The following is a 71267-nucleotide window of genomic DNA, read 5'->3' as shown; positions in this document are numbered from 1 at the left end:
GGTCCTGGACATGCACACTTATGATGTGATACTTGGGATGGAATGGTTGTCTCACTACCATGCCCAAGTTGTTTGTTTTGATAGATCTATTATTTTTACCATACCTGGTCAGGATATGTATGTAGTAACTATGCCACGTTCTAAAGGGGGCGGTAGCACCTATTTGTTCCATGTGGAGGAGGAAAATGAGGAGGGGATTACTGTGTCATTGGATAACATATCGATTGTACAGGATTTCCCGGATGTATTTCAGGAGATTCCAGGGTTGCCACCTAGTCGCGAGATCGATTTTGTGATAGACTGTGATATCCCTTGGATCCGAGACACGGGTTGATCAGGCCCAGGCCCAAACCCGAGGGAATATCAAACAATTAAAGTATTTTAAAACGAACAAAGATGACAAAAAGAACAATAAAGATAGAATAAAACTGAAAGAAACATTAATTATAAAATCCTCCATGTATAACTGAAAATTGAAACTGAAAAAAGATAATACTAGAAACATCGGGGAAAGTCCTACGTAATCCGATGAAAGTGAGACTGTCCTCGACAAGCACGATCAAGCTTTAAGGCTAGAACCGTCCTGTACCTGAAAAGAATAATAAAGGAGTGGGTCAGACCCACGAGTAAGTTCTAATCTAACTGCAATCCATACAGTGACCCGATACGCAGATACACCGTAGACACCTCACAATATCTATCTAGTCTATACGTATAAATATATCCACACTAAGGGACATTCACTAGTCTATAATAGGGGTCTCAACCTGAATAGAAGGCAACATGCGAATACGCACCCAAAGGTGGGCATGAGTACTTAGACCTAACAGGGTACACCTCAACCTATTAGAACCAGCTACGCATCCACTACATATACGCACCCTAACCAACGAGTCTGAGACTCAAGCTCAACTCGTGGTACCATAAACATATATATAAAGTCCGTCCAAATCCAGGGTATGCAGTTCAACTATTTATTAAACTGTCATACAATAAACCAACTAGTTAGTCATTCAACTTATTCAGTTGATATGACTTAACTACCATCCGTTAATCCAAGAAGTCATCCAACTTGTTTACAGCTGATCTAACTTAGTCACAATTAGGATTCGATATCTTTCAATCAATTCCATTAATCCATTAGGTTAGGTTTATGCGTTTGAGCTAAACCGTCCCTAGTATGTCACCGTCCCATACCGGTACATACAATCCTCCATATCCATGTAAATTACAACATATATAACAGTTCAATAATTTACAGACCAAAAACCACCATCCAATAATTGCAGAAGGAATCTTAACAATCTAGCAAATAAAACCCAGTAGTAATCCATGTAATTGCATCGAAGAATAAACTATTCTAACAATTAACATCCAACACATGCATAGTTCAAATTTACTATGTCAGGGACTCCATCATGCATGTGAATAGGTTAAATAATCCTATTATTATCCAATAAATTGCTATAACAATTTCAGAAGATTGTTTAATAATTCAGCAATTTAAATCCAAGCATTAACCATATAGTTGCAGGAAATTATTTAATAACTCAGCAACTAGCCTCCTAAGCATGCATAGATCAAAATTAATAATTAAAAGACCTCATCATGCACTTGAATGCATTCTAACACAAGTTTTATAAACACATTATATTCCATCAAATTGCTGAAATTTAATTCAACAATTAATTCAACTTCCATTTGTTAACAACATAGGAAGTGCCTTAATTTTACCCTGTTTGTCCCGACAATTTAGAAGTAAACTTTAATTAATTTAGAGTCTTAATAACACTCAAACTTCATTCCTTAATCCCTCTGTAAAGTTATTTCAATAGTCTCCATGCTCCAATAGTGCACATAATACGTAGAAAATTAAAAAAAAAAACTTAAAATAAATCAAAAATAGAAAGGGAGCCTGCTCCAAAATTTGGAGCAGGCTCTTTTTCCATCCTAGAGCCGGTTCTAGGACTTCTTAGAGCCGGCTCTACTTTGTTGTGGGAGCCGGCTCTAGGACTTCTTAGAGCCGGCTCTACTTTGTTATGGGAGCCGGCTCCCACTTCCATGGAGCCGGCTCTCACCTCCTTTGAGAGCCTTGTCCCCGTTGCTTCGTTTCAGTCCGTCCGCTCCTTCTCTGATCAAATCCAACCACTCTGTTGGTCTCTAAAACTAATCTTAGGACTCGTAATTTAGTCTAGAAGCATTCCCCAAGATTGTTTACAATAGTTTTGAAAGCAATTACAGAGTTTAATCAAGCCATTTAAACTAGCGTTGTTGAATAACGACACTGAAACTAAATTGCAACATCAGTTTTATCCCAACCCCTCTGTTCTTTCTCCAATTTAAATTTGAAGTCTTAATTTACATCTAGTATCCAGTCAGACCTTGGTTGATTTCAGTAAGATTCAAAATAAAAATTAGAACAGTGGGACGTTATGCCAAAACAGAGTCAATAAAACATACGTGCTATAATTATTTTGTAAATAAATTTTGCACAGATAAAACGATCAAGCAAAACATATATAAAACATGCATGGTTCAGTTTAAGGCCAATTAATCTCCTAGAGACTGTCTAGGTGCACAGAACACAAGCCAAAGGGAAAGAGGAAGATAAGAACTTGCCTGTACAGTTTTATAAACAGAACCTTGTCGCCGTTGTTCTAAGCTTTCCGGCAACCACTGACTACCTTCTAGCCTCCTCTGGTTCTGATCTAATCCACCAAACATCTCCCTTGGTCCTCTCTGTTATTCTCCTTGACAGATCGTTACGATGCTCTGTTCTCTCAACTTCTCTCTTTACTGTATACGGGAATAAGGTGAATAGGGTTTTAGAAACCCTCGGCAGACGTATACCCATATATTTATAGAGTTATACCAAAACCCTAAATTAATTAAAGCCCTAACTAAATCCTAACCGGCCCATAGAACTTAATTAAATCTTATGTCGGCTAAAGAAACTAAACCCTCAATTATGAAAAATAGTTAATTAAAATACTTCCTAAATTAAAACCTTTAATAATCAATTAAATAAAATAAAATGCAATTTAAACAAATAAATAGATACCAATTAAATACACGTCACACAGGTAAACAATTAAATAAAATAATTAAACCAAATAATCATGCAAAAATACAACAAAAATAATAAATAAATGCCGAGACTATCCTTTTAAATTAGGGGTATTACATTCTTCCCCCCTAACAAAAGGAATTCCGTCCTCGGAATTCGCCCTTACCTTCTTCCAATATTTCAGGAAACTGCGAGCGAATGACATCCTCTCGTTCCCAAGTGGACTCGGCCTCATTGTGATGGCTCCACTGCACACGAACCAAAGGGATAACCTTATTGCGAATGATTTGATCCCGACGGTCAACAATACGACATGGTGGCTCCAAATAAGTTGCATCCGGCTGCAACTCAATCTCCCCAACATCGATATGTTGATACCGATCCTCATCACGCAGAAATTTCCGCAACATGGACACATGGAATACGTTGTGTACGCGGTCCAAATTATACTATTGTTATAAGCAAACTCCACAAGTGGCAAATATTCCTCCCAGTGGCCCTTGAAATCTTGAACACACGACCGAAGCATATCTTCCATAATCTGATTCACCCTCTCAGTCTGTCCGTCAGTCTGAGGATGATAAGCAGTACTAAGGTGTAACTCCGTACCTAAAGCCTGCTGAAAACTCTTCCAAAATCCAGATACAAAGCTCGAATCCCTGTCCGATATAATAGACAATGGAATGCCATGCAGCTTCACAATCTCTGAAATGTAAAGCCTCGCCAACTGCTCCGAAGTGTAGTCAGTGCAAATAGGCAAGAAATGAGCTGACTTGGTCAACCTATCCACAATAACCTATATGGAATTATACCCCTTGAAAGAATTTGGCAACCCTTCTACAAAATCCATGGATATGCTCTCCCATTTCCACTCCCGAATTGGTAGTGACTGTAGAGCTCCTGGTGGCCTCTGATGATCAATCTTAACCATCTGACAAATACTACACTGAGAAACAAAAAGAGCAATGTCCCTCTTCATACCTACCCACCAAAACTGCCGCTTCATATCTTGATACATCTTATCGCCTCCTGGATGAACAGAGAACTCAGAGTGATGAGTCTCAGTCATCACATCCTTCCTCAAACTATCAGCAGAAGGTACCACTAACCGTCCCTTGTACCTTAAACCTCCATCAGCCCCAACATAGTAGAATGGAACCTCTCCGGAAGCTATCTCTGCGACCTTGTCGACACACTGCTGATCGGTGAGTTGTGCTTGTAAAACCTTGCGAATGATGGAAGGTGTAACCACCATGCAAGCCATAAAAGTGTCTGACAACTCATCTACATTCTTCAAAACATTCCACTCAGTAGTGAATAGAGTAGAAAGACTACCAACAGGTCGGCGACTGAGTGCATCCGCCACTACATTCGCTTTCCCTGGATAGCACTGTATAGAAAAATGATAGTCTTTTACAAATTCCAACCACCTGCGCTGTCTCATATTCAGCTCCCGCTGAGTGAACAAGTACTGCAGACTCTTGTGATCATTGAATAATCTGAAGGACTCACCCAACAGATAATGCCTCCAAATACGCAAGGCAAAAACCACTGCTGCCAACTCCAAATCATGTGTTGGATAATTAAGCTCATGAGGCATAAGTTTCCGAGATCTATAAGAAATCGGTCGCTCCTCCTGCATCAATACACATCCAATACCCTGCAATGAAGCATCCGTGTAAACAAGATACTCTATCCCGCTCTGCGGAGTAGCCAGAACCGGTGCAGAAGTCAGCTTTCTTTTCAGCTCATCAAAAGCTCACTGACAGTGTTCATCCCACACGAACTATACACTCTTCTTGGTCAGATGAGTGAGTGGTCCTGCTATCTTGGAGAACCCCTGGATGAATCTCCTGCAATATCCTGCCAGACCGAGAAAACTCCGAATCTCTGTAGGTGATGTAGGCTATCCCCACTCAACCACCGCCGAACCCTTGGCCGGATCCACTGCTATCCCCTTTTCTGACACCACGTGACCTAGAAATTTCACCTCCCGCTGCCAAAATTCACACTTCTCGAACTTGGCATATAACTGGTGTTCACGAAGCGTCTGTAAGACTATACAAAGATGTCTAGCATGATCGTCCTCCGACCGAGAATAGATCAAGATGTCATCAATAAAGACAATAACAAACTGATCCAAATAAGCGCGGAAGACTCTATTCATTAAGTTCATTAACACTGCAGGTGCATTAGTCGTCCCAAACGGTATAACACGAAACTCATAAGAACCATATCTCGTGAGAATTGCTGTCTTAGGAATATCCTGCTCCCTAACCCTCAGCTGATGATACCCAAAACGCAGATCAAGCTTGGAGAAGTATGTGGCTCCCCTTAACTGATCAAACAAGTCATCAATCCTGGGCAAAGGATACTTGTTACGAATTGTAACCTTGTTCAACTCCCTGTAATCTATACACAGACGAAGCGAACCATCCTTCTTCTTCACAAGCAGAACCGGTGCTCCACAAGGTGATGTACTCCTACGAATAAAACCCTGGCTGAGTAACTGCTGAATCTGATCCCTCAACTCTCTCATCTCTACCGGTGCCATCCTATATGGTGCCCTAGCAATAGGCGCAGTGCCTGGAGCTAAGTCTATCACAAAATCAATCTCGCGACTAGGTGGCAACCCTGGAATATCCTGAAATACATCCGGGAAATCCTGTATAATTGGTATGTTATCCAATGACACAGTAATCCCCTCATCCTTTTCCTCCTCCACATGGAACAAATAGGTGCTACCGCCTCTTTTAGAACGTGGCATAGCTACTACATACATATCCTGACCAGGTATGGTAAAAATAATAGATCTATCAAAATAATCAAGTTGGGCATGGTAGTGAGACAACCAATCCATCCCAAGTATCACATCATAAGTGTGCATGTCCAGGACTATAGATTGGCTAGAAATCTGAGTCTGCCAATATCTAGTGTCACAGGCCCATCACTCTCATGTATAATAGTTGTATCACCCAATGGTGTAGAAATACCCTGAGGTCTAGTGCATACCCTCGTCCTCATCCCAGATAAAGCAACAAAAGTCCTAGCTACAAATGAGTGTGTAGCACCCGTATCAAATAAAACACGTCCATGTAAACCATGAATAGGAAACTTACCCTCAATAGTCTGAGGTGCCTGAACATCCTGTGGCTTGGGGTTATACACCCTACCATAATGCAACTGCTGTGGTGCCTGTCCCTGAGTTTGCGGCGGTTTCGGTAAAGCCAGATGTGTCTGTCCCTGAATCCGTGGAACTTGTGGAGCTGGTAGAGGCACTGGTGCCCTCTGTCCCTACTGCACATACTGTCCCCGTCCCTATCCTGCTTTAGGACACTGCCTGGTGGTATGACCATACTCTCCACAAGTGTAACAACTACCCTGGAAAGTACCAAATGGCCTCCTCTGCCGGTTAGCCTGTGGCTGACCCTGTCCTGCCTGTGGTCCTCCATTCTGTTGCTTCTGAATAGGTGCCCCATTCCGGTGAGCATCTGAACCACCCTTGTGCTTCTTCCAAGGCTGTTGTCCTTGGAACTTGCCTTTGTCATTCTACTGGTGACCATTGTCGTTTCGCTTTTCAGCTGACTGGTTAGTAGAGTCTTTATCACCCCGCTTCTCACTATGAGCCTGTCTGATGTCCACAGTCAACTGATACTGTTGTAGCGCGACGTTTACCACCTGAGCATAGGTAGTATAGGCTGGACTACCTGTAATAGCTCTCTTGATAGACCACATCAGTCCTTTGACGAAACTGTTACGCTTCTTCTCCTCTGTATCCACCTCCTCCGGTGCAAAGAGAAACAAGCGTGTGAACTGCTGCTCATACTCTACCACTGTCATGTTTCCCAGCTGCAGACTTAGAAACTTGGTCTTCATAGCTGCCCCGACTGCATAGGGAAAATATTTCTCCTCAAAGCGAGCACTGAACTCATCATAAGTTAATGTCATCCTCTCCTCTGGGGTGGTTACTGACTCCCACCACTGTAGTGCATCCCCAACTAGTTTAAAAGTAGTAAGCATCTGCTTTTGAACCTCCGTGCACTGAACCAAACGAAGATGACGCTCAATGTCTTGTTTCCACTGGTGAGCTGCTCTCGCATCGGTGGAGCCTGAGAACACAGGTGGACTCCCCTTTGTGAAAGAGCTCCTTGCCTTTCCCCAAGAATCTGTCTGAACCACTGGTGCTGGTACAGGTGCCTGCTGAACCTGTGGTTGGTTCCGGAGTGCAGCTGTTACCCCAGCCTCTATAGCCCGAGCAACAAGGTCATTAAGGTGTGGAGGAATTTCTGGATCTCTGTCCCGACCCTGAGTCTGTTGAACTTCCTCCTACTCCTCCTGAAACCCTGGCAATTGCTGCTCTTCTTCCATTTGCCGACGTTGCAGACGTTCCTGCTGTCTACGTGCCGCTCTCCTCTGTCGACTGCTCATGTTCTGTCCTCTTCTAGTGTTAACCATGCTGTTAACAAAGAATGACAGACATCAGTACGAGTTTAAACGAACCGTGAAAGAATTCAACGAATCCTAAACATAAGCTCTATAAAAAAAAACGCTACGCGGAAGTCTTAATACGAAACGTCCTAGAGACACTTGAACCTGGAGTGCTCTGATACCAACTGTGATACCCTTCGGATCTGAGACACAGGTTGATCAGGCCCAGGCCCAAACCCGAAGGAATATCAAACAATTAAAGTATTTTAAAACGAACACAGATGACAAAAAGAACAATAAAGATAGAATAAAACTGAAAGAAACATTAATTATAAAATCCTCCATGTACAACTGAAAATTGAAACTGAAAATAGATAATACTAGAAACATCGGGGAAAGTCCTACGTAATTCGATGAAAGTGAGACTGTCCTCGACAAGCACGATCAAGCTCTAAGACTGGAACCGTCCTGTACTTGAAAAGAATAATAAAGGAGTGGGTCAGACCCACGAGTAAGTTCTAATCTAACTGCAATCCGTACAGTGACCCGATACGCAGATACACCGTAGACACCTCACAATATCTATCTAGTCCATACGTATAAATATATCCACACTAAGGGACATTCACTAGTCTATAATAGGGGTCTCAACCTGAATAGAAGGCAACATGCGAATACGCACCCAAAGGTGGGCATGAGTACCTAGACCTAACAGGGTACACCTCAACCTATTAAAACCAGCTACGCATCCACTGCATATACGCACCCTAACCAACGAGTCTGAGACTCAAGCTCAACTCGTGGTACCATAAACATATATATAAAGTCCGTCCAAATCCAGGGTATGCAGTTCAACTATTTATTAAACTGTCATACAATAAACCAACTAGTTAGTCATTCAACTTATTCAGTTGATATGACTTAACTACCATCCATTAATCTAGGAAGTCATCCAATTTGTTTACAGCTGATCTAACTTAGTCACAATTAGGATTCGATATCTTTCAATCCATTCCATTAATCCATTAGGTTAGGTTTATGCGTTTTGAGCTAAACCGTCCCTAGTATGTCACCGTTCTATACCGGTACATACAATCCTCCATATCCATGTAAATTACAACATATATAACAGTTCAATAATTTACAGACCAAAAACCACCATCCAATAATTGCAGAAGGAATCTTAACAATCTAGCAAATAAAACCCAGTAGTAATCCATGTAATTGCATCGAAGAATAAACTATTCTAACAATTAACATCCAACACATGCATAGTTCAAATTTAATATGTCAGGGACTCCATCATGCATGTGAATAGGTTAAATAATCCTATTATTATCCAATAAATTGCTATAACAATTTCAGAAGATTGTTTAATAATTCAACAATTTAAATCCAAGCATTAACCATATAGTTGCAGGAAATGATTTAATAACTCAGCAACTAGCCTCCTAAGCATGCATAGATCAAAATTAATAATTAAAAGACCTCATCATGCACTTGAATGCATTCTAACACAAGTTTTATAAACACATTATATTCCATCAAATTGCTGAAATTTAATTCAACAATTAATTCAACTTCCATTTGTTAACAACATAGGAAGTGCCTTAATTTTACCCTGTTTGTCCCGACAATTTAGAAGTAAACTTTAATTAATTTAGAGTCTTAATAACACTCAAACTTCATTCCTTAATCTCTCTGTAAAGTTCCAAATTCATTTCTATAGTCTCCATGCTCCAACAGTGCACATAATACGTAGAAAATTAAAAAATAAACTTAAAATAAATCAAAAATAGAAAGGGAGTCTGCTCCAGAATTTGGAGCAGGCTCTTTTTCCAGCCTAGAGCCAGCTCTAGGACTTCTTAGAGCCGGCTCTACTTTGTTGTGGGAGCCAGCTCCCACTTCTATGGAGCCGGCTCTCACCTCATTTGAGAGACTTGTCCCCGTTGCTTCGTTTTAGTCCGTCCGCTCCTTCTCTGATCAAATCCAACCACTCTGTTGGTCTCTAAAACTAATCTTAGGACTCGTAATTTAGTCTAGAAGCATTCCCTAAGAGTGTTTACAATAGTTTTGAAAGCAATTACAGAGTTTAATCAAGCCATTTAAACTAGCGTTGTTGAAGAACGACACTGAAACTAAATTGCAACATCAGTTTTATCCCAACCCCTCTGTTCTTTCTCCAATTTAAATTTGAAGTCTTAATTTACATCTAGTATCCAGTCAGACCTTGGTTGATTTCAGTAAGATTCAAAATAAAAATTAGAACAGTGGGACGTTATGCCAAAAGAGAGTCAAGAAAACATACGTGCTATAATTATTTTGTAAATAAATTTTGCATAGATAAAACGATTAAGCAAAACATATATAAAACATGCATGGTTCAGTTTAAGGCCAATTAATCTCCTAGAGACTGTCTAGGTGCACAGAACACAAGCCAAAGGGAAAGAGGAAGATAATAACTTGCCTGTACAGTTTTATAAACAGAACCTTGTCGCCGTTGTTCTAAGCTTTCCGGCAACCACTGACTACCTTCTAGCCTCCTCTAGTTCTGATCTAATCCACCAAACACCTCCCTTGGTCCTCTCTGTTATTCTCCTTGACAGACCGTTACGATACTCTGTTCTCTCAACTTCTCTCTTTACTGTATACGGGAATATGGTGAATAGGGTTTTAGAAACCCTCGGCAGACGTATACCCATATATTTATAGAGTTATACCAAAACCCTAAATTAATTAAAGCCCTAACTAAATCCTAACCGGCCCATAAAACTTAATTACATCCTATGTCGGCTAAAGAAACTAAACCCTCAATTATGAAAAATAGTTAATTAAAATACTTCCTAAATTACTTCCTAAGTTAAAACCTTTAATAATCAATTAAATAAAATAAAATGCAATTTAAACAAATAAATACATACCAATTAAATACACGTCACACAGGTAAACAATTAAATAAAATAATTAAACCAAATAATCATGCAAAAATACAACAAAAATAATAAATAAATACCGAGACTATCCTTTTAAATTAGGGGTATTACATAGACTTAGCTTCAGGCACTGCGCCTATTGCTAGGGCACCCTATAGGATGGCACCGGTAGAGATGAGAGAGCTGAGGGATCAGATTCAGCAGTTACTCAGCCAGGGTTTTATTCGTAGGAGTACATCACCTTGGGGAGCACCGGTTCTGTTTGTAAAGAAGAAGAATGGTTCGCTTCATCTATGTATAGATTACAGGGAGTTGAATAAGGTTACGATTCGTAACAAGTATCCTTTGCCCAGGATTGATGACTTGTTTGATCAGTTAAGGGGAGCCACATATTTCTCCAAGATTGATTTGCGTTCTGGGTATCATCAGCTGAGGGTCAGGGAGCAGGATGTTCTTAAAACAGCATTTCTCATGCGATATGGTTCTTATGAGTTTCGAGTTATGCCGTTTGGGACGACTAATGCACCTGCAGTATTCATGGACTTAATGAATAGAGTTTTCTGGGCTTATTTGGATCAGTTTATTATTGTCTATATTGATGACATCTTGATCTATTCTCGGTCGGAGGACGATCATGCTAGACATCTTCGCATAATCTTGCAGACGTTTCGTGAGCACCAGTTATATGCCAAGTTCGAGAAGTGTGAATTTTGGCAGCGGGAGGTGAAATTTCTGGGTCACGTGGTGTTAGAAAAGGGGATAGCAGTGGATCTGGCCAAGGTTTAAGCGGTGGTTGAGTGGGGACAGCCTATATCACCTACTGAGATTCGGAGTTTTCTCGGTCTGGCGAGATGTTACAGGAGATTTATCCAGGGGTTCTCCAAGATAACAGGACCACTCACTCATCTAACCAAGAAGGGTGTACAGTTCGTGTGGGATGAACACTGTCAGCGAGCTTTTGATGAGCTGAAAAGGAAGCTGACTTCTGCACCGGTTCTGGCTACTCCGTAGAGCGGGATAGAGTATCTTGTTTACACGGATGCTTCGTTGCAGGGTCTTGAATGTGTATTGATGCAGGAGGAGCGACCGATTTCTTATGGATCTCGGAAACTTAAGCCTCATGAGCTTAATTATCCAACACATGATTTGGAGTTGGCAGCAATGGTCTTTGCCTTGCGTATTTGGAGGCATTATCTTTTGGGTGAGTCCTTCAGATTATTCAGTGATCACAAGAGTCTGCAGTACTTGTTCACTCAGTGGGAGCTAAATATGAGACAGCGCAGGTGGTTAGAGTTTGTAAAAGACTATCATTTTTCTATACAGTACCATCTAGGGAAAGCGAATGTAGTGGCAGATGCACTCAGTCGCCAACCTGTTGGTAGTCTTTCTGCTCTATTCACTACTGAGTGGAATGCTTTAAAGAGTGTGGATGAGTTATCGGATGCTTTTATGGCTTGCATAGTGGTTACATCTTCCATCATTCGCAAGGTTTTACAAGCACAACTCACCGATCAGCAGTGTGTCGACAAGGTCGCAGAGATAGCTTCCGGAAAGGTTCCATTCTACTATGTTGGGGCTGATGGAGGTTTAAGGTACAAGGGACGGTTAGTGGTACATTCTGCTGATAATTTGAGGAAGAATGTGATGACTGAGACTCATCACTCTGAGTTCTCTGTTCATCCAGGAGGCGATAAGATGTATCAAGATATGAAGCGGCAGTTTTAGTGGGCAGGTATGAAGAGGGACATTGCTCTTTTTGTTTCTCAATGTAGTACTTGTCAGATGGTTAAGATTGATCATCAAAGGCCGCCAGGAGCTCTACAGCCACTACCAATTTTGGAGTGGAAATGGGAGAGCATATCTATGGATTTTGTGGAATGGTTGCCAAATTCTTTCAAGGGGCATAATTCCATATGGGTCATTGTGGATAGGTTGACCAAGTCAGCTCATTTCTTGCCTATTTGCATTAACTACACTTTGGAGCAGTTGGCGAGGCTTTACATTTCAGAGATTGTGAAGCTACATGGCATTCCATTGTCTATTATATCGGACAGGGATTCGAGCTTTGTATCTGGATTTTGGAAGAGTTTTCAGCAGGCTTTAGGTACGGAGTTACACCTTAGTACTGCTTATCATCCTCAGACTGACGGACAGACTGAGAGGGTGAATCAGATTATGGAAGATATGCTTCGGTCGTGTGTTATGGATTTCAAGGGCCACTGGGAGGAATATTTGCCACTTGTGGAGTTTGCTTATAACAATAGTTTCCAGAAGACTATTGGTATGGCACCATTTGAGGTATTGTACGGTCGACCGTGTCGGTCACCTGTTTGTTGGATGGAGGTTGGAGAGAATCGATTCTTAGGTCCTGAGTTCATCAAGGATACCTCTGAAAAGATTCCTCTTATTCGAGATCGCATGCGTACTGCCTAAAGTAGGTAGAAGAGCTATGCTGATCGTCGTACTCGGGCTTTGGAGTTTCAGGTTGGGGATCAGGTTCTACTCAAAGTGTCTCCTATGAAGGGTGTTATGCGCTTTGGGAAGAAAGGGAAGTTGTCACCGCGATTTGTTGGTCCATTCATGATTACGGATTGCATTGGAGCTGTTGCTTATCGGTTGGCACTTTCGGATACTTTGGATCGCGTCCACAACGTGTTTCATGTTTCCATGTTGCGGAAATTTCTTCGAGATGAGGATCGGCATCAGCATATCGATGTTGGGGAGATTGCGTTGCAGCCGGATGCAACTTATTTAGAGCCACCGTGTCGTATTGTCGATCGACGAGATCAGATTCTTCGTAATAAGGTTATTCCTTTGGTTCGTGTTCAGTGGAGTCATCACAATGAGTCTGAGTCCACATGGGAACGAGAGGATGTCATTCTCTCACGGTTTCCTGAAATATTGGAAGAAGGTAAGAGTGAATTCCGATGAGTTGTGCTTGTAAAACCTTGCGAATGATGGAAGGTGTAACCACCATGCAAGCCATAAAAGCGTCTGACAACTCATCTACATTCTTCAAAGCATTCCACTTAGTAGTGAATAGAGCAGAAAGACTACCAACAGGTCGGCGACTGAGTGCATCCGCCACCACATTCGCTTTCCCTGGATGGTACTGTATAGAAAAATGATAATCTTTTACAAACTCCAACCATTTGCGCTGTCTCATATTCAGCTCCCGCTGAGTAAACAAGTACTGCAAACTCTTGTGATCACTGAATAATCTGAAGGACTCACCCAACAGATAATGCCTCCAAATACGCAAGGCAAAGACCACTGCTGCCAATTCCAAATCATGTGTTGGATAATTAAGCTTATGAGGCTTAAGTTTCCGAGATTCATAAGAAATCGGTCGCTCCTCCTGCATCAATACACATCCAAGACCCTGCAACGATGCATCCGTGTAAACAAGATACTCTATCCCGCTCTGCGGAGTAGCCAGAACTGGTGCAGAAGTCAGCTTCCTTTTCAGCTCACCAAAAGCTCGCTGACAGTGTTTATCCCACACGAACTGTACACCCTTCTTGGTCAGATGAGTGAGTGGTCCTGCTATTTTGGAGAACCCCTGGATGAATCGCCTGTAATATCCTGCCAGACCAAGAAAACTCCGAATCTCCGTAGGTGATGTAGGCTGTCCCCACTCAACCACCGCTGAAACCTTGGCCGGATCCACTGCTATCCCCTTTTCTGACACCACGTGACCCAGAAATTTCACCTCCCGCTGCCAAAATTCACATTTCTCGAACTTGGCATATAACTGGTGCTCACGAAGCGTCTACAAGACTATGCGAAGATGTCTAGCATGATCGTCCTCCGACCGAGAATAGATCAAGATGTCATCAATAAAGACAATAACAAATTGATCCAAATATGTCTGGAAGACTCTATTCATTAAGTCCATGAATACTGCAGGTGCATTAGTCGTCCCAAACGGCATAACACGAAACTCATAAGAACCATATCTCGCGAGAAATGCTGTCTTAGGAACATCCTGCTCCCTAACCCTCAACTGATGATACCCAGAATGCAAATCAATCTTGGAGAAATATGTGGCTCCCCTTAACTGATCAAACAAGTCATCAATCTTGGGCAAATGATACTTGTTACGAATCGTAACCTTGTTCAACTCTCTGTAATCTATACACAAACGAAGCGAACCATCCTTCTTTTTCACAAACAGAACCGGTGCTCCCCAAGGTGATGTACTCCTACGAATAAAACCCTGGCTGAGTAACTACTGAATCTGATCCCTCAGCTCTCTCATCTCTACTGGTGCCATCCTATAGGGTGCTCTAGCAATAGGCACAGTGCCTGGAGCTAAGTCTATCACAAAATCGATCTCGCGACTAGGTGGCAACCCTGGAATCTCCTGAAATACATCAAGGAAATCCTGTACAATTGGTATGTTATCCAATGACACAGTAATCCCTTCATCCTTTTTCTCCTCCACATGGAACAAATAGGTGCTACTGCCTCCTTTAGAACGTGACATAGCTACTACATACATATCCTGACCAGGTATGGTAAAAATAATAGATCTATCAAAACAATCAACTTGGGCATGGTAGTGAGACAACCAATCCATCCCAAGTATCACATCATAAGTGTGCATGTCCAGGACCAATAGATTGGCTAGAAATCTGAGTCTGCCAATATATAGTGCCACAGGCCCATCACTCTTATGTATAATAGCTGTATCACCCAATGGTGTAGAAATACCCTGAGGTCTAGTGCATACCCTCGTCCTCATCCCAGATAAAACAACAAAAGTCCTAGCTACAAATGAGTGTGTAGCACCCGTATCAAATAAAACACGTCCATGTAAACCATGAATAGGAAACTTACCCTCAATAGTCTGAGGTGCCTGAATATCCTGTGGCTTGGGGTTATACACCCTACCATAATGCAACTGCTGTGGTGCCTGTCCCTGAGTTTGCGGCGGTGCCGGTAAAGCCAGATGTGTCTGTCCCTGAATCCGTGGAACCTGTGGAGCTGGTAGAGGCACTGGCGCCCTCTGTCCCTGCTGCACATACTATCCCTGTCCCCGTCCTGCTTTATGACACTGCCTGGTAGTATGACCATACTCTCCACAAGTGTAACAACTGCCCTGGAAAGTACCAAATGGCCTCCTCTGTCTGTTAGCCTGCGGCTGACCCTGTCCTGCCTGTGGTCCCCCATTCTGTTGCCTCTGAATAGGTGCCCAATTCCGATGAGCATCTGAACCACCCTTGTGCTTCTTCCAAGGCTGTTTTCCCTGGAACTTGCCTTTGTCATTCTGCCGGTGACCATTGCCGTTCCCCTTTTCAGCTGATTGATTAGTAGAGTCTTTATCACCCCGCTTCTCACCACGAGCTTGTCTGATGTCCACAGTCAACTGATACTGTTGTAGAGCGGCGTCTACCACCTGAGCATAGGTAGTATAGGCTGGACTACCTGTAATAGCTCTCTTGATAGACCACATCAGTCCCTTGACGAAACTGTTACGCTTCTTCTCCTCTGTATCCACCTCCTCCGGTGCAAAGAGAGCCAAGCGTGTGAATTGCTGCTCATACTCCGCCACTGTCATGTTTCCCTGCTGCAGATTTAGAAACTCGGTCTTCATAGCTGCCCTGACTGCATAGGGAAAATATTTCTCCTCAAAGCGAGCACTGAACTCATCATAAGTCAATGTCATCCTCTCCTCTGGGGTGGTAACTGACTCCCACCACTGTAGTGCATCCCCAACTAACTTGAAAGTAGCAAGCATCTGCTTCTGAACCTCCGTGCACTGAACCAAACGAAGATGACGCTCAATGTCCTGCTTCCACTGGTGAGCTGCTCTCGCATCGGTGGAGCCTGAGAACACAGGTGGACTCCCCTTAGTGAAAGAGTTCCTAGCCTTTCCCCAAGAATCCGTCTGAACCACTGGTACTGGTACAGGTGCCTGCTGAACCTGTGGTTGGTTCCGGAGTGCAGCTGTTACCCCAGCCTCTATAGCCCGAGCAACAAGGTCATTGAGGTGTGGAGGAATCTCTGGATCTCTGTCCCGACCCTGAGTTTGTTGAACTTCCTCCTGCTCCTCCTGAAACCCTGGCATTTGCTGCTCTTCTTCCATTTGCCGACGTTGTAGACGTTCCTGCTGTCTACGAGCCGCTCTCCTCTATCGACTGTTCATGTTCTGTCCTCTTCCAGTGTTAACCATGCTGTTAACATAGAAAGACAGACATTAACACAAGTTTAAACGAACCGTAAAAGAATTCAACGAATCCTAAACGTAAGCTCTATATAAAAAAAAACGCTACGCGGAAGTCTTAATACGAAACGTCCTAGAGACACTTGAACCTGGAGTGCTCTGATACCAACTGAGATACACCTCGGATTCGAGACACGGGTTGAACAGGCCCAGGCCCAAACCCGAGGGAATATCAAACAATTAAAGTATTTTAAAACGAACACAGATGACAAAAAGAACAATAAAGATAGAATAAAACTGCAAGAAATAATAATAATAAAATCCTCCATGTGTAACTGAAAATTTAAACTCCAATCCTTCAAAACTTCAAAGTTACAACTTGGGAATCCACTGATGGACCCCTAAGTAAAAATTCAACTGACACTGAAACTGAAAATAGATAATACTAGAAACATCGGGGGAAGTCCTACGTAATCCGGTGAAAGTGAGACTGTCCTCGACAAGCACGATCAAGCTCTAAGGCTGGAACCGTCCTGTACCTGAAAAGAATAATAAAGGAGTGGGTCAGACCCACGAGTAAGTTCTAATCTAACTGCAATCCATACAGTGACCCGATACGCAGATACACCGTAGACATCTCACAATATCTATCTAGTCCATACGTATATATATATACACACTAAGGGACATTCACTAGTCTATAATAGGGGTCTCAACCTGAATAGATTGCAACATGCGAATACGCACCCAAAGGTGGGCATGAGTACCTAGACCTAACAGGGTACACCTCAACCTATTATAACCAACTACGCATCCACTGCATATACGCACCCTAACCAACGAGTCTGAGAATCAAGCTCAACTCGTGGTACCATAAACATATATATAAAGTCCGTCCAAATCCAGGGTAAGCAGTTTAACTATTTATTAAACTGACCTACAATAAACCAACTAGTTAGTCACTCAACTTATTCAGTGGATATGACTTAACTACCATCCGTTAATCCAGGAAGTCATCCAACTTGGTTATAGCTGATCTGACTTAGTCACAATTAGGATTCGATATCTTACAATCCATTCCATTAATCCATTAGGTTAGGTCTTAGCGTTTTGAAACTAAACCATCCCTAGTATGCCACCGTCCCATACCGGTGCATATAATCCTCCATATCAATGCCAATTACAATATAGAAATCATAATTTAGTGAATTACATTCCAAAACATTATCCAAATAATTGCAGGAAGATATTTGATGTTCTAGCAATTAAAAATCCAAACGATAATCCATATCATTGCAGAAAGTATTTACTATTTCAACAATTAGTCTCCAAAGCATGCATAGGTCAACTTCAATACATCAATGACCCTATAATGTATTTAGAACAATTTATAAACATATTAGATTCCACTGGAATGCTCAAAAATAAGCTTGAGCAATTAAGTCTTCTTCCATCCATTAATCGTGTACAATGTGCATAAATTTTATACAGTTTGTTCCGTTAATTTAGAGGTAAACTTTAATCAATTAAAAGACCTATTAATACCCAAATTTAACTTCTTAATCACTATGGCAAGTCCCAATATTTTTTTTAAAACAGTTCCAACACACAACAGCTTCAAACAGTGCATTAAACACCTTCCGGAAGCAAACTGAGCGAGAACAGGTTATGAACAAAGGTGGAGCCGGCTCCAATTTTTATTGGAGCCTGCTCTACTTGGGTAGAGCCGGCTCTACACCTTCTAGAGCCTGCTCTGCACTAGGGGGGAGCCGGCTCCCTCCTCCATGGAGCCGGCTCTCTCCCTCTCTTAGAGCCGTCTGTCCGTCTGTGACTTCTGCGACCTTCTTCTTCAACGCCGGCCGCTTCCCATCCGTTTTATTTAGTTTTAAACTGTTCCCAAGGGTCCTAACTATGTCTAGTATAATCCCCATGGAGTGTTTACAACAGTTGAAATCAAAAACAAAAACTACAAGTTCCACAGACAAATCATGCTTAGGAAAACAACTACTGTAATGAACTTTAAAGAACCATCACCGAATTTATTCAAGGCACAGATAAGGTTAAATTGACATATAAAACCATGCTTAATTCAATTATTGATCCATTAGAACCCTAGAGTATATCTAGGTGCACAGAACACAGGCCAACGGGAAGGAGGAAGAAAAGAACTTGCCTGAAGTTTTGGACTCAAAACTTGTCGCCGTCTTCCCAACTTCCGGTAACCACTGCAACACTGTCTAGCCTCCTAATACCTCTGCCCTTCCCTTCTCCTAGGTCCAACCCTGAAATCCCCGTCGAATCCCACACCAAACAAAATCTATTCTCTCAAAACCTTACTCTGTATCTCTCTGTTTTTATGTTACGCGAGTAGAGTTTTTTTTTTCCCCATCCTTAATACCAAGAAGCATGTATATATATAGGCGTACAAATCCCAAACCCTAATCATTGTTTAATAGAGACAGAGCCCTCATTGGCCCATAAACTGACCTATGATATATATATTGCCGGCTATAAACTGAAACCCTAATATAACTATATGTGTCCCATACAGTCCTGTGAAAACCAAATTAAACAAAACAAATAAATTTACCACTTAAATAATTAACTATAATTAAATAAATTAACTCAAAACAATTAACTCAAATAAATTAAAACAATTAAATCAATTTACTAATTAAAACACTTAAACACTTAAACAATCAAATTAATTCAACTAATCACTCATAATCAAATAAAATGCAGTTAAATTAAATTAAAACAATTAAATCCATTTACTAATTAAAACACTTAAACAATTAAATAATCAATTTACGAATTAAAACACTTAAACAATTAAATAATCAAATTACGAATTAAAACACTTAAACAATTAAATAATCAAATTAATTCAACTAATCACACATAATCAAATAAAATGCAATTAACTACTAAATTAAAATCCCCGGGATATCCTTTTTAAAATTAGGGGTATTACATAAGGTGTCAAATGGGAGTTTTAATTAATTCTGTCTTTATATCAGACTAAAGGGAACAACTTAAATTGGGCATGTATATGTTGTTGTTGTGACTCTGTTTATCAATGCTTATTTTATCACTGCTAACATTGAATGTTGGATGTTGGAATTTAGTTGATATATACTTAATTTATTGGTATTATTGACTACTGGAGGATTGGAAAGTAGGCACCGGTATGGGACGGTGGCATACTAAGGATGGGTTTGGTTTTTAAAACAATACCATTACCTACCTACTTGGAATAAGGACGGGATTAACTAAAAGTTAAGTCCCGCGGATTTGTATTGTCATGGCAACTACTTGTTGAGCGGCAATACCAGGGATTTTGGATGAATTTTATATATGTACTGTTACGGTGCCTCGGTATGAGCTTGAGCCTCAGGATCGATGGTTAGGGAGCGTATATGCATCGGGATGTGTAGTTGGCTACGATGGTTGGAGGTGTACCCTGTTTAGGTATAGGTACATATGCCCACTTCGTGTGCGTTTTAGCATGTTACCTCTATTCAGGTTGAGACCGGCCTGTAGTCCAGTGAGAGTCCTTTAGTGTGACTATATATATATTTACGGACTATTATCTATTGTTGAATTGTTTAGGATGTACATGCGTATCGGGCCTCTGTTTGGATTGTAGTAGTATAGAACTTGCGCGTGGGCCTGACCCACTTCTATTTTTCAGGTACACGACAGTTCCAGGCTTAGACGTATTCGTGCTGAGCAGAGGTCTCTATTCACTCTTCTGACGATGTAGGACTCTCTCTATAGTTTTATTTCTGGACGTTTATTACAGTTGTTCTATCTTCCGTTTGGATGTTTAATAGGGGTCCACTAGGGATGGATTCCCAAGTTGTAAACTGATGGAGTTTTGGAGTTTGGGTTTGATGGATTTTAATAATTATAATATTTTGCGAATTCTATTTTTAGTTCCTTCCAACTTTAATTTCATTTCTTAATTTATTTTGTATTCCGTGTTCATTATAAAATATTAATTGTTTGATATTCCCTCGGGTTTGGGCCTGGGCCTGATCAACCCGTGTCTCGGATCCGAGGGGTATCTCAGAGGTCATGGGTTCAAGCCTCCGTGGAGGCATGTGTGCGTGAGTACCCAACTAGGAAAAAAAAAATAAAAAATAGACAGAGAGCCCAGCTAGAATGTAATCCACCAAACCATTCAAATTCATAGCCACTGATGGGCCTTCTTTAAATGGTCCACATATTGTAGTACAAACAATTAGCGGACCAACAGTTAAACAATACTCAACATGGCCCTAAACAGTCCCAAGATCCGACCATAAAGGATGCAATAAAATGGGTCTGGCCTGCAGAAAACAAAGATGCCCACCTAAGGCCATTTGTTGGAGCGGCTCCTTAATAGCTTTCAAACAGTAACCACCACAAAATATCTCTGTCATTGCATTCCACGCACGCAAGGAGAATAATAAAAGTTCGTGATGTGACAATGGGCCCAGATGCAAGCTATGTGCCAACCAAAATGGGACACGTAGCCAATAGAGCAGAGAAGGGGATATGGACGCTGACCAGAAGGAAACCGACGACTGAAAGGAATCCTCCGACTCCTCGCCATCAACAGGCACTGACCGATGAACCGGAAGAGCACCAAAATTTGTTATACACCACAACTCCTCCATGTACCCATGGATCAAGTTAAAGCATATGGCCAACATCATAGTTGATCCCGTCGACGAGAACCCAGTAGCAAAAATTGATATTGGATTGTTAATCGGTGTCCATAATGGTATATACGTGTGTGTGTGTGTGTGTGTGTTTAGACAGTGAAAAGAGGATAAATTATTTCCAGTTTGATTATTTATATTTAAAAATTTCACCAAAGTTTTGCTTTGTAAATTCGATTTTCAGAATATCATGCATTACTTTATTTTGTTCATTGAAACTTGGAGCATATATATATATATATATATATATATATATTATAGGGTTAAGTGCATTAAACCCCCCTAGATTTTTTTCTCTCTCTCAGAAAACCCCCCTGAACTATCAAAAAGACATTTAACCCCTCAAACTATTATATTAGTTGCAAACTGTTAGTTATCGTCCAAAATTTAACGCCCAGAAAGCGCGTGAGATAGACGCGATTAAGCAAAATTTTAGAATGGCAAAAATATCCTTATGACTATTAAATAAATATTATATACAAATATACATCACTCTTTTCCATTTCCATATATATATATATATATATATAAAGCTGCATCTGCCGTCCTCTCTCTCTCCAACTACCTTCACCATTTGTCCATGGCCAACACCACCACCAACCGTCCATGGCGCCACCACCACCGCTCTCCCTTCCCCCACAAAGATGCTTCATCCTTCAGAACCACCTTCAACTCCACCATATATGGCTGCCGCCACTCCCTCTCTCTCCAATCTACCTCTTTCTCTTTTTTTATTTCACTTTTTGACCTCCAACTCCGACGATGACAAGAACGATGAAGAGGTGAAAAATCAGTCAGTGATCTGAAAGTCATCTTCAAGCCGAAACATCGCTAGTTGGAGCAGCTCATCGGCGAGGCCGAGGCAGCAGGCGACGGGCTTCACAGCGGCCAATTCTGTGTCGAGGAAGGCAGAGGTGTCGGTGAATTTGCAATATCGTCTCTTGCCTGATTGTACACAGAGAGAGCTACTATAATATACATATATAGTCCTTTCTTAAACCTCCACTCCTCTTGTAAATCTCCATTTTTTGTTCCTGTTCTATGTTCCTCGTCATTGCTTATTTGAATCACTTTCTCTCTCTACTCTCTCTCTTTCTAGGATCTCTCTCTATTTTGGTTGATCTTGGTTGGTAGTCAATATGCCCTTCCCTTAATTGCTTTTCCAATCATGTTATAAAAATACGAAGCTTGAATTTTTGAGTTGATTGAAGTTGTTAATGGTATGGGTATCCTTCAATTGGGTTGGATCTGTTGATAAATGTGATTAATTTTCATTTTAAGCGCCGCCATGGGAGATGACGGTGATGGCGTCCATGGATGGGGAAGAAGCAAGAAGAAAATTTGTTATATATATATATAAACAAGTATTTTTACTTATCAAAATATATATACATACGAGTACTACAGTTTTTTTAATACATTTAAATTAGTACTAATTGAGTTGTCATCCTTTAATTGGAGGGAATTATTTTTTGTTTGGTCAGCAAAATTATTGATTAAGATAGGATGACTTGTCAAATTTTGATTTAATAGAGGGATTACAAATGCCACATCAACACCCAAAGTAATGCAAGGAGTAGTTTAATTAATGGATAGAATGGTAATTTCATTTCTTTCTTAACGGTTGTTTGACGGTGTGGGGTAAATTGCAACACTCTTATAATTTAGGGGGTATTTTTTAATTCAGGGGGGTTTAGTGCAATCTGATCATAGTTGAGGGGGGTTTAATGCACTTAACCCTATATTATATTTCTCAATTTGGATTATGATATTAAATTTTCATTTGATTCGTATTTTTCTAAAGTGGACAATAGTCTATTGATGATGAATTGATATGTTTTTTTTTTTTTTTTTTTTTTTTAGCATGAAAATTGATATGTGATAAACCTACACATGTGTTAAAGTATTAATTAAGAATAATATTTAGTGTAGTGTCTTCAGTGAGATGTAAACCATTCTCACCGCAATTGATGTGGACGAATAATAAATCGATTTATTCTCTTTAATTATTAAATTAGACATTCTCACTTGTAAACTTAAATATTATACATTAATTAATATTAGTAAGAACAATTTAAATACCTAAAGTAACTTATGTTGTAATTGTCTTACATTTTTTTATCATCAAATAGAATTTTTATACATCAAAATTATTTCTGAATTTGTATACATCAAAATTATTTCTGAATTTGGATTATGATATTTTATTCTCTTATGGGCTTTTAAAATAGAAGATAGAAGGTTTTCAAGTTCTTGTTCAGACAAGGGAGTATGTGAATACGTTTCTTATAAATGGAAGAAGGAAAAAAAGAAATCCTACACATTTATTGAAATTTTTCATTAGTAGAATAAAAAGTTGGGGAAAAATATTGTATTGTTTGGTTAAAACTTTTTAAGAATTAATTTTAGGAGAATACTTAGCTACTACTCACCCTTATGTAGTTCAATAACAAAATAACACATCACCTTTAATAATAAAATAATTTACACATTATTCTGCTTTTTCGGATCAACTATTAAATGTGATGTGTTATATTATTATTGGACCGAATAGGGGTGACTAGCTTTACCCTACTTACCAACGAGTAACTAAGCATTATTCTTAATTTTATATTTTGAAAATTTTAAATGAAAACATGGTTAAAAACACCTAAAGTTTTTAGAAAACTTATTTAATTTATTTGAAAACTACAGTATAAAGTATAAACTGTTTTTAAAGTTTTTGAAGCCATCAAAGGATATTTTCTTTTTAATAGTCAGTTTACTTTGTGACGTGGCGTTTACTAGAACCTTCAATTATTCGTCTCCCTTTCTCTCTCTAAGAATGTTTCTCCATAGTCCCAGTATATAGGTCGGTTTGTATACGGTGTTTATTACTTCATTAGGAAAACCATTGACAATCGCTAGGGCTGGGTATCATTCTATCTGGAATTTGTTCTCTCAGAACTTCAATTTCTCGTTGACGAAGGTAATTTTACTCGTGTTCAATTTGTTGATAGTATTGAATTGTACAATTGCGAACTTATATGATTTTGTTATTAACCTATCTCTCTTTACCACTTTTGCTTTCTGATTTTTGTATGAGAATTGTCAATTTTGCTTTTGATCATGATTCGTCCGGATATCTTCTATTATCTACGTATGTACATATATATAGATATATATATTTCTTAATTTTATCTAAAATTCGTTTAGGGTTTCTTGATTTGATGAAAAACGATACGTTTCCACTGTATGCACAGTTTCGTTTCCATTGCTTCAGTGTTGTAAATAGAAATATTTATGCTTCTGATGTAACTTTGAATGACTTTAATTTTGATGTTGTTTTCATAGTGGTGAATGGTAAATGATACTCAATCACGTGATTCTGAATGCTGGTTTTCGAGTAGGAGTTGGATTCCCCCCTCCCAAAATTTCACGGTCATATATATGCATCATTTACGGGGTCGGCCGAGCCATAGCTTTTATTTTTGCAGCAACGATGGTTGAAGTTTAAGTAAAATTTGATTCTGAATTTCTGATTGTGTTGAGCCGGAGAGCTGTTGTCTGCCTGTAGGGTTATCCCTTTCCCTCATTTGATTTGTTGAAAAACGAGATTGGGAAAAGAAATGAGTGTTTGCTGCTCTTCTTATTGGGTGACAGTAATGATTGTATGCATTGCCCGGAAGAGAGGCTAGCAGCAGATGGTGGATGGCAAAAAAGTTGATTTAATTGATTATCATTTTGCCATCATGGTGAAATGACGCCTCTTTTGATCAGCGGATAATTGTGGTTTCATAAATAAAAAAAAAATTGAAGTTTTAAGGTTTAGTGCTTTCCTTTATGTGGTTTGAGGAAAGCATTATGCATCAGAGAGTTGAAAAGGGCAATCACCACAAAAGAGTGGAGTAGAATAAGAACTTACTTGTTCTTGGTTATTTTATAGTTAAGGTTTATTTTTTTTGAAGCCTATGTAACTTAATACGTGAGCTTGTATGTAATATAGGAACTTATATGCTTGTTAGGTATATATCTAACTAGACATGTCAGATGGATATTCTATGCATGTTAGGGGGGGCATGAGTGCTTCACACGTTTATAAGAGGCTATGCGATATAGGATTCATCTCTGTGACCTTAGGAATTCTATGAATTTTGGTTGAGGTTGAGGTTGAGGTGAGGCTTTAATTTTCTATTATCAAAGTTTTCAGAAACCTTATATTCACCATTTCCCTTTTTTTAGTAACTCAATAAACAGGATGTGATATTATGTTTTGGATATAGAACCACTATAGTGAACCCCAGTAAGTAGTTGTTTTGTGACTGATAGAAACATGCCATTTTAGCATGAACAAGCATTTAAGATTGCCGCTATTACATCATTGAGTGGCTTTAGCATGGTAAAGGTTGATCTTGATTTAACTATTCAAGCACTTGTAGCCGATGAAAATTGTATGGGAAGAAAGTAGAACAACTAGTTCACATTGAGGAGTGAATCTTGCTTCTTCTTTCAACCCTTAAGGGTGAGCAGTCTGGTCTCTTGAACAACTTGGGATTCTTTGGCAAGGATCCAAGCCCTCACATTGATTATTATTATTATTATTATTTTTTGATAAATAAAAAATTTTATAAAAAAAACACTCCAAGGGGGAGCGGAACCCAAGAACAATACAAAAAACCACTCAATCCTTCAAAGAGGCCAAAAAATCAACAATTTCCTCCAAAGATCTATGATCTCTCCCTAAAACCCAACAAAAAAGAGTGGAAATAATCGAGAATTTAAGCACCGAAATCGACATCGCCTTTCCTTCAAAATATTTCCTATTCCTTTCAAGCCAAATGCACCACCATACACAAAGCGGTGTAGCCCTCCACGCATCCTGACTGTGATTCCCCACAGGGCAACCTCTCCAAGCCTCAATCAACCCTCTTGTAGATCTAGGCATAACCCAATAAAGCCCAAATAAGCCAAGCATCAAATCCCAACACTCTCTAGCCACATAGCAATGAATGAGAAGGTGATCCACTGATTCCTCATTACGAAGGCACATAAAACAACGATCGATCACCACTTGGCTTCTCCTTCGCAAATTATCCTGGGTTAGGATCTTACCCATAACCGAAGACCACACAAAGAAAGCCACCTTGAGAGGAGCCTTGGAGCGCCAAACAGACTTCCAAGAAAAACGAACATCAGGATCAAATGAGAGACACTTGAAGAAGGACCTCACCTCAAAACGCCCATGAGAGTTTGCTACCCAAGACCAACAATCCGAATCCTCCTCCACAATCCTTTGGCGATAAAGCAGCTCCAAGAAGCGAATGACCTCCTCGATCTCCCAATCCTGAAAGTGACGCCTGAATCGAACATCCCAAACCAGTCTTCCATTATCAAGATGATAATAGTTGACCATCATGGCCTGCCTATCCGAAGCAATCCTGTAAAGCTGAGGAAAAGCGAGAGCGAGAGGAACATCTCCACACCACACATCCTCCCAGAAGCAAATCCTCCTCCCATCTCTAAGACGAAATCGAATGTGTTTAGAAAATTCATCCCAACCCTTCCGAATTACTTTCCAGACCCCTACCCCCCGAGGATCCCGCACTTCCAAGGAACTCCACCCTCCTCTCAATTCCCCAAAACGACACGCCACAACCCTCCTCCAAAGCCAATGTCTCTCCACACCAAATCTCCACAACCATTTCCCGAGAAGGGCCTTATTAAATGGCACCAATCTATGGAGACCCAACCCACCATTCCAAATAGGCCTGCAAACCTAATCCCATCGCACCAAATGGAACTTAAACTCTTCAGCTCTACCTCCCCAAAGAAAATTTCGCTGCAACCTCTCAATCCTCTCCGCAACTGAAGAGGGAATTTGAAAAAGAGAGATAAAGTAAGTGGGGAGGCAAGAGAGGGTGCTCTTAATCAGAGTGATCCTGCCGCCCTTGGAAAGATATTGCTTCTTCCAACCCGCTAGCCTTCTTTCAAATCTGTCCACCACCGGGTCCCAAATTCCTACACATCTCGAAGGAGCACCCAGAGGCAAACCTAAGTAAGAAATGGGAAATGACCCAGTCCTACAACCAAGAATGTCAGCAAACATCTCAATCTCAGGGACCTCCCCAACCGGCACCAAAACACTCTTGCCCACATTCACCTTAATGCCGGAGACAACTTGAAACCAAGTCAAAACACATCTCAAATATCTAATCTGGGACACATTCGCATCACAAAGAACTAAAGTATCATCAGCAAACATCAAATGAGAGATCTCCAACTGAGAAGCAACATCCCTGCCCACCCGGAAGCCCCTCAAAAAACCCAAATCTGAAGCCTTTCTCATCAATCTACTAAGGACCTCCATCACAAACAAGAACAAGAAGGGAGAGAGAGGATCCCCTTGTCTCAAGCCCCTTAAGCTAGAGAAAAAACCGGAAGGAGCACCATTAACAAGAATCGAAAACCGAGCACTGGAAATGCAAAAGTGAATCCATCTCCTACACCTATCACCGAACCCCATCCTCTCCATCAGATAAAGAAGGAAGCTCCAACTCACATGGTCATATGCCTTCTCTATGTCCAGCTTACAAAGAACACCTGGGACCCCACTACGCAGTCTGGAGTCCACACACTCGCTTGCAATAAGAAGTGAATCCAAAATCTGACGACCTCCGACAAAAGCATTTTGAGAATCCGAAATGATGCCATCCATAACTTTCCTCAGTCTAGAAGCTAGCACCTTGGCTATCAACTTATAGATACAACCCACCAAACTAATAGGGCGAAAGTCCCTAACATCCAACGCCCCCCCTTTTTTCGGAATAAGGGTAATGAACGTGGCATTCAAGCTTTTTTCAAACGAACCCCGAGAATGGAAAGCATGAAGAGTGCCCATCACCTCCCCTTTGACCACCTCCCAACACTCCAAAAGAAATTTCATGGTAAAACCATCGGGACTTGGGGCTTTATCCCCATTACAACTCTTCAAAGCAAACAGAACTTCCTCCTCAGAAAAAGGCAACTCCAAACCCAAGCACTCCTCCTCAGAAATAGAGTCAAACTGTAACCCTTCAAGCAAAGGTCTCCACTCAACAGTCTCTGTGAACAACTTCTCAAAGAACTCTGAAAATTCTTTGCAGATCTCTTCTTCCTTACAAAAAACAACCCCTTCAACCCGAATCCTCCCTATGTGATTGCCTCTTCTATGAGCATTGGCCAATCTGTGGAAAAATTTAGTATTTCTATCTCCCTCCTTAAGCCACAAGGCTTGAGATTTTTGCCTCCACGAGATCTCCTCCATGATTGCAATCTCAGTATACTCCGCCTTACACTCCGCCCTCCTAATCTTCAAAGCCTCCACCAAATCCCTTTGACCCTCCATCCGGTCAATAGCCGCAATCTCAGCTAAGACCCGATTTTTCCTCCATTCCAGATTCCCAAAGACCTCTTTATTCCAAGTCTTAAGTTTCACCTTTAAAAGACGCAATTTGCCTGCGAGCACATGACTAGGGGTGCCAGCCACACCATACCCCTCCCACCAAAGACGGACCCTCTCCAGAAAGCCCTCAGCCCGCAGCCACATATTCTTGAATCTGAAAGGAGAACGTCTACTACACAGTCCCCCACAATCTAACATCAACGGAACATGGTCAGAGATAGGACGAGCCAAAGTAGTCTGGACAACATCAGAGAACCTCTCCTCCCACTCCCCTGACACCAAGAATTTGTCAATCCGAGAGAGGGTAGGGGGAGAGCGGCCACTTGACCAAGTAAACGGACCTCCAACCAAGGGCAAATCAATCAGCCCAAACTCATCAATAAACTCCGAGAAAGCCTCCATATCAGACGTCCACCTACCTCCCGTTGACCTCTCAAACGGAGAACGAACAACATTGAAGTCCCCTCCAATACACCAAGGCAAACACCATTAACTTCGAATCTCCCCCAATTCCTCCCAAAGCAAGTGGCGCTCACCGTCCTCTGAAGGACCATAAACACCCGAAAGAATCCAATGAACTCCATCCTCAACTAAAGCAAGAATGCAAGAAACAGAGAAACGCCCAACCTTAGCATCCACTTTAGACACCCATCTGTTGTCCCACAAGATCAAAATGCCCCCCGAGGAGCCAATAGCATCCAAATCAACCCACTCCACAAATCGCCCCCCCCAAAGACTCCTCACAATCCTATCAGACATCGAAGCCAGTTTAGTCTCCTGGAGACACACCACATGACCCCTACTTTTACGAATAACCGACTTCACCACTTTCCTTCTAACCGGATCATTGAGACCCCGGACATTCCATGAGAGAATTTGTAGCTTCATAGGGAAACACTTGGAAAAGCAAATCCTCCCCTCCTTCCACCACCTCTCCCTTCATTGATTATTGCCTTCATATGTCTATGTTTTACAATACCTTTACATGTGTGTGTTTTATTATCAGGATTAGTTAAATGCATATTTCAATTATAGATCAAGATTAGTTAAGTGAATATTTCAATTTAAAATTTTTGACTGTTCCAATAGTCAGTTCTCCAGGGACTAAATTTTTTCATGAGAATGTATGTTGACTGATTTTTATTACATCATCTTTTTGTATATTTCTTTTTCTTGTATGGAAGTTCTTTCACCAAGTATATTGTAGTGTATAATGTATTTTCAGTGACTTGATAATTTTTAAAAAATTATAATTTATTTTCAGTATCTTGATAATTTAAACTACACGGTGTTTAAATTACTCAACTTGGGAATTTATTTAAATTTTTTAAGTTCAGCTAAACGCTCATCTGGAAGACTCTCAAGAAACTATACCTGTCAAAGGACACTATTCATGGAAATGTATATCAGATGCTTATAGCTTTTTGAGGCACTGAACTTAAAACATATGTTGCACACATGGTATTTGCAATTGTTTTAAGTCATCTTTGTCCTTTAGCATGTAATTTGTAACGTTTAAGTTTCGGGCGTTTCAGCAATATTGACCCTTATCCTTGAGTTGGAAAGGCATGAATATGTAATCACCATTCACCAAAATGATAAAGATAGCCCTTTGTTTGCTTTTCAACAGTGCTGTAGCTGGTACTGATTAGGTCTTGTTGGATTTATTCTCAATTATATTATTGAATGCTTAAAGAACCATCATACCCATCATTATATGGTAATACTGAATTTTCAATATAGTTCAGAGCCAACTTCACCCGGCATTATATGCAGCGGTGTAAATGTGAAGGAAGTAATTGCACAAGGTTGCATTTGTTGAATTATGGTTGTTAAGGATGGGTAATAGTTAGTTTTTTTCTATTATCACAATCTATACTATTTGTGTGTGTATTTGGCAACTTTCAGTTCCAAATATATGGATTTCTCAAGACTTGCTGTATTATTGTTGTCACTTTTCAGGGATTATAGCAGCTATAAAATGCAGGGAGGCAGAGGAGGCAGGGATCCTTTCTCTGGTTCTGGCGATCCTTTTGCTGCCTTAAGGGGTTTTAGTGGATTTGGTGGTCAAAGGAGTTTATTATCTAGTTTTTTGGGAGGAAGGGATCCATTTGATGATACTTTCTTTACACGCCCATTTGGAAGTATGTTTGAGTCAAACATCTTTGGTCCTAGTGGAAGTCCTTTTGGTCCTAGTGGAAGCCCTTTTGGTCCTAGTGGAAGTCCTTTTGGTCCTAGTGGAAGTCCTTTTGCAGACTCCCGTGCATCTGGATTCCTTGAACATCAAGGCCCCCAGACCAGTACATCTAGGGGACCAATAATTGAGGAATTGGACTCTGATGGTGAAAAAGATGAAGAAGGTAAGGAGGAGAATAAAGATAATCCTCGAAAGCATGGGAGGTCAAGCAAAGATCCTTATTATGTTGAGGATCCGGATGATGCAGGTGAAGGTGATGTCTGACTCCTAATGTTTAACTAATAATGCTTTTATTTTTTCTTCTGTTTTTATTGTTATTACCTACTTTGAAAGTGATTAATGTCTTCGTGTTGCAGAGAGGAAGAGCAAGCAAATGCAGCACAGGAATGACTTCAACAGGCTGAACAATGCACGCTCACAGCCCCAAACTCATACCTTCACCTTTCAGAGCTCTACTGTTACTTATGGTGGAGCCAATGGGGCAAATTACACCTCATCTAAAACGAGGAGAATAGCAAGTGATGGAGTAAGTACTTTTAGCATAGCTGCAGAACACATCAAATTTTTTGGGTTTCCTCTATTTCTTATGTTGTGGTTTTGGATTTCCAGTTAACATTTGAAGAAAGAAAGGAAGCTGATACAGCTTCTGGTCAAGCAACTCATAACATCTCTAGGGGAATTTATGATAAGGTACCTTTTTAATCTTGTCTATGATTTTTTGTTAAATTTTTCTTTCGATATTCATTAAATCCAACAGGCTTCACTCTGGGTTTGATACATTTATGAGATGGAAACACTGTAGTTATCTCTAGAATGCAAGAATAACATTGATTTTTTATGCTGTAGGGCCATTCTGTTACAAGAAAGCTTAATTCAGATGGTAGGGTGGACACAATGCAAATGTTGCACAATCTTAACGAAGGTATTGTCACGTTGTAAGTTGTGATATACTGTGTGGGTAGGAAATTGTTGCCAGTGGTGACTAACCAAATATCCTCTTTTTTGGGAAAAAAAAATGTATCAGATGAGTTGGGTGGATTTGAAGATGCTTGGAATCGAAAAGCTAGAAAGCATCTACCTGGTTGGACCGAGGGGGCCAATGTTATAACTGGTAAAGTTCCTTTGCTGCATTAGCCACGTGCTCTTGTGGCGCGTGCGCGTGGGTGTGTTGTCAATGTTTTAATTGCCATGTTCACCAAGGTTTTTGTTTATTCTGGTGTGTTCATTTTCTTCCTCGGATTTTCCTTATAAATTTTAATGACTTATAATTGTGGAATTTCCTTGACGCACAAAAACACATATAACCTGATGGGGTGCCTCATTTCCATATGAATATCTCCAGGCATGTGGGTGGCCCATGGTTAGTGTCTCTTATGTGGTGGGATGGGGTGTTTGCATGTAATAGTATGTCCCACAATAATGACGCCATCACTAAAGCTGTGCCATTTTACCTTGTCTATCATACTCATCAAATGCCAGATGTGAGAAATTTCTTACCCAAGATGAGTACGGTAGCTAAGCATGTAACCCACATGCTATATGGCATTCTTGGTTCAGCGCTATCACTGGAACAATGACAATTTGACTAGAGTAATGTCATCATGAGAGCCCTTTCATGACAAAAGGCATGAGCTCTCCTTATTTAACCACTGGATTGAGACAGTTTTTTGAAAGTGTGAAAAGTCAAATGAGTTATTTAATAAATCTTTCAATTCATCACTTATCAAATTTTTTTTTTTTTTTTTTTTTTCAATTCATTGGTTAGACAAGGAGAGTTCACCATGAGAGGGCTGTCATGATGGCGTTACTCATTTGACTAACTAGAATGATGGGCTAGTCATTCATTTCAGACATTGTTTTTGACATCCACGTGTCAATGTACAGTCTTGTTAAGGATTTATGCAGGTCTTTCCAACTGATAGTTGTTCCCAAATAGTCTATGTTTCTTGATGTTTATGAAGAGCTTTTGAGAAATTGAAGCTACTGCTTGATTATTGGATGTTTGGTTTTTTTTTTTTTCTTTTTCTTTTTTGTTGTTGCAATAGCAATAAAAATAGCACCAAAACTGCATTATGCTTGGAAATGCATGTGCACCATGATATTCCAGTAGGCAGGAGTTCATTAGCTAATTTTACATGCGATAAATTTGATATACATCATGACACTTGTTTTACAGCTGTGATTCTCTGTGGTTGCACATGGAGCTGCTGCTTTGGAGTTGTATGTTAACTGAGGCATACTGATTGCAAACTGTTTTTGTGCAATTTCTGCTTCAGGTTCTGATGGCAATGAACACGATGCAGTTGCAAGAAGGGGTGGTTGGGCTCTTCCTTCAACCGAGCGAGCTCAACACTCGGGGATTATGAAACCAGATGTTGGACAAACAGTAGGCTCCTCTCGTTCAAAACAGTCTGGGAAGATGAAAGCAGATACTAGAGTTAGGAAAGGTTCTTCTTCAGTGAGGGCCGGAGCTGCTAATGGTATCAACATGGATCAAGTTAGCAGGCATTAAAGAGCTGCTGCTATTGCTATGATTCTCGTTTGTCGACGGACTCTAGTTCTAAAGAAGCAGTTTTTATATCTGATGTCATTGTACTCTAGGGTGGACATTTTATATTCCATACACCATGGTAGCATATATTCATCAGCTGAACTAGTCGTTCTTCTTGTTGGCATATTAAATAATTGTAGTCGGTCTCTTTGAATGTGTACTTTTCGTGTTTGTTCGAGTAAGAAATCAATTAAGTTGGTTGAGAATGCCTTATTATTTCTGCCCATTGTGATTTTTATTCCAGTGCTGTTTTGGGCATAATTATGCTGTACACAGGTCTTGTACTCAATATCTGGAGTTTCGAACTGTATTCGAAAAGCTGAAACACGTGCACTCCATATCTGGAGTTTCGAACCGTATTCGAAAAGCTGAAACACGTAGCTCGTTAGAGAATCTCCTTGTATAATGATCTAGTTTTGCGTTAGAACTGCGACCCAAATTCCAAATGATTTGCCGGAAAGGAAAAGGAAAGGAAAAGTAATAATCTCCTTGTATAATGATCTAGTTTTGCGTTAGAACTGCGACCAAAGGAAAGGAGAAGTAATGAGGGAGGGGAAATGACAAAATTTAACAATGCTAGAGTTGGTTCTTCCATGTAATGTGTGCACTCATGAACTCCTAAAGTCTGCCTTCATTTTAAATAGTCCAAGCCTGCATACACAAATAACAAACATGTGCACATGTACACTAGAACTAGAAACATAAATGAAGAGAAACACATTGCTCTTTAGTTTATTTTCATTAAAAGTTAGCTGTACAACTCAAATCCTCATGATAGGCCATTCAAGGAGAGAAGAAAATTGAATAACAAATCAGGAGGAAGTAAATTATGTTTCATTTACATATCAAACCAAAGATAATAAAAGGAAAAAAAAGAATTGTATATCAAATCTAGTATTAATTTGCTGATGCTGTATGGAACGTCCTTCGGATGACATATTCCTCACCTGACTGTTGATCAATGTGCTTGATCCATCGCCCTTGACCCTCGCCTGAACCCGAACTCCCCCCACCGGTTGCTACATGTGCGATGTCCAGTCCCTTCCCTACCGGTAGAAACACAGAGCGCATGAGGCGTGATCCACCATCAATAACACTAGGCCATCCAAAATCCGAACCACTTCTTGAGCTAGCATTCTTGCACACCAAAACTGCACCACGGTGGCCTAATTTTGCTACCCTCAGTATTCTTGCATAGTCACTATGCCTGCAGTCCACAACCAAGAAATCTATACCTATCAACCCTCCCACGACTTCCTCCGGCTCACCAACCTTGACCTCCGGTGACATGCCGGCCTTTTCCATGGCCTCGATGTACTCTAACTTCGACTCTTCATCTGGGACTATGCATACGTGTCTTCCACAGGTGTGACGGCTCGCTATGTCTAAGCCAATGCTTGTGGTGGTAACTCCACCCTGTGACCATGTTTCGACTATTAGTTTTACATTCCACCCTGCAGCCATGGCTGAAATAAGCTCTGCTACACTAGAATGTTGAAAAAGTTCACACTGCAGTTCAAGATCAAACGAGTCAATATTAGACATGAAAAGCAAAAAACCAAAAATATCATCCATATATCAATCTGTGAATATAAATTTGGAGAGTTGCTTACGGATTTGATAGTGTCTATATAAGCCTTGGTTGCTGTGTCCGGAGACCAAACTAGTTTCATCTTTTCTTATTCTTAGCTCTTGACGGAGCGGAAGCTATGAACGTTTATTAATTTGACAAGGAACGACTTTGAATCCACAAAGGTAAAAGATGTATTTATAATAAAACGATTCAAACATATAAGGAAACAAACAATACAAGGTAACGCATAAGGAAACTAGTAGCATAAGAAAACTGACATACATCAGCTCTTGTATAAATTGGTCTTTCTTGTTCTTCAAGTTGTGTGTTTGTCTTTAGTTGCAGAAGCTAAATGATGGTGTGTAGAAGATGTTGATGTTGATGTTGATGTTGTTTATTGGCTAGGTTTTTAAATGAAAGAGAAAGTGAGGCAAGAAAGAGTTGACATTTTTATCCGCGCAAATCCAACGTGTGGATTTGGATTACAATGGACTTGTAGATGGTTTTGCCAAACAAACAAAACCTAGAATTGGCAACTTTCCAAGTCAATCTGCCTCCTCTGCAATTAAAAAAGGGCTGTGTCTCAATCCGGTTCCCCTATATAATTTAGAAAGAATGATACCCAATTCTCTGCCTCCGCCAAATACTAGAAATCAAAGATTGGAATAACATACATAGTAAATGTAAACGTGATTACAGTAACCGGGCGGCTCAATCTAATTTGTTACCTTAGGTCAAAAATAAAAAAAGTGTCTTCTTCAACAATATAAATAAAATTAGTCACAACTCAAAAACAAAATATACAAATATATGTACACACAAATTTATAATAACAAAAGTTAATAAAATTTAAAAATAATTAAAGAATAAGAACCATTGAATCTAATTTAGAAAATCCAAATCTAATACTTCTACAAATTTTTCAATACAATAAAAATACCTTCATAACAACTATAAACTTTCTTTTTAGTGCTAGTGTAAAAAACGTGAATGAGAGAAAGAAAAAGGAAATTTTTTTTTTTTTTTAATTTAATGATATAATATTTTGGGCTCAATATTAAATTTCTATATTGGTTAGGATTTATTGTAAAACGTGAATAAGAGTAGAAAAAAGGAAAATAAAAAAAGTCATATAAGGATATAAATCTTTGGGGCCAATATTAAATTTATGTATCACTTAGAGTTCAACGGAACCGAAGGATATAAATATTTGAGGCCTAATATAAAATCGGAATGAATGAGCAGAGTGAGAAAAGAGAAAAAAAAGTTATTTTAGGATTTAAATATTTGACGCCTAATATAAAATTGAAACCAGTGGGTTAGACAAAAAAAAAAAAAAAAAAAAAAAAAAAAAAATCTATTTTAGGATATAAATCTTTGAGGCTAATATAAATTTTTTATATTCATTAGAGTTTAACAATATTAGAAAATAATTATAATATAACTTAGTATAAGAAATTTTTAAAATTTTGAAACCTTTTCTATTGGCTGGGCCTTAGGCGACTGCTCGAGCCGGCCCAGGATTACACCACGTGCAATATGCTTTGTAACTTTGTTAACCATTATTTGTGATGAAACCCTAGTCTTCAAAGAATCTCTCATTCCAACATGCAATAGTCTTCAAAGAATCTCTCATTCCAACCTTCCAGAAAGTCTATTCAATGTCAGTTTTAACGGGCTGCATCCTTTGTAGTCTGGGGTCCCTGATTCCATGTCATCCTCTGCACTTGTAAATCAGTCATACAATATGTATTACATTACAAATACAACAAACTATAGTATGAAAAACAATGTAAGAATTATATAATCTATATACATCAACATTTATATAAAATATTACGTCATATTATATAACAGTACAAAATCATTAAATCTAAAATTTAATATATTTACGTCATTAATTTGTAAATTTAAACTCACACAACCAACGCAAGACCAAAAATATCATTCTTTAAACCTTCTTATTTTACTCTTGTCGTAGTAATTAAAACACATTTATTGTATGGCAAGTGAATGGCATTCAAGTACAACACACTTATTTTGTTGTTGTGCCATGGCAGTTGTAATTTTGGAGAAGAGTGGCATTTTGGTTAAGCTAAAAAATATTCCGTTAATCCCGTATTAAATGTCTATATTTAGAAATTAAATTTTTTAAAAAAGACAAACAATTAATACATTATCTCTTTTTAAAATAATCAATTTGTTCTTTATAATATATATATATAGTTACTCAGTTTGAATTTTTTTAAAAATATAAAAGATAAAGGTAAGAAGATAAAATTTATTTATTTTGACTTTTTAAAATAGAGACATCTAAAAACGAGACAAGTAATAAAAAAGAGACGGGCGGAGCCCATAAAAGTAGGAAACATGGAGAAGCAAAAATGAATTGTCAAATAGTGACTAGATGACAGGTTGGGTCCACTGTATCCGTCTGATCTTAAGCACATTAGACGTTGATTTTTATATTCCCGAGCATCAGCGTTGACTTCAAACCACGCTCATTGGTCGGCCTGGTCGCCACGTTATGTTGATTTGTACAACGTAATACCAATTAGACTGGGAAAATGTTTTCAACCCCAACATTTGATTGAATGTTGGGCTTTGATGATCGACTAGTCAGACTATCTTGTCTATCAACAAGGTGGTAGTATATACATGAGAGTATGTATGTGTATATATATATATGTGTGTGTGTAATTTAAGAAAACAATTAAATTTGTAATGGAATAATATTTTCTTTAACAATTACTTCCTTTTTAAACAAAGCCTCCATTTGTGTCTTATGTTAATCAGATCAAAATCCCATGACTCATTCAAGATCAAGACGTACTCCTCGTGGAACATATCCCTGACGACTACAGTACTATTCGGATTGGCATGCAGTTAATTACTAATTAACCACAAAATAAAATCCTGTATTTTTCTTTTTCTTTTTTATTCAAGACATAATAAAATCCAGTTTGCATTTTTTTTGTTCAAAAAGATTTGGGCAAATAAAAATTAATCGACATATCTATCTATACACCATCTCAAAATTATTTCTTATAGTTTGGTGGCCTCTCTTTCCTTGTTGGCTTGTGCATCCCTTATTCAAATTCAACATTCGGCAGCTTGACACCTTAATTTAACGGCCAAAATATTAGTCTGTTAAATGAAGTTGGCTTGTTACTGGGCTGGGCTTTTGCTCTTTAGTTGTTATGGCCATTGGCCTTTCTGGGTCCTGCCTTAATGGGTCTGTTTGCCTTTATTGGGCTGCTCTGGCTGCCTCCTTTGTAAATTTCTATCTTTATTTATACATTGCTTAATCTTTCACAAAAAAAAAAAAAGAGGAAGGAAGGAAAAATTCTTACATTTAAGAAAGGGTGGGAGCAATTGAAAATGACACATTAAAAAAGGATATCATTGTAGAGATATACAAAATCAGAAAAATAAATAAAAGCTCCAAGTCAAAGGTGATTCTTGTCAATTTGATTTATTAATTTAATTTTCTTGACAAAAAAAATTGTTTTAATTTTCTTAGGGGATGAAACGTAAATGATTTGTTGGCGCACCCGGGGGGAAATAACATGCTATAAAAGATAACCATAATAAAGAGAAAAATATGATCATTTCAACATGGTATTTTGAGTGAATTAATGGTCTACATTTTAAGATATTAATCAAGTTCTAGTTGTGTTTCTATTTGTAAATTATGGGAAGTGAAATAGGAAAACAATTTAAATTCAATGGCACAACTACAATCTAAGGAAATGTAATTATAAAATGAAAGACGCAATAAAGGGTAATTTTGTCTTTTAGTATAAAATAAGGGAGCCATTTTGAGACACCGTCACCTATATTAGAGATTTCTATGCTTCATTCAGGAATTTGATCGAACACATACCAAGCTCCTTTCGTCGGAATCATACCAACAGCTTCAGAAGCACAATACACGTGGCAAAAACCCAGAAGCCCCCAGTACACGTGTCAACAACCCACCGCCACCATAGCCACCCCTCTTTCCCACCCTTTGTTCCACAGCTTCGTCTTCAACATCAAGCTCACAGACCAAACAAACAAAGAAACCCAACATGCACCGTTTCAAACCCTTTCACCAAATCCCCAAATCCCTTCATCGCACGACCTCAAAACACTTTTCTACGCAACAAACCCATCTCGACAATGTTGGTCCCATGGCGTCTCTCCTCAAGACTCGAGCAGTAATTCAATTCCGAGGCCCAGACACCGTCAAATTCCTTCAGGGTCTGTTGACCAACGACGTACGGAAGTTCGGTGAACCCGTCGGCGAGCAGACCTCGACTCTGGTGACGCCAAACGTGCCCTTCGTGTCGATTCCACCGATGTACGCCGCAATGTTGACGCCTCAGGGTAGGTTTCTTTATGATATGTTCTTATACAGACCGCCTAGGCCTGATGAGAAGCTTGACAAATCCGGGTCTGGTCCCGGACCCAACCCGGGTGAATTGGAGCTACTCGCTGATGTGGATAGTTCTGTATTGGATGAGCTCTTAGAAACACTAAAGAAGTAAGCTCTATCTTTGATTGTATATGGTATATATATGCACTCTCTATATTTGATAATTTTGAATGCAGATCTCTGAAGTGTGAAACTAGCCTTGATTTTTATTAATTGGTTGTTAAGTTTAGAATTGTAGTGATCCAAGTCGAGATGTGTGTTTGTGTAGTGTTTGCATCATAAGGGTTCTCATTTTTTATTTTTTATTCCGTTTTTTCCCCAATGAATGTAGTCAGAGAGATGACAATACAATTAGGATAGTTTTAGTTTTTTGTACATTGTTATGGTGTTTATAGGTTCAACTACTGTGAACAAACAGTGAGTGATGGATAATTGTGATGAAATTCCCTATCTTTTCCCATTTGGGTTGCTTTGTTTCTAAAGAAGGTGTTGTCTTTTAAAGGTTTGTGCTGTTTGTTTTGGACTTTTGGTTTAGGGTCTGTGGTCTAGCTCAATGTCTTTGTTTCCTATGTTGCATTCACTTGTGATTGTCAATGGGATGCAAGAAAAGAGATGAAGGGTGGAAAGAAATTTTCTGTTTATGATTCCCTTTATTCCTTATGTTTTCAACTGATTGGGAACAAATGTGGCTGAAGAAGATTTAGTTTAATTTGGAATTTGGCCAATTCGAGTCTCAAACTCTCAATTAGGATATGGTTGCTTCTATCATATTGGTAACGATAGCATACTTCACTTTTGAGATGTCAAGAAGAAAAGTAGGTTCGGGGTCGGTGTGATTGGTTAAATATATGATGCTTGATTCCTCCTTCATATTATCCCTTTCTTGCTGTCCTAATGCCATTCGTTACTTTAGCAAGATTATGGGATATTAATAATCATTTAAACTCACTCTGTTAGATATTCACATTCTCTGTTTGGATTTTATTTATTCCAATATTACACATGTACAATGTTTACTGTTTGAGATGGGGAGAGAGATTTGGAAAAAAACAGAATTAAATAGGAAAAATTGGATAGTCTTTATACATGAGTGAGTTACCTGTTCCCTCCTGAAGGTGTAATAAGTGGTGTAAGAACTACCTTACCTGATGGGAAGTGATTGATTAATAATATCAGGAAAAAGTGGAATCCTCTGACGAATATGCACTACAGTATTATGATTATTATTAACATAATGTGACAATTGAGACACCTTTGTAACCTAAATTAGCTTGGAGAGGTCTTACTCCTGTCATGCCTGAGATATCACAACAACATTCTTTAATTAAGTAGAGAAATAGATGGAAGTTGTGAAACAGGCTATTGATAAAAAAATTTAAAAAATGATAAATGTTGATCAGCCTGAACTCTTCCAGCATCACTTACTCCCCCTGCCCCTGCCTCTGCCCCTTTTTGAAGGTTAAGAATCCTCAGGGAAGGCGATCTGCTAATTTTAAAGACGAAAGTTATATCAGGTAAGTTTTTAACATAAATTAATCAGCCCGAACTCTTCCAGCAGCAGTTACTTGGACGCAGAATTGCGTATACCTACAAGGTGCACTTGTGTTTTGTATCTGTGCTTGGGCTGCGTTGTATTTAGTGGTAATCTGGAGGACTCTGTCAGTTAGGATGATTACAAAACACATATAAACTATGGCAAAATAAACTAAGTAATTTTGTTATTGAAAAGTTCACGCAAGAAGTAGAATATTAATTGGGGAATAATGAAGCTTTCTATCCAAGCTCTAATTCAAGAAGATAATTCTGTGTGTGTGGGTGTGTGTGCGAGTTTGTGGATGTGCATGCATGCTCATGTCTTGATGTACTTGGGGGATGTTGTAACAATTGTTTGGTAATGCCACGAGTAGAAGTGAATGGCGATGACCAATGAGAACTTGTCTTGGGCCTTCACACAAATTCTATAAATATTATCTTCTAAAATAAAGATTCCCAAGCCAAAAATCTTGTTTGCTTGCACTTATTCAAATACTTGACATTTTTTTCCCTTTTAAAACTTCTTTTCATTACTTCCATCACATGAACGTCATGAATATGTCCAACAACAGTAATGTGGCTAATGTTTATGCCACTTTATATATGATGTGTTAGGCAACTACTTGCACAGCCAGTCAACCTTCACCTGATTGCCTAGCCGCCTAGGCATTTTGATAAATGTGATGTGTCCCCCATTTTTATGACTTAATTTGTTCGACACATTTTGCTTTGAAATGGTGAAGCCTACATCTTTGTTTGGGATAAAATTGCTTCTCGTTACTATTTTCTGATGGAACTTTGTGTGCCATGGTGTTATAGATACCGGCTGAGGTCCAAGGTCGATATTGAGAACGTTGCTGAAAAATTCTCTTGCTGGCAACGGTTTGGTGGGAACCTTTCAGAAAGCTCCCCATCTTCAGAAGAACCAGAAGCTGGTTCTGTTGGTTGGGGTGGCACTGTTGATTGTGCTGGCGTATCAGCTTCACGAGGAAATAATCTTGGATGGCAATGGTATAGCGACCCGAGATTGGATTGCCTTGGATTTAGGGGAATTTTTCCATCTAATACAACTCGTGAGTTTCTTTCATTCATTCCAAAATTTGTGCATGTTATAATTAGCATGCAGTTTAGTAGTTTCCATTAGTAGCTGAGAAGCACATCATGTTTCACCTTATGAGCCTTCTTGTTGTTATATGAGCACAAGCATGTTATCTGTTGCAGCACCTTTGGTTGAGGATGACAAGGAAACAGATGAACAAAATTACCTTCTCTGGCGATATATGAAGGGGATTGCAGAAGGCTCAGCTGAGATCCCGAAAGGTACAGCTTTATTTCTTCTGGATCGTGTACACTATTTCCCTTCTACGCTCCTGTATATTTTTTAATCATGCAGAAATTCTTTCTATAAACTACAATTCTCTTTATACCCATATTAAGGAATCTGGCGGGGAGAATTTATTTCTCAATCTTCTCCTGACAATTTAAGGAGTCTGTCTATTTGCATGCAGCGACTATGAGATCTCTTTTATGTCTATTTGATGTGGAACATGGAGGCACAGTTCCTTGGCAGTAAAATTAATTGACTCTCTATGATTTAAATCTTCAAAGTTAGACTTCTGATCTGCATTTGTAACTACCCTGTTCAGGTGAAGCTATTCCACTTGAATATAATCTTGCGGGTTTAAATGCTATAAGCTTTGACAAAGGTTGCTATGTGGGCCAAGAACTCATCGCTCGTACGCATCACAGGGGAGTCATTCGTAAACGTCTGCTGCCTCTGAAGTTCCTCAATGATAGTGGAAAAGGTAAAAGAGTTCTTTCCATTTTGGCTTCGATAATGTTAATTTATGCAATGTAACACTATGCTTTTCCTCGTTCAGATGTGAAGCAGAAAGTTACTCGGGGATCAGATGTAGTTGATGCTGCGACTGGCAAGAAGGCTGGGGTCGTGACTGCAGCACTCGGAAGTCGAGGTCTGGGTGTTCTGAGGTTGGAGGCAGCCTTTAAAGGGTCAGGCACCTTGACCATACAAGGACTGGAAGATGTGAAGGTTGAAGCCATTAGGCCAGAATGGTGGCCTGCCGAGTGGTTTCTAGAGCATCAACAGCACAGTGCTGCTGCTTAGAAAATGTTTTATGTATAGGACAAATGCTCTCTCTCATGGACTTGGAGAGTCCTGCAAGACTTGGCCTTATGCATCCAAAAGGTTAAAAACTCTAGAGCTTACTTATCTTACATGGGAAAAAAATAAAATAAAGGAAGTTCTTTTGAAAGACCATTCATGATATTGTAGTTTTATATGTACGTTTTAAGCAGTGCAATGCACTACATGATTTATTTATTTATTTTTTTTAACCAAAGGTAAAATTTCAGATGGTTGCTGTGGTGTGAGTTGAACGATATGCTGATAAGTTATGTGCTTTATCTATGTATAGTGTTTATTGTTAAATTATTTCAAATGAGAGCAATGGAATCAGCAACTACATTTATTGATAAACAAACAGCCGTAACAGTTACAACCCTTTTCCATGAAAACCAACACATCTGTACACTCCGAGTAGGCTGTCCTCGGTCCTCTGCAAAAGGACACAGCATATACAAGGCAATTTGGGTTTGGAGAGGAAGGGGGGTTGTTATTTCCTGGTTCACCATCTTTGGCAGTTCTCAAGTCGGAAAAATAGATGCAGGGCCTTCATGAAGTAGGACCACATTTGCGCAGTTCTTCAATCACTACATCCATTGTTGGCCTGTTATCTGGAAGCTCATGGGTGCAAAGCAGCGCAATTTCTACCAGCTTAGATGCCTCGAATTCGGAGAATTTTCCCTGGAGATTTGAGTCGATAAAGTCTTCGAATCTGCAAGATTCAGCAGCTAGTCGCATTGAGCAAGTGAGTTTTCGCTCACCGGAGAGGATCTGGAGGATGATTACTCCAAATGCATATACATCACTCTTTACTGTAAAACGCCCAGTGGTAATGTATTCAGGAGCCATATATCCCAACGCAGCGCTGACCTTGAGGGCTGAGAAGACAACATCGTCAGCAAGGAGATGGAGGAGACCAGAATCCAAAATTAATGGGTTAAATCGCTGGTCGATAAGGACTTTCTCCACAGATATGTTTCGGTGAACTAGTCCAGGTTTGCTTGGTTCACTGCTGTGTAAATAACCAATACCTGGTTGAAAAGAACCACAATTATCAATGTCAAACACCAAATGGACACAACATGTTTCTTGACTCTAGACTCCAGTGCATAACACCTTCACCTGATTATCAAGGACATGACTGCTTGTAATAGAAAAGGAAAACGATGAAGAATGATAGTAGGGTAAAACCAACCTCTTGCAATGCCACTAATAATAGAAACCCTTGTGCTCCAGTCAAGGACATGACTGCTTCCACCTTCCACATCAAGGTACTGTGACAAGTTTCCTTTAGGAGCAAAATCATAGATCAAAAAACACTCTCCCCTGGCTTTCGAACAACAAAATCCTCTCAGCCTAACAAGGTTTTCATGTTTTAGAGACGTCAGTAATTTCAACCCTTTCATGAATTCCATTTCGTCGGACTTGCAGCAGGTTTTAGTAATGCTCCTAATGGCTACAATAGAACCATCTTTCAGAATCCCTTTGTACACAGCAGAGAAATTACTCTTCTTCCCCAACAAATTCACACCTGAGAAGTACTGAGTTGCTGACTCAACATCTTCCAAATTGAACTTAAAGCCCTGCAGAAACTCCTGAGAGACTGCATTACCATTTCGGCCCTCAGCTAATGGACTGCATCCATCACAGTAATCAAGACTCACCAATGGTGAGGGACTTCTCCTGTAGATTTCCTTGGTTTGATCAGTGCTTAGCCCACCTTCAGAAGCATCTAAAGTGCTTCCAATCTTCTGTTTCCCCCTTCGGTACCAAATAAAAACTAGGAACCCAACAACCATTAATGTGATAGTGAGTATTATAACCCCTGCAACAATGGCGACTTGTGTGAGCCTTTTTGAATTTGAACAATGGCTTTGGTTGCAATGTTTGTGGACATCGGCAGACTCGGGGATAGGAGCAGTATTGTTTGGCACAGGTGTTTCAACATTGTTGGTGTTTGCACCATCCAAACCAGTGCAATCTCTCAAGGAAGAAAACCCAAAACCACATAAGCCTGGATTATTTTTACTCCGGAATCCTCCATTCAATCTCTTCAAAGCTTCATGTTTATTCATTAAAAACTTACAATCAGTTCAAATATAAATCCAAATGAGAAGTAAAAGGGGAAAAGAGAGAGGGAAAAAAAGTGCATTGTAAAGAGGTCGGTTTGATCAATGTAAGCAAGAAGCAACCAACTTTACCAGGAGGGACAACTCCAGAGAGGGAATTGTTTTGAACATCTAGAACTTCCAGTTGTGGAATATTAGCTAAGCTTGCAGGTATAGGACCATTTAAGCTATTATTTTCCAAATAGAGAACTCTTAGCTTCTTTAAGGAACCCATATTTGTAGGTATGTTTCCTGTCAACTGGTTACAAGATAGCACAAGAGCTGCAAAACACAATACATATCCACATAAGCTGAGATCTAAAATCCTTTAACTTTTTACAGTATATATACACACATATAAACTCAATGAAAGAACCCAGATTGCCCAGTTCAGCTAATTCAGGGAAAAAAAAAAAAACTCATTATCTACAGAATATATTTATATATCTATTAAATTCAGCCATATAGCTAATGAAAATGCATTTGTTCAAAGTGAGTAAAACTACCAATTTAAAATAAGTAAGAAGAAAATTTTCTTTCCCTTCTTTTAATTATTTAGAAATCCATTTGCACAAACCAAAGGAAACCCATAAATTTGCAATCAAAATTCAGGTCTTTAGCTGACGGCAATCCTTTGCCAATTCAAGAGAACCCAACTGAGTAAATCGAAAATAATCACAGAATTTTCACTTCACCCAGTTCCCACAAAAACCTCACAACCCAACATTGCTGAGTGAAAGAGCATATAAGAAAAACAGCATTTTTACTACATTTTAAACATAAATTATAAACTAACCTTGAAGACTAGCCATTTTTCCAATCTCAGGAGGTATTGTTCCAGAGAGGTTATTCACATCAAGATAGAGGTCAGACAATTCAGTGAGATTTGATATTTCTTTGGGTATTTCTCCATACAGAGAGTTGTAATTCAAGTAAAGACCTGACAAGCACTTCAGTCCGGCCAACGCCGGTGAAATCTTGCCGGAAAGTTTCTTTTGTACTAACGAAATGTTAGCCACTTTACGGTGCTCGTTGCAAGCAACGCCGTCGAATGAGCCACTACACGGGTCACCGTCGCTGGTCCATGAGGAGAGGTACTTGTTTTCTGGGTCCAGAGATGACTTTATCTCCATCAGAGCTCTGAGCTCTGTATTTCCACAAACAGTTTGTAGACAGAAGAGAAAAATAAGAAAAACAGAGGTGAGAAAGGAATCAGAGAAACCCATTTCGGGTTTGGTATCAAGACACTCTAACAGAGCTTGTCTCTCTAAATTCTGAAAGTCCAAATTCTCTGTGAAGACGCTCTATTCATGTATATGTATGAACTGAGTAATTGTTGTTTACTTGGACACAGGAAAGTAGATTAGATAAAGACAGAGAGAGGTACGTATTTCTCAAAGAAAAGAAGGTTAAAAGTACGACTTTTGAGTTACAAACACATGCACATGCTCTGATTTCAGAGTGGTCAACGATTACCGTTAGATCAGTTGACATTTTGACATTTTGACATTTAAAAAAGAAGAAAAAAAAATAAGTAACTGTATTTTAAGTGTTTGGTTAAATGTTTTTATGGAGTAGTTGCGTCAATTTTGTTTAGGTCCCAATTGCGTTGATTTAAAAAAACACGAGAGGGTGTTAGGGTTTGTGGTGGGGATGACTGAAATAGAGAGAGAAACTATATGCCCAAAGGCCACTACGTAAATCTTTATGTATATTGTGTGGTGCATATTTCATTTTTTGTCGGCACTTGATTGTTTTATTTGGATTTGTGGGTTTATTTATTTATTTTTTATATTTTATCATTCGAAAGGCACAAAAAGGTCAAGTCAGGAGGTAATACGAAAGCACAAATCAAACCAGATAAAGACATATAAATTATGAAGTAATACAATAAAATAAAAACAAGTTCCAAATTTATTGACAAAGAACCACCGCACTATAACGGAAAACACAAAAAAAGAAGAACAAAAAACCGAAAACAGTTTGTGGTGTTTGTGGAAACAGTTTTGATGGGTTGTAGATTGAAAATGTCAGTACACACTTTTAGTGTTGCATTGAGAATGTATACAATATCTCAATCATTATAAGTAGAATATTGCAAATTTAGGTGAACCATGTGTCATTAGTACTTGTTTTTGTCTCATCCGGTCGACCTTTTTGAGGCTGGACGCGCCTGGTAACTTTACAGAAGTTCGTATTTATGGTAAACTTTGGTACGTAGTGTCTGGTTTTTCTTCTACACATTGCTAAAAAGTAAAAACTGTTGATATAGTTGAGTTGCAGGCTTGCATGCACTCAAAACTCCACTACTAGTGATGGTGCTTTTTAGTGGCAAATGAGGCACGAGGATGGTGTCTTTGATGGTGACTTATCATCTCCTTTCACTGCACTAAATTGCATCCTCGGATACAGATACCAAACTAAAACATCGATCCATCCCTTCAATCTTTATCTTAAATTCAAAATTCCCATTTCAGAAGTTACTATCTAACATTACAATAACACCGTCACTTTAGTCGGAAATTTAGGTCTAAAACATCAGTTTATGCCTTTAGATATGTTTAAGTGAAAATTATGAATCCTACTCGAAACATATATAGCTACAAATAGGTATTGGATTTATTTTATTGGTTTAATAATCAATTTTCAGTTCACATTCAACAACTTTCTTAATAGGACATCTGTATTCGAACCCAAGTATATTGCTTCAAGTGAAAGCATGTATAGTATTATCATATGAGAGACAGTAGATAAATTGGAAAAAGATGTGCATTAAAGTAGTGCTATTTCAAATTCAATTTGCTTGTAAAATTGATAACTTCAAAATTCAAAAATCCCTGTTTTGGATTCATTCGGAAGCATCAAATTTAGGCGTCATAAACATTTTATAGGTGTCATAAACATTTTATTAGTTAACACTTGAGACACATTATCTATGACTGCATTTTATTAGTTAACACTTGAGACACATTATCTATGACTGCATTCACAATTTCCCTGGATCGCACATGTATTACTATGAAACAGACATAAAAGCATCCAATTTGACAGCAAAAGTGGCATCTTCCTTTAATAACCTATGTAGCTCTTTAGCAGTATTAGGGTGTAATTATACATTTCTATAATATATATATATATATATGTAGAGGGTGAGTCTTGACCTAATGATAAAATTGTCTTTATTGTAATCTAAAGGTTGGGTTCATAATCTAAAAATTTATCTAGTAGAGATGTATGACTAACCCTCTTCAAACCCTTCAACAACAGGAGGTCGTGTACTATTCTAACCTATTGTACATTTATATATATGTATATAGATTATCCCAATAAGTAATCTTTAACCTTGTCCGCCCTTGTGTCCAACAATGTTAAGGTGTCCTTTGTAATAATTGTTACATATATATGCAATTTACCTTCCCAATATATGTGTGTGTGTGTGTGTACACGTATATATGGGGTACCTTCCACTCATTCCTTCGTTTGAAAATTCTGAAGTCTAAGGGATGGAAACCTAACTTTGACTCTAGGTGGACATGGCCACCCACATAAGTTGACAATATTCTTGGAGTTCCATCAGGCAATAAAGATATTAGGAGTTTGAGTTTTAATTGAATATGTATATATATATTGGAGGATTATTGAAGAATTAATGACCTGTAACCGAGGTGAATAACTTTATATTTTTTAATTCTATTTTTTATTTTGAGAGCAGCTGAATGATTGAGGTACATCAGTCTTCAGATCTCTATAAAGTAGAAATGTGACAAACTCTTTTATGTCTGTTTGGTCCCAGTATAAGCTTATCTAATGCTTTCGTGGTCCTGATTAAATAGGACAAAAAGACTACTATTTTATTTATTTATCATTTGAAAGACACGAGGCCAAGTCAAGGCGGTAATTCAAAGACATAAATCATGTCAGATAAAGACATACAAATGATAAAGTAATACAATAAAATAAAGAACATGCTTCAGATTTGTTGAGAAAGAGCTACCGCTCGAGAACGGAAACTACCAAAAGAGAAGAGTAGTAATTGGAGTGACCAAAGGTTAAGCTATCAGCTCCAAAACTATATTCACAAGGTATTTCCACACACCCAACCCCACACAAGATCAAATCAAGTCAGGGAAAAACAAAAATCGACCTAGATCAGAAATCTAGCCGAAGGGAAAACAACAAATTCACTTTGTCGAGTCAGAAACAAACCAAACAAGAACAGATCTAATCGTACAAAAACAAAAAAATGATGTGAAAACTCACCCACAGGGCGAACTTATTGTGACATGTCGATGTTATTAACCTGTGGGAGGCAAGCAAGGTCACTTCCCCACTCCCATGAAAAGGAGTACAGGGCAAAACGGAAGAGTTGAGCGGCTGCGAGAGAGGGGGAAGAGAGAGAACAGAGGAAAAGGTAGAGGCGGCTCATCAACCTTCAAAAGACTACTATTCATAACCTTGGATTCCTTTAGATCTAATCCTCCATTAACACAAAAAAAAATCACACTAGTTAAATTTAAACTTTATCTGCCTTTTTTTTATTTATATTTATTATTAATAATTAGACCAAACAAAAGTTTAGGTAATCATTAAAAAATAATTTATAATATTGTCCAAGTGTTGGTTGTGATCCCAGACTTGCTTTATCATTAATTGTGTGATAATGAATCTAATTTGAACAATTAAATAGTGAGCAAGTGTTTTTTTAAGCAAACTCACCTCCTCCACTTAGGAGGCTTAAACTACCCACCTCTCATTTGGGGAACTCTGGTTTATACGAGTTGGACCATTGCTCATTTAGTTAATGAGCATGTTCATTTAGTTAAAATTGTAACGTATAATTGTCGTTAGAATAAACCTTTTAGTCCAAAACAAAGTGTTCAGGAGCTTGGGTATGAATAGTGTCATTTGAAAAATGTTATCTGATCATATTTTTCTAGTAATTTATATTGTCGTGAATAAATTAAATGTGAATTCCATTCATGATATGAAAAGGATAAAAAATCATTACCCTATTCGTATCAGTTTAAAAAAACAATTTAAAAATCATATTGTATGTCATTTTATGCAAATCATGAGTACCATGTTAATGCGTCCCCATCCAGGCCTCGCAATTTAAGGCGATATCAATATTAGATAAATGGCCTGGTCAAATTTTTCTGAAAGAAAAGGAAATATATATATATATATAATCTCATTATAAAATCATAAAGCTAGTCACTACATTTATATATATATATATGAGATTTTATTCACAAAGTTTGCTTTTTGTAAAGCATTTGCACGCATTGTTACTCAAACTGGAAACATTGTTTTCTGAAAAATACAATTATGTCCTGATTTGAAATTTTATTAACCATATATAAATGAGATTATATCATCTGAGTTGATGTTTTTAGTTTCTTTGAAAAATCAAATTTAGGAGTATTAAGATTTTTTTTTTTTTTTTTTTGTTAAACAAGGTATTCCAATATTAGGTCGGCCTAATCTCCAATTGCAAATACAATTGGCCCAAGTGTGGGCATTGCACACTTTAAGTTTGTTGATATGTAAAATTTTTAGATATTATTGTGTTTGGATTTACCGAATTGATGCATTGAAATCTTACTTAAATTCAATATAAAGTTAAATTAATTTTTCTCTAAATTCTAAATTCAAGTCACTCATTTCATTCTTCCAAACATAAATTACGTTGAGATTTTGACAAATTATAAACAAGTAGACCCCGTTTAGCATATATTACTTTAGACTTCAAGAGAAATGAGTTTAATTTATCTGGCCTTAAAAATGACCAGAAACAATGATATTCGTCTAGCAACTTTTTGAATTCCTGTAACATTTCATTACAATTGAAGTCTGCCTTAAATTCTTTGCCAACACAATTATGTATCTCCAGATTCTTCACACTTTTACTAATCGCACTATTGATATATATATATATATATATATATATGTAATGTATGTATGACAATAGATTATATAGAATTTAGATCCTCAAACATGGACCACAAGGTCCACAATGGTGTAGATTGCCGACTTTACATATTGGACTGGGGGAGTCAAGGTTTGTATGATGGCTACCAACCACTTGACATTAATTGTTATATATGGTCATCATCATGACAGAAAATGATGTATTAAATTTGAAATTGAAATATTCCAATGTTGTATATATATATATACCCCGAATGTCTCTCTCTCAGTCTCCACCATTCACGACATGATTGAGAAGAGGAAGAGAAGAACATTCCACTTATTAGTTAAAGAAATAAAAGATTAGTTTGGGTACATGAATCAATCACTAGACAATTTTAAATGACATAAAAGACCAACTACCGGTCTGTTTGGAATATGAATTTCAGTGGACTAATCAAATTCACAAACACCACAAATTCAATACGTCTGTTTCATCTAATTCAATACTCCTCCAATAATTATCTTTTCTTCTAGAAGTCTTGGCCGAGAATGATGGAAATATTCTCTACCTCTCACTCTCATATTTTGGTTTTAGATTTGAAATTTTACCACACCAATTATCAATCAAAGATCTCTTTCTCGCAAAAGTATTCTCTTTTTCTTCTTGTCAAAAGTAAAAGTAGAACCACCTTTGCCCTTTACACGATTTTTTATTTTTACCTTTTTTTTGTAAAAAAAAAAAAAATTCTTTTTTGACATTTTTTAAAAGAGCTTTCCAGAAAACAATGGAAAAAATAAGAAGCAAAAATATCTCTTTTGTCATATATTTATAGGTTAAAATAATAAAACACTTATATTTTTTCAAAATCGTCAAATTTGACATTTCATAACTCATTTAATGGATCAGTCACAAGGTTGGGATAACTTGATAAATTTTGTTAGTTTTATGTATGCTTTTGAAAGTAGAGGAGAGTTTTATGATTTTAATCCTATATTTATGTATCTTAATTAAAAATTCCTTATTTTTGTTTAGTATATGATTAGTAAAAAATAAATCCGAGGAAGAAATAATTCTAATGTAAAAAACTCTTTAATCTTGTAAATTATGTGGGTTCCTACACTAAATCTCAAAAATTTCCCCACATTAGAAGAAGCTCTACTTGAATGAGAGCCAAAATTTTAGGTGATATAGAGCCATCAGAGACTGGTCCAAAATTTCAAGCAAAATGCAGCAAAGTAGTCTCATGTGGGTCTCTCTATTAAAAACTTGAATTTTCTCTCTTTCACGTGGGTCTTACTATTAAAGTTTTAGGTACTGTTTGATTAAATTAAAAATTAATCACTGAAATTTTTAAGTGTTGGATGTACTAATTTGAAAACATGTTTAATAATATTTTAATTTTAAAAATTGAATTTAATAAGATTATTTATTATATACAAAAGCTGAAATCTGAAAGTTGTACATATTACATTTTTGCCCTCAATATTTGATACTTATAACAATTTTATATTTATGATATAAAAATATTAATAAAATAACCACATTAATTCACCAATGAAATTTAACAATGAATATTAATATCAAATAATCATTAAAAAAAATAGAATCCTTATCTAGAAATAGAATTCTATTATATAAATAATTGATGAAAATTTAAAATAAATGAATTTTGAATTACATTACATTTATGTATGTAGGATATCGAAAAGAGTGATATAAAGATTAAAGAAAGTAAATTTAAAATATATGGATTTTGGATTACATAATAGAATGTTTGGGAACGATATTTTAGGCGTTTTGTTTTTAACTCGTGTTGCGCTACTGTTATGGTTTTGGGCCACAAACAGTTGTCAAAAGAAGAAAAAATAATTTTTTAGTGTTTTGGTTTTAGGCCACTGTTCACGAAGTGTTTTAGCATTGTGTAAAATAAAACAAGGCCTCACCAAACATGCTTTTGTTGCCAAAATCGATACTGTAGTAACAAAAAAAAAAAAAAAAAAAGTAGAAAACAAACGCATACTAAACGAAGCCTTAGCGTCTTTTGTATTCAGCACTGAAGGAGGAAATCAAACAACCCTACATCTCAAAATTTTCCCCACATTAGAAGAAGCTATTTTTGAATGAGACCCAAATTTTTAAGTGATATAGAGCCATCAGAGACTGGTCCAATATTTCATGCAAAATGCAACAAAGCAGTCTCGTGTGGGTCTCTCTGTTAAAAACTTGAATTTTCTCTCTTTCTTAGTAATCTTGAGCCCAGCCCAGTAACCTTGTTAGTTCATCAACTGAGGAACACGTTAATTACTGGGCCAAAATTCAGGCTCAATATCCTTTGGCAACCATTTTCAAATATATCATAAGATTTGATTTTTTAGTCCAAAGTCTTATATGCCTGCCCATCAGATGCCCTTTCAAATCTTATATCATAAGATTTTTTTTTTTTTTTTTTGGGTTAAAAAAGTCAGTATAATGCAGTAAATAAATAAATAAATATTTGCGGGCATGACATGTAAAAAAGAAATAGTGAAGTTAAGAGTTCAATTCTATAAAAGTCCACTCTATGTCCCATAGGTTATTATTTAACAGCTCATTCAAAACCATCCAATTACCACGGTACCACCCCTACTCATAACCCTAATTATTACTTAATTCAATTAGAAATAAATTTGGTTCCCCTAAGATTCAGAAAAGCACACAACACAAACATGAACATACCTATACAATGCACAAACACTGCCTTGTTAACTTAATCAATGTGAAACTAAGTTAATTAACTATTGCAAATGACATTCTTAAAAAGTTTATGTTAAATCTTACGTAGTAACTAATTAATGTGTATAAAATTTTTAATATAACGTGTTATTCTACTTTTGCAAGGTAATGCTCAAATTAAAATAGGAGTGCGATTTGAATAAATGCATATGCCAATTCAGAAATTAATGTCCTCAATTTTGGAGTCCACTGAATTTTTTTGATCTCACCTTACTCAAGCCTATAAAAAGACAATATTAGGTTTTGATGACCACAGTCATACATTTTGACAATATTAATTATTGTTTTGATGACAAATTTTTTTTTTTTTTTTTTCTTTCTTCCGGAGTCCCATTACACTTAATAATTCTCAATTTGTCAATTATACAGTACATGACAAGTGTAGTAAAAAGAAATGCATAGTAACCCGTTTAGAAGTTTCTAGAAGAGCTTAGTCAGCCAAAGTCCAATACCGATCTATTTACAGAAAAACGCGGTATAGAAATGTACTCGTGGTAGTGTAAGAAAGGCCTCCTCTCTCTCTCTCTCTCTCTCTCTCGCTAACATCAAACCCTCGCGAACCAGTTATGGACGCCGCAAAAGTGAGCCACTTGAAGGAATTCATCGAACAGTGCAAGTCTGATCCTTCAATCCTCGACGATCCTTCTCTTTCTTTCTTCACAGACTATCTCGGAAGGTAACACATTCTCTCACACACAAACACACTCACATATTAGTATATACACACATGTATATATGTATGTATGTATGTATGTCAAAAATAATGTTTCGATTTATATTTCGTGAAATTTAAATTGAATTTTATGTGTTTCAGTCTCGGGGCTAAACTTCCTACATCCGCCAACAAGCCTGGAGATTCTCCTCGTAACAAATCGGTATTTCACTCTCTATTTTATTTTATTTTTTGGGATATTTCTGTTCATCCGTTTGATTGCTGAGAAAATGTAGCAAAGTGAAATGAAATCAATTTCAAAGCAGCCAACGCCATAGAACATAAGAATATAAATTTTCTTCTGTGATCCATCGTTTTTTAAGCAACCAAGTGGAAGGGAAGGGTTTAGGGTTTAGTGAAATTATAAGACATGGGGACAATCGATTTGCCTAAACTTTTGGGAATTTCAATGTGTCTATTTTATTTTATTTTTTGGGATATTTCTGTTCATCCGTTTGATTGCTGAGAAAATGTAGGAAAATGAAATGAAACCAATTTCAAAGCAGCCAAGACCATAGAACTTAAGAATATAAATTTTCTTCTGTGATCCATCGTTTTTTAAGCAACCAAGTGGAAGGGCAGGGTTTAGGGTTTAGTGAAATTATAAGACATGGGGACAATCGATTTGCCTAAACTTTTGGGAATTTCAATATGGTTAATTATATGAGTTCAATTACAGAAATCTTATGTGGTGGATGAGAGCGATGATGATATCGAGTACGAGCCTGAACTGCAGCCGACTGTGGATGAAGAAGAAGAGAGCGAGATAATTGAATCTGACATTGAGCTTGAAGGAGAAACTGTGGAGCCTGATGATGATCCTCCACAAAAGGTTTTCTCCACTCACGTTCCCATTTTTTACTAAATTTTGATTTTAGCTTTTGATATTTTCTACTTAGAAGTGAAGGAAAAAAAAAAAAAAACAATTATAACTTTGACAATTGGATTTTGTAGATGGGAGACCCTTCTGTTGAGGTTACAGAAGAAAACCTTGATGCTTCACAAGAGGCAAAGGCACAGGGCATGGAAGCAATTTCTGAAGGTTTGTGATTTTTGTTTGTATCTGCTTGTATATAAATCTTATGTATGTTTATGCACAACTGATTAAAGAGAAGTTTGTTGAATTCGTGGGTTTTGTGTTGATCAGGTAAGCTGGAGGAAGCAATTGAGCATCTCACTCGGGCAATTTTGCTCAACCCAAATTCGGCAATTATGTACGCAGCCAGAGGTAAAGCTTGGTTTGATGTTTTCGCTGTTCCCTTTCGTAATGCTTTTCTTATATAACTTGTGGGTAAGTGTCTTCATACTTAACTTTCTTTTAATGTTTAATGTTTTTATAGCTGGCGTGTATATCAAAATGAAGAAACCAAATGCTGCTATTCGAGATGCTAGTGCAGCTTTAGAGGTTATTCTCCTTTCAATATTACTAATTACTATATATATTTGTGTTTATGCTTTGAATAAGCATACTGATTACTATATTACTATCTGTGCATGTAAATGGAGAGATTTGTTGAATGTGATACATGTATTTCACTGTGTCTTATGTAAAGTATCATAGAGGTTTGTTGAATGTGATACATGTATTTCATTGTGTCTTATGTAAAGTATCACAGTTGTAGCATTCATGCATTTAACAGGTTCCACCACATCTAAAACATCACTTTACCTTTTTTCTTCTGGTATAACCATAAAAATTTCCTACAGAGGTTCCATCACTCGTTTTTTCTGACAGCCTTTATTCAACTGACCCAACCCTTTTTAATCCCCAAAGCTGCCTTCATTCAACTTTCTAAAACCGTGACTAACCCAACAAGATTTACCATATCATGACACTAAAGCCCCTTGCGATCCAGTTCTAGGCAGCGGTATGATAAGTTTCCTATATCTCTGCTACTTCGAAAGGATTGAGAATTAGTCGAACTAAAACCGAGTATATGGAGTGTAAATTTAATAGAGATTGGGATATTGATAATATATTTATGACACTTCAAAGCCAAAAGATTACTTAAAACAACCACTTTCGCGATCTACATTTCTGTAATATTGTATCACACATTCTTCGTACCGGTTCTCCATTTTGGATGACAGATATTGCTGAATAGATGCTCATGTCTCACATGGAGACGATAGCTTGTATGCACCTGTGATCTGTGTGGATCTTACATTTTCCTTTACACTTTCTGTAGATAAATCCAGATTCTGCTAAAGGCCATAAATCCCGTGGAATGGCAAGGGCAATGCTTGGCCAGTGGGAAGAGGCTGCGAAGGATCTGCACTTGGCATCAAATCTGGACTATGATGAGGAAATAAGTTCTGTTCTAAAGAAGGTTTGCCTTTTTATTGTTCTATTATATTAGTTTTATATTTGTTATATGATGAACCATGTTTTTGAATTTTTTTTAAGACAAGGTGTCAGCGCCAAAGAGTTACCGTATAGGTGCTTGAGACTCAGTCCTGACATACATACTTATTGTCATGTCTGACTTAAAAAAAGATGTACTAGAATTGTAATTTTTGCTGTAGTCTAATTTATATTTTTATTTTGCATCATACTTAATTATTGGTTTACGCAGGTTGAACCTAATGCACGCAAAATTGATGATCACCGAAGGAAATATGAGCGTTTGCGCAAAGAACAAGAGGCGAAGAAGGCTGAACGTGAGAGACAACGTCGTCGGGCTGAAGCTCAGGTAATGGATGTTTGATCTTTTGCTAATAAAGTAAGTCTATCATTTGTCATTTATAAGCTTGATATTTTTTTCACATTTGTTGAAGGCTGCATATGAGAAGGCTAAGAAGAAGGAGCAATCATCTTCAAGTAGAACGGGAGGCATGCCTGGTGGGTTTCCTGGTGGCATGCCTGGTGGGTTTCCTGGGGGTATGCCTGGAGGTTTTCCGGGTGGTATGCCAGGAGGTTTTCCAGGTGCCGGTGGTATGCCAGGGGGTTTTCCAGGTGCCGGTGGTATGCCAGGGGGTTTTCCAGGTGCCGGTGGTATGCCAGGGGGTTTTCCAGGTGCTGGTGGTATGCCTGGAGGATTTCCTGGTAGCACGGCAGGGGGCATGCCTGGAAACGTCGACTACAGCAAAATCTTGAATGTAAGTATGATATGACATTGTGACTTTTTATGAATAATGCTTCAGAAAGTTAAAATTATCAAGTATTGACTGTGCCTTCAGCTGTCTGTTCTGTGACCCTAAATGCTGCCTATGGCTGTTTGTCATAACCAAGTTACTTTGTTGGTAATATTTACTTGTAAGCTGATGGTTTAATTTGGTTTTTACTGTTATTATTTGGAGCAGGACCCGGAATTGATGGCAGCATTCAAGGATCCAGAAGTGATGGCTGCTCTTCAAGATGGTACTTTTTATTTTTTGGTTTTTGGAAGTTGCTTTTTCTTTTTATTAATTATTCTGTCATTCTAGAAATTGCATGAACTTTTCATAATGTGAAACTTGCTATTCAATTTTTATAATCATTTTCATTATTCAAGACATTGAGAGTTGGGGATCACTTTGGCGTTTCTTTTTCAAAACATGCCCACATTAGACAGGCTCTGCTTCCCTATTACAAGGAGAAATGGGAATAACACTTCTAAATGGTTATTCACACTGTGGTTGAGAGCTTTTAAAGCATTGATACTCCTTGCCTCAATTACTATAGGTTGATGACAATGAGCATGCATATGTGAATATTCGTAGCTGAACTTGTATAGATTCTCATTAACTATACATCTTCAATGCTTGCTTCCTCGTTATTTTATAATTTTGGATTTTCTTGTTGCTGTTTGATCCTTAATATAATATTTGTTTTAAACATATATGAACATGATGTAAAGTGGGCTATTCGGAATTCTCTGTATAAGCTACAAACTGGTCTTTATGATAGTCAATATATTCAGTCCTTGCCTTGCACATCACCGATCATGATTATGATGTTTGAGAATCTGTTTTTACTATGATTGGGATTTCGATATGAACTATTAGATGGGAAGGTAATGGAACACGGTGTGTTTGTGGAACAGTAGCATGTTGGCCTTGCTCATCAATTGCTGTATTCTGATCATCAGTAGCTGGTTGCCTTGCTGATTGACTCAAATCAAATTTTCTGTTGCTTCATTGTTTGGCTCCTTCATTTTTAACTTGCAAATTATTTTTAATATTTTTTTTCTTTTTAGAACACACATCTTTATTGCCACAGGTGGTTCAAAATTTTAATTTTTGTTTCTCATGTGTTTTCCATTCTATATGGTTCTGTTCCTTTTCGCTTTGTAGTTTCCGAACTTTACTAGGTTTGTTCTCGTCTAAAAAATTGCCCCATGTAATGTTGTCATGTTTAAGGTATTAACAAGGTTTCCTGAATTACACACAATTTCTTTGTTTTTCCTTCAATCTCCACTTGAACAACTGTGTATGAATTTGCCCACTGCCAACTGTCCTGGCTTTTCAATTCCTCTTCCTCTTTTCAAGCTATGTTCTCATGGCATTTTTCTTTATAGAGAATCGTTTGGCTTCCATTATTTGATTTTTTGTGCTACACTACTGAGCCACAAAACTCTGATTTATAATTTCATCACTAGAACCATTTCTCATTTCATTTTTTCAGATAACTAATACACATGCTCCCACGTCTCTCCCATGTCACACAGCTGAGACTTGAACACTTCGCCTCTTCTTGTGGGGTTGGCAAGGGATACAAGTTAAGCCAGAAACTGGCAGTAACCAGGCTAGAATCATTTTCCTGAGTGGTAGAATAATACACATGCTCCCATGGCTGCTCTTCGTACTGCTATTTCTATTTACCTTTGTGCCTTGAGTTAGCCCGAGTCTCCACATAGCCCAGTCTACACGGATACTAATCATATTTCGAGCAATACCTCCATCATCTAATTACCAAACCAACACTCAGCACTTCCTGATGTGCATAGAACACGCAGTGAGTGTGCATTTAAAGTTGGTAAAGTGATGACGTAAGTTTGTGTGAACCTAACCTCTCCTTATAATAAACCCCCTTCCTCCTATATTTGTCTGCCTTTATGGGTTCCTCTCTCATACATGGTTTATCTTAAATTAAATTTACTGAAAAAAACTATCTATAGTTTTCATTGAGCCACCCATGGCTCTGGTTTATATAATTAGCTTTCTGCTTTATCAAAGTTGGAAATGGGATGTGGTTCCTACTTGAAGTTTTTATCAATAGTGAGCTTGTAACTTGTAAGGCATTCCACATATTGACTGACCATTTTAACCATTTGTTTAAGGGATGCAAAGTTCAATTTTGTGTGCTAACCCTGAATCCGACCACATGGTGTTCTGGCTATTTAATTTGATTTGATTATTGATCTGATGTTGGTCAATTTTTGTTTGCAGTTATGAAGAACCCAGCTAATCTTTCAAAGTATCAATCAAATCCCAAGGTAGCTCCCATCATTGCAAAAATGATGGGCAAATTTGGGGGATCAAAGTGAACATTTCTCAGAGATTGGCATCATCTTTGTTTAAAATTAGTTTCTGAGGCAATTGTGGTTTTTGACGTTGCATTCGAGATCTCAGTTGCAGCTTTCATGTGTCATTCTCGAAAAATCGTGGCTTTTGTCCAACTTTTTTCGTTACAGTAATTGACATGGAGAACAAATTATGTTCTGGGGTTCATGGCGTCATGAAAAATTTCTTTTAGACTCGGAGTGTTTATGCAACACTATTAATTTAGCTTATTTGAAAATGACCATTCAATTCCTGCTTCATTTTTATTCCATTTCCTAATGCATTCCATTCTCACTAACTTCTATGCGTATCAAATGTAGCCTAAGCTTCGTTTGACATTTATATCTGAGGATGCAAAGTCCATTGACCTGTAATTATTGTAATTAATGATATTTTTCATGCTTGTACAATGCCAAACATTTTCATGCTCCGCTATGTATGCCTATTAAATATATTGGTTAGGAATTTCAGATTTAAAGCTTTTTAAACTCACCATCCAATTTTATGTAGAGTAATGCTAGACTTGTGGATAATCACTTATTGAACTCTTAATTAGTGATGGACAAAGATAGAATCTTTCACTTCTAAAGTGTTTTATAACAAAGGAGTCCGGGTTTTTATCATTATGTTGGACTGAAGAACACAAATATTATGCAAGATTAAAGTTTGTCGTGAATTCAAACATATATTATTTGATATATGGTTTTAAAACATAGGATATATTTTGTGAATTTGCAATTTAAATAAAACTCATTTGTAATCTTAAGTTACACATTAAATGTTGGTATAAATGGGTCAGAAATGTATTAATTATATACATATTGGTAGTGTTACTATGACAATTAAACAGGCCCTTAAACCCCACACAACATTCGGTTACTAGTTCTAAGTCCGATTCAACAGGAAGTTGAATAGCAAGAAAGACTCATTTCTGCGATGTTTGTCATTTTCGGTTAACAAGTTGCTCTAACACTATTTTATATCTAATTATATGTTTTTGGTGTAGTAAGCTTTATTTCAGCATATCCTTTTCGGTTTGTAATGTTAAAATGTACCATAAAATTAAATATTATTTTAAGTGAATTAAATAAAATTAATATTTAAATCAGTGTTATTCTAAAGTTCAGATTATATTTTTCTTTTCTTATATTTTGTGTAATTAAATTTGTTTCGGCCTATGGGCATGGCAACTAGATCCGACAAAGACCGGGTGGGTATGGGTTTAAAATAACCCAACCCCAAAAGTCCAGTGAATTCACAGTGCGACTACTCTTCTTTCTCATACATATACGAGTACTTTTTAAGTGCTCCGGAAGAAATCGAAGCGCAAAACCAAAAACCCTTCCTATCTGTCACCGCCAAGGGTGGGTTCAACGCCAAAAGCCTTGACAAGGTAAATCTTCTCCTTTTACGTTATGTTTCAGATTTTCTCTCTTTTTATGTGTTTGGTTACCCAGAAATTGATAGAAAACAAATTAAATACCCGCAATCATATAACAAAATTTGGGGCTGAACTTTCTGTCCTTATATTTAAGGTTTTAACGCTATTCGATATAGAATCACTACAGGGTTTACAAAATCACACACTAATTCGATCTATAGTTAAGAGTGACTTCACATTTTACATTTTGGTCCGAGCTTTGATGACCTCTCTCCTATCTATGAACCAATCTAGCCGTGAACTTACCTGAAACCTTAATTCCGATCAATGCGTCTCTCCGATTAGTCTGAACTCATCTAATCGTTAACCCATCCTGCGAATCCACGTCTACAACCTCTGATCTTCGTCTCTCCCTCTCTTGCTCTCCGCCATATGTGGTTGCTATTTTTTCTCTTTTTATATGTGTGCTTTTTTCCACGAAATTTATTTGCGTGCTTTGCATCTCAACCCAGAACACTGTTGAAGAAGTGAAATAACTGGAAAATTGCATTTTCTCACTGCAAGATTTAGAAAAAACATGTGTAATACTTCATATCACAATGGTAGAACCATAAATGAATGTTAATATTTATTTGGTTGCATTGTTGGAAGAATGCTAATTTTTGGTTGATTTGGTACAATTTTGTAAAATTTGGATGAGTATTTCTTTGGTTTTTTTTCTTAAATCTGAGTGGACATTTAAACTGGACGAGGATGAGGTAGGGGTGTTGTTGTTTTAGTTATGGACGGGGAGGGCATTGCCCCAAACCCGTCAAAAACAGAAGAAAGATTTGTGACTTGGTTGTTTCATTTGGCTAGGGTTTCCTATGTCCAATAGTTTAGGGGTTTGTAGTCCGAAAGCATTTATGACAATGGGAAGCGAAGACAGAAGGGTAATCGAACAATAACTCGATGTTTGTCCCTGGCTCTAAAACGGTTTATTTTTCTTTTGTCTCTTTTAAGCTCTTCTTATTTTTTCTTGCACAAATAGATGGGAGCTAAGTTAGGGATCATGAAAGATTATATCCCATCATATGTTTTATCTTCTTCAGTACATTAAGTGTCTGGATATTACTTTAATTGTGTGATTTTATCTTTTTATGATGCTGTAAAAAAAAATGGACACACTCTTTTAAGAATGGATTGATGTTGCTATCCTCTAGTAGATGATTTTATGGGTTGAGCTGATTTGAGTTGTAAAATTTTGGTAAGATATGTCTAGATGATTTTCTGCAAAATACAAAATTAGGATGGAACTTGTGGATAGCATGGATAATGATACTGTAGAACCTTGCTATTAACAAAAAGTGGTAAAAGTTGTGAAAAAATGTGGCCATTTTGAGATGCTTTTACATTTTAGTGGAATAGAGTTGTTTATTTCTCTTTTTAATTTTCTAAAGAGGGAGGGCAAGTTTTAGAAATTGAAAAGAAAGTTCAAAATGATGATCCCACGAATGCATTTTTTGCATTACTTTAATTTTTTTCTTTAAAAAACAATTTTCACAAACAAAACTTGTGACTCCCGTAGTTTAGAAAACCATCTGCTTATATCATTTTTGTGAAAGGTTTCTGAGGGCAGCGGTGAAGGGTTTTTTGTCTGTCTTTTCAACGCAATCAGCATCTCTTCTATTCATGGAGTCACACCCCTCTCTCTCTCCTATGTCTGTGTGTATGCATTTTTTTATTTATTTTTATTTATACATACATCCATACCTTTTTTAAGTGATAGGATATCAGAAAATTAGGTAATACAAATCTCTAATAAATCACTGAACTGATTCTTTCTTTCATATAAAATCCACTTTAAACTTGGAATTTTGTTCTGAATGGTAAATTTGTTCTTAAATAAAACAAGAGTTTATTTTATTCTTATTTTATTTGCCTTTGCTTATAATTATTTATCTACTGCTTCCAGGCACTTACCTAACCAAATGTCTACTTGCCTTTAAGCCTTTTTAAAGAAAGTCAGCATGCTCCTCATTGCCATCTTGACACTATATTCAACCATGATCTACAGGATTATTATAAATGTATCAAATTAATAGTTGGGTAATTGTTTGGACACTTCTGTTTAAGTAACATTTACTGATTTTTTCGGGGTAGCCGACGTTGATTTGCCTAGCTTCTCAGTTAACTGAGAGGAAGCTCTTCTCAGATTTTTGGTCAATCAGGTTTGGGAACAAACTGAACTAATTCAAACTGGGTGAATTTTTATGATTGTGACATTTTTACAGTCTATGACATGGCATTCATGAGATATGTATTCCACACGTGCTCAAATTTGACACCCCAATTCTCCATATATGATGGTAGAAGAAGAATAAGAACTCAGATTTGATAATAAAGAAGGATTTGCTACTTCTTAAATAGATTGAGTGTTCCTTTTTTCACCACATCCAAATTTATTGTCCAATTCTGTAGATATCCTTTTTTTTTGATAAATCAATTCTGTAGATATCCTTAAAGAAAACTAATATTGTACATTACACTATAGCAAGACACATTATATATGTGCACGTAACAGTACCAAACTTTTAGACGCATTTCAAGCCGAACTCCTGTACCCTAAGATCTAGGATTTAGAAAGTTCACAGTTAGACATATATTTGCATATGATACAAGTACCTAAGTCCATGTAACGTAGGACATATATAACCTTGACTCTTATCCTATTGTATTGTGTTTTGTTTGTTTAGGTGTCTTGTGTGTATATTGAACATATTGCTAAACCTGCTACGACATGTTCCTTATTAAGTTGCTTTATATTCTCTCTCTCCCCACCTTTCCTGCTGTTTGATAAGCATCTCTACAGATATATCCAAACATAAGAACTAAGCAGATCCCTTTCCCTAGCTTTACAGTCTTCCGTATTTACTTTAAAATCATTTATCGCATTTATGCTAATGTCATTCTGCTTCATGACTTTGCTGTACTCTAGTAAGTTCCAGACCGTTTCCTTGGCCATTTACTTCTTGACAAATTGGAATCTCTTATCAGCTGCTTTGGTCACATACCTTTTGGTCACTGGTGTTGCAAGAGAGTTAAATAGTACATATGCATTGGCAATCAATTTTAGATTTGGCTAGGAAACTAAATTCTTCACTTATTTTTTTGGCTGCCTCATGCTTTCTGTTAATGCTACAAAATCCAAAATTAATATTATCTCTCTCTCTCTAATCTCTCTCTCTCTATATATTCCTCTGGCAAACACAAGGATTTCATTAACTATCAAAATCATTTCAAGTCATCCTCAACTCTCTTTTGCACTTCCATTGGAATACAATTCAATATGCCTTCACAACCATTAGGAGACCAAGCTAACTTGGCAACAAAACAGTTACAGGAACAATCCCATCTGAGTTCCTAAACACAGCAGCATCCCTTCCAAGCCCAGATGAAAGATCAAAAGACGCATCAAAATATCAAATTTACATGATTAGGTGGAGACCAGCGCTTGGAACTCATAGAATCATCTTCATGACTAGTACTTATTGAAAGTTGGGCCTCCGAAAAATCATGGTAATGAGAGTGCCATCTCTCTGTAAGAGACTTCTCACTCGAAGCTTCTCCCTTGAAGTACCAAGCATTATTTGATTTCCATATATACCAGCAGATGTAAGACAGTAAGCTCATTAAAATTTGTCTTTCACTAACCTTCTTCAGCTTCTGTTGTAGAGAGACTGCCACCAATTTGAAAAATTATACTGTCACATTCCTTTATTTCAAATATGAGAGGAGTGAGTTTCCAAATCAAAGTAGACTGAGGGCAGACGAACAGCATATGCTCGACTGTTCCATCTTGCTCTCCACACCTTTTGCAAATTGAATCTAACACCATTTTCCTTTTATCGAATAAACTCAGCAATTGCTTCCTTTAATGATAACATTTCCAAAGGAAATTTTTGATCTATTCTTTGGTCTTGCATTTCCAAATTCTATTCCAGAATGATTTATTCTTCAGTCTTTAACTAGTTTCACCAAAGTCAGCCCTCATCATATTTGTCTTATAAACAAGTGAAGCAGCCAAATGATAAGCAGATTTAACAGAAAAACTGCCATCCTTTTCCCTCACCCAAACCATATCATCTTGAATATCTGTACTGCTAAGATCAATTTTGAGAACATTTTCGGCATTTTGTGGGCTGAAAGATCTCCTAGTCAAATCCACCTTCTTGGTTCTTGTGCTATGATCAATTGAGTCAACCTTCTGAAGATGACTAGAAGCATCAGTAGGAATTAACTTCTGATTTTCCAATGGGATCCTGTAACCCATATATGGCCTTTGTAAAATTGAACACTTGTTTGAGATGTTCTAGGTACTCGTTAGGCCAACAACTAAAATTTATTATCAAAATACAAAATGATCAATTGAAGGGGCAAAGTGCATACATCGTCACCTGCATAGGATATTGGGGACATGGGCATTTGATTTGTTGAACATCAGCACCAGCTATTCATATATTTTTCCATCTTAATTTGTTTGTTATCTATTCATTACAGAGCTGAATAGGGATTGGATGGTAATTATTGCAATCAATTGGCAAAATTACTGTAAAATGAGCTAAAACATTGCTTATGCCACCTATTCGAGGGATGAGCAATTGGTGCATCTGGTAGTCTGTTATTACTTCATTATCCTCATACATCTTGCAAGAATTGGTTTCCTTAAAGAGTCGATAAGCTGGAATAGCACGTGTAACAATAGTCTCTGTGAGGAACCCTTTTTTGACTTGAAGCTCCTACAGTTTCTCCTCAGTTTATTTGGCAGTGATGTAATCTTAAGAAAATGGCCGAATTGTGGAGCATCACGCCTGGCAACAAGCTCAGTTTTTTGGATTTCTAGTTCTCGTAGGTTGCTAGTTGCAAACATGTGGAAGCTTTTCACAAATGAAATGTTTAAAATCAATTGAAGGTTTCTGTAAGTACCCAAAATTTTGACTGGCCATTTGAGTGTTCATTTTATTGGATCAGCAAACAAGAATAAATGAACCATTGTTCCTATCTAAGAATCTAAAATTAATCAATTAGAAACAAACCAGAAAAAATATTTGAATCTTTGCATTTGGCCTCTCAGTTTTGCTAACCGTTTAGCTCACATTGAATGGTTGTTTTCAGGTAATTTATCTGGAGTTGCTCTATTATGGGTGAATCATTTACAATTCAGATCAGCAGCAACTTAGTCAAACAACTTCTAGATGATGGTGAGAAGTCGAAGAAGAAAACAAGGAAACCGAAAACAAAGGTACCACGGGACCCACAACCATCCCAAACCAAGGTACATCAGAAGCAGTTTTCAGATGATTCTGACAGGAAAAGGACTGAAGCTTCAGGATGGCCACTTCAACCTCCATTGTTCTTGCCTGTATCCCCTCCTCCACAATTGGCTAATTCAGAGTTAGATGCCATTCGATCTGTTGCTCAAGGGTGTGAGAAGACTGTGGAGAGGTTGCATAAGCAGGAGGAAAACATGTTGCAGGAATTAACCCAAAGAGCCAAGGAACTCCGTGATAAAGAGTTCAAACTTCCATCACAGAAGCCCATAGCCTGCGTGGCTGAGAAAGATGCTTGCTTGGACTGTTACAAGGAACATGTCAAAGACCCCCTGAAATGTGCCCATTTTGTTGAAAAATATGCAGACTGTGCTCGCAGAGTTAGGCAACAAGCGGATTCAGCAGATAAGTAGGCTACCCTAAATGAATCTTTTTGAATTAATGCCTGGTTGGAACGACGCTTTTTTGAATTTTGCTGTGCAAAATAAACCAAACTCTTGAACCTTTGGCCCAATCTTTGGTTGCATGTTGTTCTTATCTGCACCTCATGAAATCATTTTACACTTCTTTACATCTCTAAACGATGTCCGCATTTACTGATGTTAGACTACATTGTTTATAATTTCAAACAAGTCTGATGTACTTGGTCCTACCATTATCTTCTAGAAGATTTTTCTATGACCTTATTGCATAATGTACCCCAGGGGAGAATGCTCCCCTTTCATCATATCAAGTGTGTGACTTTGATTTAAGCAGAATGGTTGTATCAGATCTATGAATGAAGTCCAAGGGAGATATATCTTTGTAGTTAACTTATTTATTTTATTTAAAACCACTTTTGAATCAGTGCAGGGTTTCGGTAATTCCAAATAGTAACCTAGACTGGACTGACCCAACTAATGACCATGCAGAAAGGCAACATAGCAGAATTTGAGTCCAAAATTTCCAGAAAGGTGATATTATATGCGACCAAAGAGGTCGAAAGAAGTGCACATCATAAATGACATTCGCTGCGTTGTGTAGTTGGCCTATTTTTCTCGGTTTGTATATCATTACTCTAGATGTGGTCATATGGGGATTGACCTGAGGCTATGGTCTTAAATAGAGTGGAACCTCCAGTAATTAGGAAAATGTGACTTGGTGGTGGTTGTAGCTGTTGTATATCATTGCTCTCAAATGGCCTTTTTACCACAGCTAGGTTAAAACAATTCATTTGGGAGAATCCATTGGCTTTTACCCAAGAGAGAGGTAAGGCTTTGATTATAGATGGAAATGATTTTCTTTGCATTCTGTTTGGGTGCTGGAAGTATGTGTGCAAGGATTCAACTGGCTCAGGAACTTCCATGATTTTCTTTGAGTTGTTTCTTTTCTTTCTGTTTTGAATGGTCTAAGAAATCTGAATATTCGTCTTATATCTGGTGGTGTGGAGTTAGTTCAGAGGCATTATTATTTTATGGGCACTCTCTTTCTTTTTTTTTTTCGCGAAATGTAAACTTTTTGTATAAATATAATAGATGTACAAAAAGGGCCAAAGCCCAAATAAACAAAAACAAGTTGAGATTCCCCAACAAACAAAGCCCAGACAATGCCCTAACTCCATACAAGATGGAAGCAAATACATTGACCACAGACATTTGTTGTCAAAATCCCTAGACTAGTGGTGTGTACGCCAAAGCAATCCGGTGAATTATGGGCATACTCTTTCTTCCTTGGAAGTTATTAGGTTGTTTTCATAGAGTCAGCTCTTGAGCTTAGAAAAATTGTACTTGCCAAAGACTACAACATATGGCCGGCAATGGTCCATAGAAGTCAATGTAAGGCACAAAACCAACCACGGAATGGAATCCAAATATGGAAATATCCTTTTACTAAGGTCTAAAATCCATTAATGAAGTTAGAAAATAATAATAATAATAATAATAATAATGAAATATAAAATTGTGGACGTGGTGGCAGAGAATACAGATAATATAGTTTAAGATATACAACCATATAAAGGAACGTGGACGTGGTGGCAGAGAAGATCCCAATTCCACACCTTCCACAATGCAAAATGATCTTTCTTGTCTTTATATAACCACAGTATATATAAGGGTTAAGTACATTAAACCCCTCTCAATTATAAGCCAATTGCAAGAAACCCCTTAAACTAAAAAATACCCCCTAAACTAAAAGAATGTTGCATTTAATCCCAAGGTGTTAAACAACCGTTAACTAAAAACTAAAATTACCGTTTTGCCCATTATACATATCCAACTTTAGTTGCTGATGTGGCCTTTGTAATTTCCATATCCAATGAAAATTTGACAAGTCATCCTATCATTAATAATTTTACTGTGGACAAAAAAAATGAGAAATAATAAAATATATTTAATCACCGGACTTTAAAATTGACCCACGTGAAAAGCTGAAGTGGCCTGGATGCAAAACACTGTTTCTCTTCCTTCTTGGTTCATTCTCTCTCTTCCATCTCTGCACATGGCAGCAGTGTGGGGGAGCTAACATCCGGCACAAGCTTTGTGGGATATCTTGGTCTTCAACATATATAAATCTCCTCTTCACGAACCTCTCCAAATCTCCCAAACACAAGGCGGATTGCTGCCGGAATCTATGGAGGCCATGGCCGCCAGAATCCATGGAGCCCTTGCCGCCAACAAAGCAGCCCTCCTCCTCCTTAGCTCCACCATCGGCGGCCGCACCCTCTAGTGGAACTGATCTGATCCAAACCCATGTTCATGGTTAGGTGGCTACTGCGACAGCTTGTGAAGCTTTGTCCTGATAATCTTATAACTTATATACTGCTATCAAATGTGTTGGCAACTTGGGGTTAGACCCAATCGTAAAAGCTACACATTCAGTCATAAAAGCCCCGAAAATCTGTTGTGGCCGATCACCAAACCAATCCAATCGCAACTGCCCAAAAAATACGCGTTATTCTTTCAATCAATTCCCCTCCAAACACTGACCTTTGCAACAAACGATTTTTGTTGAATGATTTTTCACCTTTTCGTCATTCTCGTCATTGCCGGAGTTCGACGTTAAAGAGAAAAAAGAAGAAGAGAGAGGTAGATTGGAGAGAGATAGGGGTGGTAGTGGGTGTGGACGGTGGATGTGGTTGTCAAGGAAGAAGAATCTTTGTGAGGGCGAGAGAGCGGCGGCAGGTGGTGACGGTGTGGCAGCCATGGACTGGCGGTGCTGGTGATGGTCATGATGGACAGCGAAGGTGGTTGGAGAGAGAGGGTATATATATATATATATATATATATATATATATTCATTTAATTATAAGGTTATTTTTGTCTTTTTGAATATTTGCCAAGTCATGTGACAAACTTGCCTTTCTTTCCGTTAGATTTCAAACGGCCAACCAACATTTTACAACAAACTGAATAGTTCAGGGAGTTAAGTATCTTTTTAATAGTTCAGGGGGTTTTTTGAGAAAGAGAAAATTGTTCAAGGGTTTAATGCAATTAACCTTATATATAATAAATATTAGTCACCACCCCATTGGCATTCCTGATAAGCTGCGTTATTGACCTCTAAGTTTGCCCCCAAATAACCATCTACCCATCACTCACAATTCTCCATTCTCATCTCCTTCACTGGCCTCACTCCATACCATCCATGATTCAAAAACTAAGCACCTTCTTATCTAATTCATGGTCATGGTGGTCGCAAAGCAACGCCAACAACGATGAGCTCGCCCCTGTAGTACTCACGGGTGTGCTCATCCTGCTTCTTGTGTCATGGTATTATTGGATCACCTTCTTTTCTAAATCGAAAAAGGAACACCCACCATTGCCGCCAGGGCCACTGGCCCTGCCCCTGGTGGGTAACCTCCTGTCTCTTGATCCCGAGCTACATACCTACTTCACGAGCCTGGCGCCCACCTATGGTCCCATCCTCAGACTATGGCTCGGTAAAAAAGTTGGGATTGTAGTCGCCTCGCCCGCCATGGCACGCGAGGTGTTAAAAGAGCATGATGCCATCTTTGCCAACCGGGATGTGCCGGTGGCGGGCAGGGAGGCTGCCTACGGTGGTCTTGACATAGTTTGGACACCGTATGGGCCGGAGTGGCGCATGCTGAGGAAGGTGTGCGTGCGTGAGATGCTCAGCAATACCACTCTTGACTCTGTCTATGTGCTCCGGAGACAAGAGATCCGGCAGACAATCGGGTACTTGCACAGACGGGTCGGGTCACCGGTCAACGTGGGTGAGCAGATGTTTCTGGCTGTGCTCAACGTGATCACAAACATGTTATGGGGTGGCACTGTGAAGGGGGAGGAGAGGGCCAGCATTGGGGGGGAGTTCCGGCAAGTGGTGGCCGATATGACGAGTCTGTTGGGGAAGCCCAACGTGTCGGATTTTTATCCGGGTTTGGCCCGGTTTGACTTGCAGGGCGTTCAGAAGGAGATGAAGGTGTTGGCACAGCGGTTTGATCGGA

At 38.0% G+C, this 71267-nt stretch overlaps 7 protein-coding genes across 9 annotated transcripts in view; 5 read left to right on the top strand and 2 right to left on the bottom strand.

Annotated features, from left to right (window-relative positions):
* Window positions 1-24115: 24115 nt before the first annotated feature.
* LOC132282609 (uncharacterized) lies at window positions 24116-33680 on the top strand. Of its 2 annotated transcripts, none has more exons than XM_059784343.1 (7): window positions 24116-24274; window positions 30689-31170; window positions 31280-31449; window positions 31533-31613; window positions 31770-31845; window positions 31948-32034; window positions 33200-33680. In XM_059784343.1, exons 2-7 carry the CDS (start codon window positions 30708-30710, stop codon window positions 33433-33435), a joined length of 1113 nt encoding a protein of 370 aa, XP_059640326.1. In that variant the 5' UTR covers window positions 24116-24274; window positions 30689-30707; the 3' UTR covers window positions 33436-33680. The 2 variants fall into 2 exon arrangements, with proteins under 2 accessions (XP_059640326.1, XP_059640325.1); XM_059784342.1 differs by having other exon boundaries at window positions 24119-24274; window positions 30689-31176.
* Window positions 33681-34190: 510 nt separating this feature from the next.
* LOC132282610 (uncharacterized) lies at window positions 34191-35393 on the bottom strand. The gene is made up of 2 exons (XM_059784344.1): window positions 35088-35393; window positions 34191-34983 (listed from the first exon to the last, which is right to left on the bottom strand). The coding sequence occupies exons 1-2, from the start codon at window positions 35145-35147 to the stop codon at window positions 34372-34374; spliced, it is 672 nt and encodes a 223-aa protein (XP_059640327.1). The 5' UTR covers window positions 35148-35393; the 3' UTR covers window positions 34191-34371.
* Window positions 35394-38882: 3489 nt separating this feature from the next.
* Window positions 38883-43434, top strand: LOC132282567 (putative transferase At4g12130, mitochondrial). Its single transcript, XM_059784293.1, has 5 exons — window positions 38883-39575; window positions 41820-42073; window positions 42222-42320; window positions 42647-42805; window positions 42881-43434. The coding sequence occupies exons 1-5, from the start codon at window positions 39121-39123 to the stop codon at window positions 43123-43125; spliced, it is 1212 nt and encodes a 403-aa protein (XP_059640276.1). The 5' UTR covers window positions 38883-39120; the 3' UTR covers window positions 43126-43434.
* Window positions 43435-43507: 73 nt separating this feature from the next.
* On the bottom strand, window positions 43508-46668 carry LOC132282566 (protein NSP-INTERACTING KINASE 2-like). Its single transcript, XM_059784292.1, has 4 exons — window positions 46048-46668; window positions 45345-45533; window positions 44339-45202; window positions 43508-44174 (listed from the first exon to the last, which is right to left on the bottom strand). The coding sequence occupies exons 1-4, from the start codon at window positions 46475-46477 to the stop codon at window positions 43693-43695; spliced, it is 1965 nt and encodes a 654-aa protein (XP_059640275.1). The 5' UTR covers window positions 46478-46668; the 3' UTR covers window positions 43508-43692.
* Window positions 46669-54421: 7753 nt separating this feature from the next.
* Window positions 54422-60393, top strand: LOC132282363 (FAM10 family protein At4g22670-like). Its single transcript, XM_059784015.1, has 11 exons — window positions 54422-54613; window positions 54752-54812; window positions 55329-55481; window positions 55604-55691; window positions 55797-55877; window positions 55990-56054; window positions 56839-56979; window positions 57226-57342; window positions 57428-57748; window positions 57953-58010; window positions 60020-60393. Exons 1-11 carry the CDS (start codon window positions 54504-54506, stop codon window positions 60115-60117), a joined length of 1293 nt encoding a protein of 430 aa, XP_059639998.1. The 5' UTR covers window positions 54422-54503; the 3' UTR covers window positions 60118-60393.
* A 989-nt stretch (window positions 60394-61382) lies between these two features.
* LOC132282364 (uncharacterized) lies at window positions 61383-67550 on the top strand. Of its 2 annotated transcripts, XM_059784017.1 has the most exons (3): window positions 61383-61526; window positions 66054-66471; window positions 66669-67550. In XM_059784017.1, the coding sequence occupies exon 3, from the start codon at window positions 66694-66696 to the stop codon at window positions 67234-67236; it is 543 nt and encodes a 180-aa protein (XP_059640000.1). In that variant the 5' UTR covers window positions 61383-61526; window positions 66054-66471; window positions 66669-66693; the 3' UTR covers window positions 67237-67550. The 2 variants fall into 2 exon arrangements, with proteins under 2 accessions (XP_059640000.1, XP_059639999.1); XM_059784016.1 differs by lacking the exon at window positions 66054-66471 and having other exon boundaries at window positions 61384-61526.
* A 2778-nt stretch (window positions 67551-70328) lies between these two features.
* The window catches only part of LOC132282362 (flavonoid 3'-monooxygenase CYP75B137-like), a 3173-nt gene continuing 2234 nt past the window's right edge, over window positions 70329-71267 (top strand). The window contains exon 1 of the mRNA XM_059784014.1: window positions 70329-71267. This exon is cut by the window's right edge and continues 152 nt beyond it. Coding sequence (XP_059639997.1) covers window positions 70448-71267 — 820 coding nt within the window. The 5' untranslated portion in view covers window positions 70329-70447.

Source organism: Cornus florida, unplaced genomic scaffold (genome assembly GCF_030987335.1).
Source record: "Cornus florida cultivar Cherokee Brave unplaced genomic scaffold, ASM3098733v1 CherokeeBrave_3.0.0_Hap2_Chr11, whole genome shotgun sequence".
NCBI classification, from domain to species: Eukaryota; Viridiplantae; Streptophyta; class Magnoliopsida; order Cornales; family Cornaceae; genus Cornus; species Cornus florida.
Note: the sequence above shows the minus strand (reverse complement) of the source record. Positions and strands in the feature narration are given on the sequence as shown.

Coding starts and splice junctions, on each gene's coding strand:
- LOC132282609 (XM_059784342.1), top strand. CDS start 30,708: ATGCAGGGAGGCAGAGGAGGCAGGGATCCTTTCTCTGGTTCTGGCGAT. Junction 31,614..31,769: donor CTAGGGGAATTTATGATAAG/GTACCTTTTTAA, acceptor TTTATGCTGTAG/GGCCATTCTGTTACAAGAAA. Junction 32,035..33,199: donor GGGGGCCAATGTTATAACTG/GTAAAGTTCCTT, acceptor TTTCTGCTTCAG/GTTCTGATGGCAATGAACAC.
- LOC132282364 (XM_059784017.1), top strand. CDS start 66,694: ATGGGTGAATCATTTACAATTCAGATCAGCAGCAACTTAGTCAAACAA.
- LOC132282610 (XM_059784344.1), bottom strand. CDS start 35,147: ATGAAACTAGTTTGGTCTCCGGACACAGCAACCAAGGCTTATATAGAC. Junction 34,984..35,087: donor ATATAGACACTATCAAATCC/GTAAGCAACTCT, acceptor CTTGAACTGCAG/TGTGAACTTTTTCAACATTC.
- LOC132282567 (XM_059784293.1), top strand. CDS start 39,121: ATGCACCGTTTCAAACCCTTTCACCAAATCCCCAAATCCCTTCATCGC. Junction 42,074..42,221: donor TTTTCCATCTAATACAACTC/GTGAGTTTCTTT, acceptor TATCTGTTGCAG/CACCTTTGGTTGAGGATGAC. Junction 42,806..42,880: donor CCTCAATGATAGTGGAAAAG/GTAAAAGAGTTC, acceptor TTCCTCGTTCAG/ATGTGAAGCAGAAAGTTACT.
- LOC132282566 (XM_059784292.1), bottom strand. CDS start 46,477: ATGGGTTTCTCTGATTCCTTTCTCACCTCTGTTTTTCTTATTTTTCTC. Junction 45,534..46,047: donor AAAAATGGCTAGTCTTCAAG/GTTAGTTTATAA, acceptor TGTGTTTTGCAG/CTCTTGTGCTATCTTGTAAC. Junction 45,203..45,344: donor CTCTGGAGTTGTCCCTCCTG/GTAAAGTTGGTT, acceptor ATAAACATGAAG/CTTTGAAGAGATTGAATGGA.
- LOC132282363 (XM_059784015.1), top strand. CDS start 54,504: ATGGACGCCGCAAAAGTGAGCCACTTGAAGGAATTCATCGAACAGTGC. Junction 56,055..56,838: donor ATGCTAGTGCAGCTTTAGAG/GTTATTCTCCTT, acceptor CACTTTCTGTAG/ATAAATCCAGATTCTGCTAA. Junction 57,749..57,952: donor ACTACAGCAAAATCTTGAAT/GTAAGTATGATA, acceptor TATTTGGAGCAG/GACCCGGAATTGATGGCAGC.